The sequence below is a fragment of the Ammodytes marinus genome (genome assembly GCF_949987685.1).
Source record: "Ammodytes marinus genome assembly, chromosome: 21".
NCBI classification, from domain to species: Eukaryota; Metazoa; Chordata; class Actinopteri; order Uranoscopiformes; family Ammodytidae; genus Ammodytes; species Ammodytes marinus.
Window position 1 is genome coordinate 1,943,850 of NC_137225.1, and position 72,089 is coordinate 2,015,938.

The window sequence follows — 72,089 nt, forward strand, 5'->3', positions numbered from 1 at the left end:
TGGGGACAAAGAGAGGTTAGGAGGGCCGTTGCCCGGGTCTGGTTCGATGGCTTGGGCCTCCCGGATGAGGGACTCTATCTCCCAAGTGACAGCAGCCACTTTGAGGCAAGAAGGAGAGAGGATAGTGTCAGGGGGGGCGGTGTGTTCACAGTGTTGAACTGACAAGAGAGGGCGTCTGGCTTGACATTACATGACCCGGGACGGTAGGTGAGGGTGAAATTAAACCGCCCAAAAAACAGGGACCACCGGGCCTGACGGGAATTTAAGCGCTTGGCTGTCAGGATGTAAGACAAATTCTTGTGGTCGGACCAAACCACGAACGGCTGTTCTGACCCCTCAAGCCAGTGCCGCCATTCCTCCAATGCCAGTTTCACAGCCAGCAGTTCTCTGTTACCCACATCATAGTTACGCTCAGCAGGAACCAGCCGGCGAGAGAAAAAGGCGCAGGGGTGAATCTTCTCATCAGAAGCTGAGCGCTGGGACAGGACCGCCCCTACCCCAGTGTCAGATGCATCGACCTCCACAATGAACTGCCTGGAGGGGTCTGGTTGGATAAGAATGGGGGTAGACGAGAAAAGCCTTTTAAGACCAGAGAAGGCAGCCTCCGCCTCAGGCGTCCAGGCAAATGGGAGGGCAGGAGAGGTGAGACGGGTGAGAGGGGCTGCAACCCTGCTGTAATCACGGATGAACCAGCGGTAAAAATTGGCAAACCCCAGAAACTGCTGCAGTTTCTTGCGGGAATCGGGGATGGGCCAGTCTGTCACTGCACTGACCTTCTCGGGACAGGTCCTCACTTGCCCGCTCTCAATGATGAACCCCAGGAAGGATACAGAGGTGACAACTCACACTTCTCGGCCTTCACATATAACTTGTTCTCCAACAGCCGCTGAAGAACTTGCCGGACATACTGTACGTGCTCCTCCTGGTTGCGGAAAAAAATAAGGATGTCGTCTAAATAGACAAAAACTGAGCGGTTGAGAAAGTCCCGGAGGACGTCGTTTACCAGGTTCTGGAACACGGCAGGGGCATTAGTGAAGCCGAAGGCATAACAAGGTACTCAAAGTGGCCGAGGGGGGTGTTAAAGGCCGTCTTCCATTCATCGCCTTCACAAATACGCACCAGGTGGTAGGCATTGCATAGGTCCAATTTGGAGAAGACTGAGGCGCCCTGCAGCGGCTCGAATGCGGAACTGATGAGGGGTAAAGCATACTTGTTCTTAACTGTAATGTTATTGAGTCCCCTGAAATCAATACAAGGGCAAAGTGACTTGTCCTTCTTGGCAACAAAAAAAAACCTGCACCAACAGGAGAAGAGGAGGGTCTCATGAGGCCAGCCGAAAGAGAATCTTTAATATACTTCTCCATGGCCTCCCTCTCAGGACGGGACAAGTTATACAGGCGACTACTGGGCAAAGGGGCGCCGGGGAGGAGATCAATGGCGCAGTCATAGGGGCGATGAGGAGGCAGGGTGAGCGCACAACACTTACTAAACACCTCTCCCAGGTCATGATAATGTGAGGGAACCAAGGAGAGGTCGGGGGTTCCTGGGGCAAGGGAATACCTCCCTCTGCTGGAGACAGGGCAGATAGTAAGCAGGTGGAATGACAAAACGTGCTCCAACTCACCACCTTGCCAGAAGACCAGTCAAACTGGGGATTGTGCCGCTTGAGCCAGGGGTGACCCAGAACCAGGGGAGTAAGGGGAGACAGGATGACATGAAACTGAAGCATCTCGTGGTGATTACCAGACACAATTAGAAAGGGGCTTAGTACGGTGAGTAATAAGGGCCAGGTGACGGCCATCTAAGGCGTTAGCATTTAAGGGAGAGGGTAATTGTTCCAAATGAATGCCAACCTGAGACGCGAAGCCGGCGCCAATGAAGTTCTCATCCGCTCCCGAATCCACCAGGGCTGACACAGGAAAGGGATGACCGAGGGACAGGAGAGTGGCATCCAGCAGTGAGCGTGAACAGTGAGAAACGGGGACGGAGAGGGCGTGGCTCAGCATGACCCCAAGCCTCACTGCTGAGCCCTGTCTTTTGGCAGCGACGGACAGGTGGAGATGAGATGCCCGGGCAGCGCACAGTACAGACACACTCCGGTCTTAATCCGATGAAGCCGCTCTGCCTGGGTGAGATGTGTGCGCCCCAGCTGCATGGGCTCCTCTTCAGTGACAGCACGCGTCACAGGGGCAGAGAGGGCAGCTTTAGGGAAGTGTGGGGAACAGGAAGCAGCGAATGCCGGGGGCACGGAGCTGCCTGTCTTTTCCCTACGCCGCTCGCGTAGGCGATTATCCAGCTGGATAGAAAGGGAGATCATTTCATCGAGAGTGTCAGCCTCCTCCCGAGTAGCCAGGTCATCCTTGATTGACTCACTGAGACCGGAAAGAAAAGGCCTACGTAGTGACTTGTCGTTCCAGCCCGAACTGGCTGCAAAGGTCCTGAACTCGACGGAGAACTCAGCTACACTGCGGAAGCCCTGACGTAATGAAATAAGCCGCTTGGCAGCGTCCCCTCCCTCTACTGGGTGATCAAAAACTTTCCTCATCTCAGCTACAAAAAGTTAGTGCATTACCCTTAATTGACCCCATAATGTAAGCGATCTAAGCCTTTTCAGTGGGGTAGGTGAGGGGCTGCTGACTGAAAACTAGGGAACACTGGATCAAACACTGGATAGCCGGCGGTAGACAGGGGCCAGGGTGGGCCGTGCCCACCCAATAAAAAAAAATAATAATTTTTTATTTATTTATTTTTTGGTGGAAGTCCAGACCCACTATCGGACGGACCTGTTCATTCGCTGTCCATGAAAATGTCAAATAAAATTCAGACAATTAATTAATACTAAAGAATATACCATTACCATGCATTGCTTCTAATTGTATTATTGGGTGGGCAGGACAGCCTGCCTCCATGTTACCCACCCGCTTATAGTGGTCACTGGTCAGCAGAGCCGGCCCGAGGCATAAGCAAAATTAGCGGTTGCTTAGGGTCACGACTGCCAGGGGTGCCCCCCTCCCCCCCCCCCCCCCCATTTTTTTTTTTTTTTTTTTTTTTTAGTTTGTGTGTTTGATATCAACATCATATTATGTAAACGTAAAGTATGTAGTATGTAATTACTGCATTTAAATGAATTCATTATATTACAGAAAAATGTCCCGTAAAAGAAAAAGAGCACCGAGCCCATCCCAGAGGACCCTGCATAATATTTTATTTCAAATTTATATTTCTATGGAAAAAAAATCCATGTGTCTTTCTTCAACAGCTTCTAATTCATCCAACCCAGTGTCTCCAAATTATTTGTTCACACAAAATTCCTCAGATTTAGCCTCTTAATTTTCCTCTCAAAGTGCACCAGATTCATGCATTTCACTTTAAAAAGGTAAAAACAAATCTCACGGGGGGGCATACCCCCGGACCCCCCTAGCAAGGTTATGACCTCGGCTGGCTACTATTTTCACCCAGCTGGACATCGGAGGCAATACTGGAAAGACTATATATCTATATAGTGTGTATAGTATATAGCTCTGGATTACCACCATCCAGGTTGCCCAGTCCCAAAGCTTTCTCTTCAATCAGCTCAGGCTGCCTACAGTTTATACTGCGATTAAAAAAAAAGATACATTATGTTGTATATAGCATAATGTATATTATATGTTATTCATAAACATTTTGAAAAAAAAACATGCAAGAATCAAATCTCCCACACAGCAACACTCAAAGTATATTTGCAATTCACAGTAAATGCGCCAAAAAGCAGGTGCAGAGATCTTACAAGGGCAAAAAATTTCTGCGCGCGCTCGCATCTTCGGTCTCTCTGCCCAGTGTGCCCACCTAAAATTTCTACAGGCCCACCCTAATCTAACTGTCTAGAACCGGGCCTGTAAACAAGTGCTGTGTCTGAAATCGCACACTTAGGTAAGTGCACTTACATTGAGTGCACTTTATTATCCCTACAGTACACTTACTTATAGACGCAGTGCTCTCATTTCTATATTGCACTGTCCCAACTGCCGTCGCGCACCTACCGGAAATGACTTTGCATTTTGACGGTTCTTCTTCGGTGGTATTTTTTTCTGCTTGTGTTACCGATAGCCAAAACAGGAACATAAATCGCGGAAAAACAAAAACAATGTGTAATTTAACTTTTGTAGAGCGCGTCTGTCTCCATGGTTGCTTCAAGCTTGTCTATTTTGATTTTAATGTCCCGTCCTCTCCGCTACGTAGGCAAGATGGCGGCCGTTGAGTGTGGAAAGTGTCCATCGCTCCACACTCAAGTTTTAGACCGTTTTGAGTGCACGACCGAGGAACTTACAGTGCACTGCATTTTGGCACACTCTCCGGTTTTGCGCAAAGTGCACTCAAAAAGGTAAGTGTAAGTACAGAAGTGCGCGATTTCAGACACAGCAAAGGTTTATTTCATGAGGAGGGGAAGCAGGTAGTGAGTGGGGAAGCCGGGGTGTAGTGAGGCAGGTAGGCAGGCTGGAGGTAGTGGTCCGGGTAACTACAGGCAGAGGAGAACAACGTTAGGATAAGAGCACAAAAACTACAAGAGACGAGAAAAAGAGCGAGGTAGAATATATACTGGAGCCAGTCACGTATAGTTACCACTGTAGTGCATAGTACGATCTGGCGATGACAGCAGGGAAGCCAGAGGTGAAGTAGGTGGTTGATTGCTGATGCAGACCAGGTGAGCGGAGACAGACAGGGGGAGTGGCAGGCACAGGAGGGGGAACACACAGCAACCAGCTGATCACGACAACAGCAGGGCAAACACATCAGCATGGCCAACAGCATTGCCTTAAGACGCAAGCAGCTCGCAAATAATACACATTAACACAGACAATCAGCCAAATACAAAACACATTTGCATTGTGTGCACGGTGGCACATTAAATATGGCATGACTGCCGCGCCACGCAATCGAGCAAATAAACATAAACAGACAAAAAATTCGCAACATTGCATCACAACAAATTATCACACAAATACCAGTAACAGCATCACCACAAACAAAAAATCACAGCAAACAGCTTTTCTTAGGCCTCAACGTTACACTTGTCCAACCAAGTTGACCACAGCAAAATCACTCTACGCAAACCCTATTCTCTGCAACACCGACTGAACAGCGTGAGATTTAATGATTTCATCATCATCAATGAAAATAGTTAACTCACCGATTGATGCTAGTAAAGTTGAAGACGCCTTTTCTCTGTGGAAATGAATCTCCTCAGCAAACGGTCCTTCCACTGCTCCCTGCATTTTTTAGTCAAGTCCTTTTCAAAACTCAGAATTAGGTGGGCTTTGCGTGAATGCAGCATACTTTAAGCTAACTTGACTTACTGTAGAGGAATTCGCAGAATCACGACATTCTCCTACTACTGCAGGTTTCTTTTCCAGATTAGTATTAGTATTTAATCAACGTCTGATATCCATTTTCTGTCTTAAAAAAACAGGGCAGGCTAGGCTACTAATTTGAATTTGTCGGCTACTGGGCTAACGTAGGCCGTTCGTACCCGTGTGACTCATTCTGAATAGTGATAGGTTTACACATATGTCAATCACATTATTATTTTTTGAGATTTGACATAGTATCTGACATCATATAGATCTTAGCATAAAAAATAAAATAAAAAAGCCAGCCTGGCATACCAGACACTAGGCTATCACTTAAAGCTATTCTTACCTTTGTAGAGTTTTTACACTTATTTTAAATGACTTTAAAATGGTATAAATAAGGTTTTTACACTCTAAAATGCATGGTAGACCCACCAGGAATAAAAAGAAACAATTATTTCAGTCTCATAATATTAGGTGAAAACTACAACCAATCAAATCGTTCGGACCGAACGATTTAATTGGCCGACAGACCTGTCTGTTTGCCGTCTGCTTGTGTACCGCGCATTCGTGCACGCGCGTCCTCAACGAAAGGGTTTGTTTTGATTCCACGGCAGACAGTAGCCTATAGCGAGTAGCGACCATTGTAGAAAAGGTTACAGTGTTGTTATTTCTTGTTATTTCTTACAGTGTGTTAAGCTGTGTTTTGTTTAGTGTTGGGCCGTGACGTCAGTCGGCCAGAGAGCCAGTTCAGTAAGTTTCCTTTCGCTTCTCCCTCGGTGAGATGTGTGTGAGCAAGTTGCCACAGTAAGCCATCATTCGTGTTTATCTGAGTGTAAATGTGAATCACCCGTGTGTGAGTATGTACATGTAGTCCCGATCGCTGTTATAAGTTATAGTTTGTGCATGTTATTAGCGGCTGCGATTCGCGAGTCGCAACAGCTGTTCAAACGTCTCCTCACGAGCGGAGTTTAAGCCTTTGTTCTTTTTCCGCGATCTATATGCGGCTGTGCCTGTGAAAGAAGGAAAATAAAGAGCGGATAAAACCCTACTCCTCCTCTCCTAGTGTCATTATAAGCATAAGTGGTGTTCTGGCCGACATATCTGAAGTGAAACCAGTGATACAAGCAGATCAGCGCGGTACCGGTAGCCTACTACAGCCACCAGTTTCTTCAGCCACAATATAACTCACTTTGTGCACGGAGACAGTATTAAGCAAGTAAGTCTGCTTGTGTAGCCTAAATTAAGTTTCTTCAAAAACAAAACAAAAAAAACGGGGATAGGAATGAGGGGGTGGGGCTGCATTGGAGGAAGGCGGGATATTATGATTGTGCTGAAATGCTCAAACTCACATCCATCCGAACTGCTTTAACTGGCTGTACAAAGGGACTTAATGAAAGCTTGGGCTTTGAATTCACAAAGCCTAAGCTGCAGAGCGTTTGATTGACAGCTTTCACTATGGCCAAAACAAATGGAATCAAACTGTGAACTACACTTAACCAGAGGAGAAACCAATGTGAGGGACTGATACTCAGATTTGCATGATGTAGACACATTGGGTCGACATATTAAGTGTTACACAAACTCCATCTTTTTTTTTACTATCCCTCCTATAAAACAACAAGCACAAAACTGAGAAACATTTTGCCTCGTTAAGACAAAGCCTGAAGATGAGCATGACCCACCATATCGTGTCAGTCGATAAGGAACTTTAGTGGTATGGTGGTTCCTAGAGTTCTGGGCAAGTGGTGCAGACAATTATTCATTTTTCCAAAGAAGAATAGTTGGAAAGAGACAGAGTAGATTCAAGATTCAAGATTCAAGATTCAAGATGGTTTATTTTGTCATTGTACCAAAACAACGATAATCTGTTTACAGTTATACCCCACCAAGAGACATAGAGTGACAGTAACCAAACATGGGAGACAGGAGGGGTACACTGAAGAGTCGTCTAGCGTGCGCTGCGCCCCCTTAAAGTAGGAAGGATAAAGAGAACATCAGGGAAAGACAGGTTAAAAAAATGCTACTCTCACACTCCGCTCCTTATAGGTGCGAAGTGTGTGATTAGTACAAAAACCACCTTAGCATAATAAGCAACATGATAACGCCACAGACAAATAGAACACGTCGATAAGCACAAGGGAATGGGTTAAGGGTTCATGGTACGGTAGGTGTCATAGCCCAGGCACTAGGGGGCGTACGCGGCCGGCAGGCGCCCCGCCCGCAGCATCCGATCTGCAACGTGGGAGGGAGAGGGGGACGGAGACAAGAAGGCCTGAGTGGTCAGGGTCATGTGTGTTATGTGTCTACGTGTGTGTGTATGTGTGTTCCGATTATCTAACTCCGTCCAGACACAACAGGAGTCAACCTCGAGGCCCAGCCACAGATAGAGTTCACGGGAGGGGGGGTGGGTGTGGGGAGTAGAGCCTATTTCTGCATAAACATCCAGGAGAGAGAAGAGATAACACCTCCAAGGTCGGTGCAGGGAGCCGAAACGAGAGATAGTTAATTTGTTTTGAGAATGAGACTAGGCGCTGGAATGTAGCCTGTCTTAGAGTCACTGGGTCATAATCCAAATAGCCGAAATCCAGTGGCCTTTCAAGTGTCTACGGTCTGCTCATATTCACCCAGATGCCATCACTTTTCTAATAAGGCCAGGAATCACTTCCAGCTTGTGATACACCTCGCTTAATACTTGAGTCTGTGCATTGACAGCCCGGCACAAGCCCTCAAAGACGGGCAGCTTAGCTATGGCCTGATGTGCTGCCAACGCCATTCTAACGTTGCGGAAGAACAGGAACCCGCAAACTCCAAACAGCAGGAACCCTGTTACCATAATCCCAATAGTGTAGATATATTCAGCATCCTCAGTGGAGAGTATTGCAAGACACAGCTGGTTCCACCTCTTCCACGCGTCCCAGCTGTATCCAGCAGCAAAGATTCCATGAGGACAAGGACCTCCTTTGCCCCCTTTTCTCGTTGAGAATTTGATCTGTTGCAGAAAGACCCCAGTTGATCAGATCCATAATTTAGGTTTTCGGAGGAAGATGCACAGAGAGGCTCAGGGATAGACAGAGACAGCACAAGACAGAGAGCAGAGCAGGAAAAGATAAGGGTCGGGAGGGAAGAGAAATGCGACCGCCTTCGTTGAGAGCAAGACAAGAGTAGCACACTCATTTTAGTTTTTAAGTAGATCAACACCAAGATATTGAATATTAGAAAAATAATACTAGTAGTAGTTTGTGTGTGTTTCCTTTTTCTATCCACCACTGGAGGGTTGAACATGATTCATTCTCATATCTATGTTCTTAAAATGTGTTCTCATTATGTTGATAATCATAATAACATTCTGGACACAACATGTCACAACAATTCATGTTTTTCAAAATGAATTGCTTTTGTAAATTACAAAACGATATTATAACATTCAGTACGCCTTGTGCGTGTAGGAAGCATACAGAGAAGAAGTAGGGCATGCAAATACATTAATAATGTTTGTGTGTGCTTGCTTGCGTGCGTGTGTGTGTGTGTGTGTGTGTGTGTGTGTGTGTGTGTGTGTGTGTGTGTGTGTATGTGTGTGTGTGTGTGTATGTGAGAGACATACACATACAGACATTTGCACACAGAGAACAATGCCTGTTGGCCCCTCAATGCTGCCATACTTGGATTGCCTCCATCACAGTCAGCATGTCTTAGTGTGATGTATCATGCATTATACAGTACCAGTATCCTAATGGGTTTAGTTCAGCTAGAACATTCATTCTCTGCCAGGCCAACCATGCAGCTATGAAGAATGTCCCCCACTTGTGAACACTGCATTAATATGTATTATGTGCTGTCCAAAGACTCCAATAACTAAGGCAAGATAGAGACATTCCAGTCATATTTTGTGTAGAATGACCAGCCTTTTATAGGCAAGATTCATGATGTAGCTGCTTGTCCTACAGAGTGCAGTAAATGGTTACCATACCAGACCACAAAGTCGTTGGTTCGATACCCGGCACTGGACAGGAGGGTGTTAGTAGTAAAACTAGTGGTGGCTAGTATTACATCTACGGTGCCCACCATCTCTACCATTGAGTCCTTAAATCAACAACTATGAGTATGTGTGGTAGCAGCAGGACAGTGTGAGTGGGACTGGGTCCAATCCATGGTAGCCGAGGAAAATGTCACCCACTGTAGTGATGTGATAATTGAACATGATGTAACTTTTTACTTGTGCATATCTTGTGACATTTGTATTTCTTTTTGTCATAAGTAAAAGTAGGAAATGTTTAATGAAACAGAATAGAATGGAAGGCTCATCAGGTTAAAGTTGACCAGAGGAAGGGGGAGGACCATAGGGCCACAGGAAGTAATAGGGGGAAGGACCTTACAGTGTAGTGTGAAAGTTTGTGAACCCCTTGAGCCTTTTGAAATTTTATTTATTTTAACCATTATTAATTAATTTTTTTCAATACCAGTATTTTTTATATGAAATAACAGATGTTTGTTTATCAATTCAACATTTTTCTTTTCCAGAAATCAATTGTTAAAATAGATAAAACAAATGATTTGACAAATGTTGTATGTGCAAAAGTGTGTGAACCCTAAGCTGCATTGCTTAAATCGAGCAAGGTAAACTTCAGGCATGCATCTCATTCATGTCTTAAACTCATAGACTCCGTTTTTCACTCTGCCTTAAGGTTAATTACAGGAGATGCTTATGACACTCACCATTGTCTTTTATATGAAAAGGTTGGGTGGTCTTCTCTTAAAGAGAGATGTGATGCACATTTTTATATATAAAGCCCTGACCGGAAAGCTACCACTCTATTTGACAACAATGCTGCATATTTCAGATGGGCTTTATCATACCCGCTCAACTGAAATGCTCATGTTATATGTTCCTTACGCCCGGTCTGACCTTGGTAAAACTGCTTTTAGCCACAGTGCCCCTGACTCCTGGAACAGCCTACAACATTAAATTTAAATAAATACACTCATAACTGTTAACCAATTTAAAGTTATTATTTTGAATCAGCCCCACTTCACTTGTAACTGTTTTAATTAGGCTATTGTTCTGTTTTATTCAATTGATCTGAATGTTTTAATTGTTGTTGTCTCTTTGTAAGCTTGTTGTGTATTCTCATTGTATATTGTGTATCTGTAATTGTCTCGACGTCATTGTAAAAGAGGGTAACCCTCAATTGATCTTTCGAGAATAAATAAAGGAAAATGAAAATGAAATGAAACACAATCAGGTGGGCCAAACTGATTGATGAAATAGACCAATGTAATGAGAGATCTTTAGGGAAGAAATTGGGCGCCACTAGATAAAACAAAGATAAAACCAGGTCAGTTTAGGCCCACCAAACTGAACCCATACAGGTCAGACATGCTCAAAGGGAAAACAATCTCAGAGGATCTCAGGAATAGAGTTTTGATGTTGCACATTTGTCTGGGGACAGCTATACATTCGTATAAAAAAGTTTGAGCTCCATCGGCCCACCGTGAGGCAAATCATCTACAAATGGAGAGCTTTAAGAGTGACTTAACATCTACCTAGAAGTGGACTTCCTTCAAAAATATTCTCAAGCGCCACAAGAAAAGGGATTTTTCAGGTAAAAGCCAACCCACACATTACATCTGGAGATTTGCAGACCATTTGCCACCACCATTATTCACTTGGGAGAAGGTTCTCTTGGTGGTAGGCAGAGTTGCGTTTTTGCCCAAACATGGCGGTTTTGGTTATGACCAAACAGTTCAATTTTGGACTAATCTGTCCACAGAATAAGACTTCCGGTATCTCCAGGTGCTCTCTGGCAAAGTTGTGACAAGCAGTTTTGTTCTTTTTTGAGAGTAGAGGCTTCTTCAGCAACCCTCCCATGAAAGCCATTTTGACTGAGTTTTCTTCTTATTGTGGAACCATGCACATCTGTCCCAGATGCTGCAAGAGAGGTCTGCAAATCCCTAGATGAAATGTGTGGGTTGGCTTTTAACTAAAAAAATACTTTTCTTGTGGCGCTTGAAGATATTTTTGAAGGAAGTCCACTTCTAGGCAGATGTTCAGTCACTCGTACAGCTCTCCATTTGTAGATGATTTGCCTCACGGTGGACCGATGGAGCTCAAACTTTTTTTTAATTAATTTATAGCTGTCCCCAGACAAATGTGCAGCATCACAATTCTATTCCTGAGATCCTCTGAGATTATTTTCCCTTTTAGCATGTCTGACATGTATGGGTTCAGTTTGGTGGGCCTAAACTGACCTGGTTTTATCTTTGTTTTATCTAGTGGCGCCCAATTTCTTCCCTAAAGATCTCTCATTACATTGGTCTATTTCATCAATCAGTTTGGCCCACCTGATTGTGTTTACCTTGCTCGATTTAAGCAATGCAGCTTAGGGTTCACAAACTTTTGCACATACAACATTTGTCAAATCATTTGTTTTATCTATTTTAACAATTGATTTCTGGAAAAGAAAAATGTTGAATTGATAAACAAACATCTGTTATTTCATATAAAAAATACTGGTATTGAAAAAAATTAATTAATAATGGTTAAAATAAATACAATTCCAAAAGGCTCAAGAGGTTCACACACTTTCACACAGCACTGTATATGGCCATACAGTAGTAAGGAGTAGAGGGAGGGGGCTACCGGGGTTCCCCCACGCAGCTGTGCCTTTTTCACTCCTCCCTCTCCCAAGTCTCATTGGTTTTCAGTTCACTATATAACCTGTTTGAAGCAGGACAAGGCTCTTTTGGGCCGCTTTTTGCGGGCATTACTATATACTCCTATAGTTTGTCACTCTCTGTTCCAGCACACTCTATCTGTCCCTTCAACCATGGAGGCAGAAGAAAAACTTAGAAAAACTTTGTGAGTCCAAAATACTCTGAAAGATTTTCGGACTTCGAAGTACTTAGAGGCAAAGTCTTTTAAAACCACATCTTTGAAACTCTTGACACAGAATGACTTGGTTAAATATTAAATATATAACTAGGAAATCGGACAGAATGGTTTGGAAGTAGCGGAGTATTATTGAGAATACCTGTCTAAGTCTCTATGATTTAAGAAGATTTCGTAAAGCTTTAAATGGTACTTACTAGGCAATGCATGATATGTCTGAAGTATTGTTTCAGGTTCTACAACAAATTTAGAAAAGAGATCGAGACAACAGATAATAGGGGAAAAATAACTCTATTGAATGAGTTATAGGCATACAACCTCTTTTCTTTTCCTTTCTTGTCCATTATATGTATTATACCTATACTCTCTTGTATTTTGTAAATAAAATCCCTTAAATGTTGTAAAGCCTCAATTTGAATTAGTTTATAGTTGGAACAGAAGGACTTTAGGTATAGGTTTTTTCTTCAAAGAGATGGTTCCGTCCTCGGGGAGGTAAGTACAATTTGATTCCACAAAACGGCACATTACTGATTTAAAACACACACAACCTCATACAACTAACCTCTCTGTAAGGAGAGAATATGTTGATACACCTAATCTTTAAATATTAAAAGAATAGGTTATAATACCTTCCCAGGTTTAAACGAGGATGTTTAAATTCTGAAAATATATCTGTTCTATTTTACTAGAAGGGTGGTTTACAAACTAAGTTACGTACAACTTATAAACAATAACTTGTGAATTGAAACCTTCCGTGAACCCAGGAGAAGGATTTTCTGAAGCAATATTTTAAAGGGTTTATAGTTTAGCGGAGATCGGCATCATCATATAGGATGAGGGGGCTCTGATAAAGTAAAACTCTGAACACGGTGGTATATATTGAATATTGTACTTTATTTAGATGTAAAATCTCAGGTGGTAAAGAGGGTAAATCCAGCGCTTTTTAACTAAAGAGGCCGGGGTTGGCTTCTCTTGCAGGAACCGTGGTGAGAGGAGAGTCTTCTTTATGAAGGAATAATAAACAATTAAAGCATTGTGCTACAAGTTGGTTAATACGGGTTTGATAGGATATAACTAATAATCTTTTGATACTAGCTTTTCATTTAGATCAGATTTTGAAAGTCGGGACGTAATAGTAGTAATGGGCCCATTAATTGATTATTTAATAGTTTGGGACAACACAGACAATGCTTGATGGTTTGGATCTTTCGATAGGCTTTGTTGACATTTAGAAACAAATAGCTTCAGTAGACGTGTGCACATAAAACCCAGCTGTGCAAACAATGAAATATAGTGTGTCCACAGAGACCTGCATACACAGTGAATAGAGAACACACTGACACTAGTAGAACTCTGCTGTTTAACACATGTTCTCTCCTCCCCCACTTGCTCCAGCTTCTTTTCGCTGGCTTGTATTCCCCTCTGCATTAGGAGGGGAGCGCTTATCTTCAAGGCAACACTTTATTTAAAGAAGCCTCTTTAATATTTAATGTGATTAAGTGTGTAGAATAACCTACTTAGTAGTAGCATGTGGCATTGTACAGTTCTCACCATGTTGTAGGGAGACAGGAATAGACAATAAATGTCCCTTTTTTGCTTAATGCACTAGGCGTGCTTTAAAGGAATATGGGAAATGTGTAGGAGGACACTCATGGCTAATTCCTGAAACACAGAACTTTGTAGTGACTAGAAGGCCTTCCAAATGAATGAAATGTTGCATGCATGCATGTTAACATAGGTTTAGGCACATGCTGTAAACCACTTTGGCGGGGTTAGAATTATAGGGAAAGATTGTGGTCAGGGTAAAAAATAAATGATAAAGCCATGATTTTACACACACACACACACACACACACTGATGTTCCCTATATACTCCACTTTGTTCATGACATCAAAAGGAAAGGCTATTATTTAGTCTTTACTATGGATTTGACATATGACATTTTATTCACGCAAGTGTTTATTCCATAGCGTGAGCAATTTGTATTTCCGGTTCAGGAGGAAAATTAAAACTAGAGGTGGGCATAGATTAATTTTTTTAATCTAGATTAATCTAGATTAATTTTGGAATTAATCTAGATTAATCTAGATTAAAATGTCTCATTTGAATTCATTCATAATATGTATGTGCTCCCTAAATAATGACTCAAAGTAAGTCTTTGAGAACGTGTTTCTCAAGCCAGGTGGCTTTCATTTCGTCATCAGAACGAGTGTCTAATTATTGCGAACAAATAATATTCTAACAATTTAATCAGATATAAGGCTAAAAATCACAACATTGCACTGTTTTTTGTGCTTAAAAAAAACGAAAAAACTAATTTGTTGGGTAGGCTATAGGCTATAACAGAAAATAAAGCCATTACTTTTGTGCTTCAAGTGAAACATTAAATATAATTTTTACATAAATAATAAAGTCCTTATAAACTTTTCAAGAAGCTGGACTAGAGTGAATATTGGACAGGCTTTATAGGTCCATGGCTTTTACCTGTGGGACAGCGCTTCACCTAACAGCTGGCTGCAACACCAACCTACAGTCTATTGTGCGACGGAGAGCTAGTTATCATTAGCATCAGCGTTAGCCGACATCACGGCAACAGCTGAATAATGTAACACATTACACAAGTTACACTACATGAAAACAACGGGCTGTAGACGCTAGAGTTATAATTTCGTGTAGGAAACATTGTTGAGACTGGAATTTCGTACCACAGCGGCCGTTCCATAATACAGCACTCCCTTTAGCAATGGCTGAATATAAGACCTCCCTCTGCTGTGTATCTGCGGGAGCGAGTGGCATTAATAACTTAAAAACAGTAAACGTTTAACATGATTACGGGCGTTTAGATGCTTTAATCATATGCCGAATTTATAAACAGACCATATTATTAACAATAAATTAAGTTATGTACATGTCAGAGTTACGTACATGGATACATTCATAAGTAAACATTGAATAGACAGATTTGTGAAGGGGGTTTGGCGCTGAGTGTTACATTAGCGATCCTGCAGCCAGGTGGTGTGTGTCGTGGGCAAGTGATGGAGAGAGAGAGCGGCGGGTGTGTGAGAGAAGCTTCGCTCCTGCAATAAAGGCTCCTCAAGTGTCAACAACGGCCCCCGGCTATTATTACCCGACCAGAGAACACACGGAAGGGGGTTCACCCTGACGGCGAACAGCCATCGGCCCTGGAGGGAACCATCTCCCCTGAGCCGAACAGGAGGTGGAATAAGAGATTAACGGCGATATTTTTTTTATCGCCGATAAGAGTTTTGCGTTAACGCAGCACGTTAACGCCGATAACGGCCCACCACTAATTAAAACATAAAAAAACATGGCAAAACATGGCAAAAGAAAGAAGGTTATGTATGGACAGGTGATCGTCCCCTCATCCCCTCATCCACCAGCAATCAGTTCTTCTTTAAATTCCAAGTTGAACGTCTATTGAATTTTGTCAGTGGAATTTCCGTAAACATTAAAGATGCTGTAAGCGGAATGGTTCTTTTAGCTAACTTCCTGTCAGTTACTGCAGTTAGCAGTCCCCTCGCTCGTCCCTACGTCACCACATTAATGCACTGTCTTCAAGCAGCGAGTTATCTAGCATCATCTCAGATCCATAAGTCTGATAAAACATGATAAAAACCATCAAAACAGACATTGGGAAGGATTTTTACCTGTTCCGCCATTGTAGGTGCATAAACATTCACCCATATGTTGCTCTGACGTGCACCGGCAGTGAGACCATGAGTGAGACGGGTGTCGGTTTGTAGCGTTCTCTCTTGTGATTGGATAAACATTTCGGGATCCTCCAATAAGTGTATTTTCCGATTACATGCAGAGCAGCTGACTGAGAGATCAGCTTTATGAAATGCGCACATTATGTAAGTGATCACTGTATGAATAAAGAGCGATTTAACACTTATATTAACATAAATAAACCGCTTACTTCACCTTTAAAACACTTCCTTATGGCCATGGCTATTTGATAATGCTAACTCCCCAAAATTATTATTGTGCTGTTTTACCTTTAAACTCATTGGTTATCCTTAATCTTGCAGTTACTGTATACGTGAACTGAGCCTAAACAAGCAGTATCAAAGGTAAATAGTTAGTAAATGGGTGTAAGTTACTGCAAACTTTAACAATTATATGTTCATCATGCATGTTTTAAAAATCATAATACAATGTTACAATGTTACGCTACCTAACAATTCTAAAATAGTCAAAAGTCTAAAACACCTTTCCCACTGTGAGGGGAAAAAAACACAAATCTTTGAATTTATGGTTAATCAAAGTCTATTCCAACTCTTGAGGCATTTTATTTTCATGCCAGCAATTTAAAAAGTAAACTTATTAAACCTTCAATCTGAACATGGTTTATGAAGACTGAGATATAAACCTTCCTAACTTAGAGATAGCAGGTGACACAAACTCCACTAGTCTCTGTTGTCTGAAAGCGGATATAGTTTGAGCACACATTTTCCATAAAACTGTCCTTCATTATGGAGGGGGATTAGTTCTGCACATGGAAACTAATACAAATAAACCGTACCTTGTTTGTGAAGCATAACTCAGCTACAGTGAGTTGTATAAACAGCTTAAACCTTTTTAAAATGTGAAGAGACTTTTCCCTTTCAGGCCCTGGAGCGCAAAATCATTTTGTGTGCTCCAAAAACATTTTCATTTGAATCTATATGCTGTCGGGAAGAGGAATAATGACTAAAGTAAATGACGGTAAAAGATTAGCCCTGCTAAAGTTGCACTGGGGAATACATATATGCTTTCATAAACAGCCTTCAAAATAAATTAAATACTTCTCAAGCCGATACTGTGTGTGCGAGTCACTCTGAATAATTTGGAGGGACATTGAACTATACGTTGCTTAATACGTCACTTCTGGTGACTTTGGAATGTCTAACAGTCTACACACAGAAGCCACAAAAACAGTTTATAGTGTGATAGCCGTCTTTATTATTATTAGGTCAACATTTCAAAAATCAATTTACATTATTCAATAATGATAAAAGCAAACAAGAGAGAAAAAAGATCTTATCAGTATAAAAAGATTATTAAAGCATTGTGTTGTGTCCGATACTGTAGCTAATCTTCATCAGACATGTAAACGTGAAATCTCTATCGACACATACAAAACACAATCTAGCGTTTCTAGAATTTCATAAAGCAACTGTGTGTTATTCATTCTAGTTTGATCTTGATATGGATGAAGATATCATCTGTGTGAGTGTGTGTGTGTGTGCGCGCGCGCTCTCTCTCCATGCCTTTCTTGTGCTTCATTTTGATGAAATGTTAGAATTTGACTTTTTGGTGTACACGTCTTTGCGGACATCTAAAGGGGACCAGGCCAGTTCATTATAACGGAAATATATTACATTTACATGAGCTGAACTTGCTCTCAGTCAAGGGCATGGCATAGCAGGTGAATGTTTGATTATATATGTGTAAGGGAAGAGATTACACAATATTGGTAAAAGATGGTCATGTGTCAGATAAGGTGTCCACATGGACATAGGTGCCGACAAACGTGATAGCATACGTGTATGATGGCAGCCAGTGTAGAAATGTTGTGTGCGTTAATTGGTCAATATGGAGGAAGATGTCATGGAATTTGTCAAATAAACATGAAGGCAATAACATCTTGACATGCTAGGATTTTTCTTCCACGTGACAAAAAATAAATAAAAAATAAAGTCATCTCATTTAAATGTGACAATTATCAGTCGGCCATGCCCTTAACTCAAAACAAGTCTTTAAGCGGTGCAGATTTCAAGTCTTTTGAGGCTGTTCAACAAAACAAAACAAACAAACAAAACATCCTCACCCACCCACAGTCCACTTATTACCACTTGCTCTTTTCCATATCTCAATATGGAACGAGCTAGTTAGTGGACCGCGAGGGAACAAGATGGGTTTGTCAAACTTAAGGTTTCCATAATCAAGTTAGAACATTCACATTGAACACAGTCAAGTCCCTGGAAGCCAAGTCACTAACTCTGCTCCTAGTAGAAAGTAGTTTGCTTAAGATCTTGGTAAAATAAAAATAAAAACATTTGGTCAAGGTTCAAATATGGTTAGGGGGCGGGAAGGAGTATGGTGAGTCACATGGTGCAGTACATTGTTTTCCATAGCTGGTTCCGTAGAGAAAGTCTGCGCTCTAAAAATGAAAGAACCTCATGAAAAAATCCATCTCAAATGACATTGCAGTAACTACATCCTCTGCTGCTTCACTTAAATGGAAAGGTAATAATCAAGTAACTTCAGATGTGTTGTTGTCGTGGTAACACTACCGTGAGTCAGCAGCATTTTAGAAACGGCTGCAAGTCTTTCTAGGATGTCAAACCCATCCGCTTCGTCACATTACTTTGCAACTCTTAGACATCCCGTATAATGGATATTGCACCTTAGTTGAGCGTGACTTTGGGATGGCCAATTTGTAAAATGCCAACTAATAAGCGAGTTGAAAAAGGGCACCTGAATGCATCATTAGTTTTCGGTTATGTAAAGTAAGGGGCGGGTTGTCATCACACATTAGCATTCAGCTTCCCTCAGAGGAGGCACCACAGACCAGCAGAGTGCAGCCAGGGGTTTCTTTTAGAGGAATAGTTCAACATTTGTAAGCTTTTTGCCTCGGTCTGCGTGTGTGCGTTTTGGATATAGAAAATGGGCGAAGGTCGCTTAAACAGGTTAGCTTAGCTCAAACACTGGTAGTCAAGGGGAGCAGGTCCAAAGATAAACTTTAAGCTATGCGCACAGAGCTTTGTAAACACTGACATGATGTGGAGATTTGGTGTTGAGTGATGCACAGTCATCACTGGAATGGTGAGACAGGGGAATAACGGCTTTGGCCAGACGATAAGAACAGAGAGACAGACAGACAGACAGACAGACTGTGCTGGTTTGGTACACGATGATTCTTTGCATAAGACTGGTGTTTAAAGTCTATAATGTGATGTGTAGGACAGAAAAGAGTTTGGATGTGTCTCCACACTTTAAGAAGCGTCTTCCTCTCTGTCTTTCTCCTCGCTGGGCTCCACCCTCTGAGACAGCAGGAAGGATTCCCACACTGCCAGGCACTGCAACACAACACACACCATCGTCAGCATATACATCGAACATAATAGGCATTATAAGCTTGTGGGTAGACACTTCAGGGGAATAGGCTTACATGTTTAACCAATATATATCATCATGAAACCTTGCCATTTGATTACTGAGAATAAAACAATATTTTCTTTGTATTACAATTTTTTTTTCTCAGAAATGTTTGAATAAGTAAACACATTTGGCAATATCAAACTATGTATGTGTACATTTGCATCTCTTTAAAGAAACAAAAATCTAGACGTTTACAGAACAGATATCGGATACAGCCTTTTTAAATTGTATAAATCAACAATGACTATGTACAGGTTTTTAGAAGATGCATTTTTGCCATGTTTTAAAGAAGATGATGTAAAATAAATGAGATGGTTGACAACATATGACCAAATACTTCTTTAATAACAATAAGGATAGTGCTAAGAATGATTATGGAAAGTTTAGTTGATGCAAGCGCGGGTATTTTTGGTTCAGAGTATTGGGAAAAACTCATGTTGAGATAATAGGCGTTGAAGTTGGTTGTATCGAAGGAAAAATATACAGACGCAAACGGACAAGCTTTAGTCCAAAAAAAAAACCTAAATGTACATTATGGATCTTTCATTTATACCATTATGAAAGAAGATATGTTACAGTACAATCAAATTAAACTCAGAAGTCCAGTCATTTGCTACTTGCTAGATCTCTCTCAGAGCAACTAAAGCACTCTCCTTTATTTGCATTTTCTTCTATCTGCAGTAACTGTCAAGGTAGCACCAAGCTATACAACCAAACCAGCACCTTAATACAACCCATTACAAGTATATGGGTGACATTTTACCACCTGATTACACAATACTTTCCACTGAGAACTGAGATACTGATACTACTTCACAACACACTTGAATATTCTGCATTCCATTCACCACCCTAAGGCGTATTGACTGATGCCGGCTTTTATATATTTATCTTTTGTTTGCTTGCCTTTACTTGACATCACATTCTAGATTGAAAAACAGTTCTGCCTGAGCTTTCCCAAATGTCTATTTCTTGCTTTTCTCTTTTGATCGCTCTATTCTCTAACTCCCTTGCCATCTCATCAGTGGAGGCGTATTACTGCACCGAAAGAGGCACAGACAGATAGAGAAAGAGAGAGAGAGAGAGCGGGAGAGAGAGAGAGCGAGAGACATTGTAAATGTGACGCTGCAGAGGACTTGACAAAGCCAATCACACTCCTATGGCCTAAAATACGTTCACGCGACCAGCAAGTGAAAACGACATGCACACACCAACACAGGCACGGTCAGACCTACTCAAAGGCCAATCTGTGAACTTGGTTTGCACTCTGTGAGCACACGTCAATAAAGAGCAGTCCTGTTTTACCAAGGTAATAGCAGTTGTTTAGAGGAGGCGATAAGTCAGCGCATAGGCCTGCAAGCTCCAGTTTAAAAGTTCGCACCCAAGAGCAGATTGGTAGCACTGTGGCAGAGCGGGCAGGAGTGTTGGTCCATAGAAAAGGATTTCAGGATGCAGAAATGCCATTGGTCAACAAGTAGGAACCAATTAGTGCAGTGAAAAGGGCCTTTAGTGGGAGGTGAAACTAAGCTTCTCCTCCAGCAAATCTATAGCTGTCAGTGGTGATGCAGCAGGGCCAGGGGCCTCATTTATAAAGCTTTGCGTGGGATTCACGTGGAAGCTAGCGTACGGAAGAAATGTAGGATGTACGTGCAAACACAAATATTCTGATTTATAAAACAGTGCGCACTCACGTCCTACGCCTGTTTCCCTTTATAAATCACAATCAACTCTAAATGTGGCGCTGCCTTTGCGGGCTTCACGTAACGCCCATATTTAACCATACATAGTCATTGACACGCCCGAATTAATATCATTTACTGAGTGCATGAAGGCGGTAGTGGCAATCGCCGACTGAAAGGGAAATGGAAAAATAGACTCCACACGGTGTGGATCACTGCGGTCACACCGAAGTACCCGCAGGGTTCGACATAACGTATAGCCCGATGGCCCGGGGCCAGTAAAATCATATGCAGGGCAAGTTGATTGGCCAGTCACTGTCCCGCCCGGGCCAGTGACTGGCCAATCACAGTTCAGTATCTTTTTGTAGACTACATCATGGTTCATTGAAATGCGCGTTGAGAGTCGGAATGAAAGCAGTGTTTATTTAAGACTCAATATAATAAACCTAATATAAAATATATTTTTTAATGAAAGGCCAGTGGACAACCGATGCGTGGGTGTTTTGACAGGCGGGGCAACAAGCGGGTGCACTCTCGCTCCGTTGGCAGAGCTGCCTACCGTCCGCCTGCGAGTCGACAAATCAATCGACTTGCTTTGCCCCCTTTCTTTCTTCCCACAGCAGAGGTTGAGGTGCAGAAAATGATAACTGCGCTTTTCCTTTATCTGCTGCCGTAATGTTACAGTATTTTCATCCAAGCCCCAATGGTAATACAAATGAGAGGCGTTATTTAAACGCTGTGAATGCGTCTCCGGTGATTGTGTCGGTTGTAGACAGAAACGAACGGAGGGACTCCGCTCACTGTACAGTATAGTCGCGCAGTTTGGCACTGTGTTTTCAGACTCGAGACATTCAATCAGATCGCGGAAGTCTTTCCCATTGAAATCGCTAACGGGGAGAATATCCCCGGTTATTATTTTAGCCACAAACCACAGTTCATCTGCGCTGCGGCTCACTCGCTGGCGAGATCACACGGTGAAACGCTGCTGTGATCGGACGAAGGCATTGTGTGTTTCTAAGGTGATTTAACGTCATAGTCTTAGACGAGCGTTTAACTTATGCTGCATATTTTGCACTGCATTGTTTTTTATCAATAGTTTGAAAAAATGGTCCCACACCGGACTCTTATGTGAAGCTGACACTTCATGGAGAAGTGACACTCCTGCAGCGCGCTCACGACCAGACGTGAACTCACATACACGGTGAAATCTCCCATTAAAAAAACGGCATAACCCACTGATTTTCGGATTTCTATTCTATTTTTAAAGTCAACTTGAGCGCAAGTGGAAAACCGGTCATTCGGTCGACACATTCACATCCCTAATGCATATAGAGAAAGTAATAAAAACAGCCTACCACACCACAAAGAATGATCAGACCTTCATCTCTTATTTTTTTTTTATGTTTGATCATGACTTCTGCAAGTGAACTATTCATTAAACTGCCCAAATTCAAGAATAAAAACAACCATCAAACTACTGGACTTTAAAATACTGGCCGACTCTTTCAACATACTTTTAGTTGTAGGCTTCTAATTCAATATGTTTGCCTGGTTTTATATTATGTGTATGAACAATATCAACATTTCATATAATTAACTAAAAGAAAAATAACCAAATCTAAAGGGAATATCTATACTATTACAGAATAGATATTCCCTTTAGATCTGGTTATCTTTCTTTATTTTTCTAATACAGGTATTATAATTATTGACACTAAATTATGAAGAAAAAAAAAGTGTGTGCAGGGCCAGTGAAAATATACAAGGGGCCAGTAAAACTCGGATCCACTGGCCCGACGGGCCAGTAGGAAAAAAAAGTTATGTTGAACCCTGAGTACCCGTTGGAGAAGTGGCGACCAGGGAAAATTTAGTTTGGTGGCACAGTGTGAGGGTCAAGGCGTCATAGTGCAGCCTGTGGCGATCTCTGTGAACGCTGTGGTCGAAATAAAAAGAAGCGATCCGACATAAAAGTGGACGCAAAAAGTGCATATCCTCACTCAGTGTTTGTGCCACGAGCGGGGGACACTGAGACCCCCCATGAGATACAGATTCAGAGAATTCATCCCGGGGCAGTGACGGGCGGCGGAGGGTTAATAATAATAAACTTCACAGTCCCTTTCAAAACACAGTTACGACGTGCTTAAACCCAAAGAAAAACACATAGATAAAACAGACTAAAAACTGCGAAAAATGAGCACATTTTGTGATGTACAATAGGCTTATGATTAGTGTATGAAACTGTGCACTCCTGTCTGCCTGACTGAGGCATCGAGAACAGCGTCAGTGTAAAAGTAATAGGTTGTATTCCACCTCAATATTATCAGAATGAATCCAATAACATGCAGAGCTTATTCAAACGTTTTTTTTGTTTGTAGGCTATTTAAGATCCTAATTCGTTTTGTTTTTTGTTGGTATCACTCCATGGAAAAATCCGTGGAGGCATTTTTTTATTTGTTGTAAGAATGGCTTCATCCGTTTTGCAAAGGAACTCCCAATATATGATAGACCTACATGGCTTATAATAGGCCTATATCTGGATTCATTTTACACAAACACATTGTTTCTCGCACTTCATACATGTGCCGACGGAGTCGCCGTTTCTCCTTTCTCCACTTTCTGTGCGTACGCATGGGTCAGAGTTTGCGTGGAGGACCGCACATCTTCCCATCAAGTTTGCTTTTTATAAATCCCAATGTTTGCGTAGAAATTGGCGTGTGCCCTCTTCTGGGCGTACGCCACGTTTATAAATGAGGCCCCTGGTCCCTCAAAAGTGTGATACTCATGGCATATTCCATTTTCATTGGAAGTCTACTAAACCTACAGCTATACACCACAATTAGGTTTATGAGACTAACAGACCCAGATATATGAAGGTTTTTAGGTGGAAGTGGGCAATTTGACAGCCATCTTGGAAAAAATGGCCACCAAAATTAGGTTCATCTTTAGGAGTCACCTCGAGGTTAGCCTTTGTTACCAACTGGTATTGCTAATGCTAACAACGCTCTGTGTTTTATTTAGTGCATACAAATATGGTTGTAATGTGGGCGCTCCGGTGGCGTGGTGGATGGGCGTGCATATTATCCCTCTCTCTCTCTGTCTCCCCATTTGAAAATGCCCAAAAAGAATCTTTAAAAAAAAATATGGTTGCAACATATCTACAGATAGAAAGTGAGCAGTGCCATGTGTACAGGTGATTTAATGTGACACAAATAATACAGAAGAGCTTAAGGCTTCTATTATCAAAGGGTTCACTGATGTTTGTGTGCTGACTAGCCATGATGAATGTTGAACTCTGGGTTGGAGTGGTTTCTCCCAGTTTACAAGTAGGAAGTCAGACCTCAGGGGGCGTTTCAGGTTGAAATGTCCGACTGGGAACTTGAAAACTCTGACTTCCCTGTACAACTGGAACGCAACAAGACCATACACAGGAATTTAATTTTCAATTCACTTCTTGTCCTAAAGGCTCAAAGCTGTTCGTCTACAAAACAATCTAATTAGTTGGTAATGCTTTTTTGTCTTGGCAGAGTAGTATTGAAATAACTGATGCTCTAGGCTCCTGAGGCATCACATCAAGAAAGAGAGTTTCTAAGAATGATTGAGGTTTTCCAGTAGAACTCTAAATCTGTCCAAAGAACATACTGGCTTCAATAGGCTGTCAACTCCACTTTTTTTTGGATAGACTACAGAGAAAGCCAAGGGAACAGAACATTGTAGCACATCCATCTGATAACTAAAAGTGCAGCTAGAAAAGGGACCAGGATTGATTATTTTTTATTGAGTTCATGGTGGTGTACTGAAGCATCTGACTTGATGGAATCTGGATTTCTTTCTTTTTTGACACATACAATGAATAAATAAGACACGTTTCTCATTCTAATCCTGTGTTCCTTCAGTCATTTATCCATCACCATATGTCACATGTTTTTTTAGCGTCTTAGTAGGAAATATTGAAAAATTCAGTTGGCCATATTAGTTAACTGGATGCATGAAAATAAATAATAGACAAGTTATTGACAGCATCATCGCAGCTTTCAATTGAGCAGATGTACACTTTGGTTTAAATAAACACATGCATGTACTGTGTATAGCACACACACACACACACACACACACACACACACACACACACACACACACACACACACACACACACACACACACACACACACACACACACACACACACACACACACACACACACACACACACACACACACACACACACACTCTCTTTCTCTTGGTTGTCCATCGATTTATATGATGACGTCCACTTTTAACCTTTTCGTAAAAAACGTTTTAAATAAACAAAAACATACTTCTTCACTCACTTACTTTACTTTCCCTGTCCTATCATATGGCTACCACAGCCCAAACAGCACAGCCACCTTCAACAGACCCAGGCTCTGTACAAGCAAGCTCCAGGTAGTGACAATGCCCATACTACCCATCCCCATTGTTCCACATCTATCTATGAGATTTAATGTGGCTATACAACCCAATCCTAGACCTACATAACCTCTGACAAGTAGGACATGTAAATGTGTCAGTAGACACTGTGGGCTCCACAGGAGTTTTCCTCCTGTCCCTCTTCTGCTGTCTCCTGGCTGTCCTGTCCTCCCCCAGCTTACGGGTCCCCTCCTTACACACCTGCCGCCATGTGGTGCGGTCAGCAGCAGTAACTTCCAGGTCCTCAGGGCTGATGTTACATTTCTTCAATGTGGTCTTCATCTGGTCCTTGTAGCGCTTTTTCTGCCCCCCAGCCGAGCGTTGGCCATGACTTAACTGGCCGTACAACACTCTGCGGGACAGTCGGTCATGGGGCATTCTCATCACATGCCCAAGCCATCTCAGCTGGTGCTGGGTGACCAGAGCCTCAATACTTCTACAGTTGGTCTTCGCGAAGATTTCAGAATGAGGAATATGATCACGCCAAGTGATGCCAAGGATACGCTGCAGACAGCACATGTGAAAGTTCTCCAGGAACCTGAGGTGGCGGCTGTAAGTGACCCAAGCCCCACAGCCGTACAGCAGAGTGCTGATACAGACAGCATGGTACACAGACACCTTGGTGTAGAGGTTTAAGTCCTTGTTTTTTATGTCACAGTCTACCAAAGGCAGCAGACGCTTGCCTGATGCGGTTCTGGACCTCTTCATCAATGCTGCAGTCATCTGAAAGCATACTCCCTAGGTATTTAAATGAAGGAACTACTGATAGCTGTTCATCAACAACAGTAAAGAAAGGCATAGTGGAAGGGGGGCTGGCACTCCATTGACAAATAACCTCTGTTTTGGTGGTGTTGATGGTTAAACCCATCCTGCTGTAAGCTCTGGCTGCAGCATTAAGGACAGACTGGAGCTCTTCTGGAGAGTTAGCAACAAATGCGCAATCATCTGCATATTGCAGTTCAAGGACCCTTTCATCAAGCAGTTTGGTGGTAGCTTGGAATCTCCTGATATTAAAGAGGTTTCCATCCAGTCTGAAGTCTACATGCACACCACTGCTATTCTCAATCTCCTTATGGAGAAGCTGAGTAACACAGAGAAGGAATATGTTAAAGAGCACAGGTGCCAGCACACAGCCCTGCTTAACGCCTGTACGAACAGGGAAAGGAGCGGACTCTTTTCCTCCCATGGTCACTCTAGAAGTCATATCATCATGGAACTCACGGAGGATGTTAACACATTTTTTGGGACAGCCAAACTTTAGGAGGATGTCCCACAAAAGTTCTCTCTGAACAGAGTCAAATGCTTTGGGGAGGTCGACAAAAGCTATAAAAACATCCTGATGTTGTTCCCGACACTTCTCCTGAAGTTGCCGTGCCGTAAAGATCATGTCGACCGTACTCCTGCTTTTTCTGAAGCCACATTGTGATTCAGGCAGCATTGACTCTGTGATGTTACTGACCAATCTGTTCAACATCACCTTAGCCAGGACCTTACCAGCAACAGCCAGTAGTGAAATACCCCTACTATTGCCACAGATAGCCTTATCACCCTTGTTCTTATACATTGTGACAATGTTGGCATCTTTCCATTGTTGAGGAATTTTCTCTTCATTCCAGACTTCCGTTATATATTGATAAAGAGTTTTCGTACATTGGAATCCTCCCTGCTTAAGGAGCTCAGCTGGGATCTTGTCATTTCCAGGAGACTTGTTGTTCCTGAGGGAACAGATAGCTGACTGAACCTCCGAAAAGCTTGGTGGCTGATTAAGAGTGTCAATTTGGGGGCGATCAGGCAATTCTTCTAAAACAATGAGGTCCACATCAGCCTCCTGATTAAGGAGGCAATCAAAATGATCGGCCCACCTCAACAGAATGTAATTTTGATCTTTCAAAAGTGTCCGACTGTCTGCTGACTTCAAAGGAGTAATAGAGCGATTTGTTGGGCCATATATAGTTTTTAAAGCATTGTAAAAATGATGCATGTCATTTATATTGGCATAATACTGCATTTCTTCAGCCTTTTTCACCCACCACTCGTTCTTTGCGATCCGAGTGGTCCTCTGAACTTCCTGCCTTGCTTTCTTCCATTGCTCCCTTGCAATACTGCAGGATGGATTTCTGAGGGCTTTACGATGCAATCTATGCATATTCTCAAGCATGTCATGGATGGTGTCAGAGTTTTCATCAAACCAATCTTGGTGATTCTCACTCTTAAAGCCGACTGTTTGGGCTGCTGCGTCATAGAGAGCAGAGCTAATGGAGGTCCAATTCTGCTCCAAAGCTTCTGACTTTACAGACAACTCCATGTCCTGCAGCTTTTCAGCAACAGAGCTACGGAAATCATTTCTGACATGCTCGTTCTGAAGGCGGGTGCTATTCAGCTGCCTCCTGTTACTTCCTTTTCGCCGCATGGGAGGGCGAACTGTCATGCGTATCTTAGCCACAATCATACGATGATCTGTCCAGCAGTCTGCACCCCTCATGGCACGGGTGATGATTACGTCACTGATGTCACATCGTCTAACAATGACATAGTCAATCAGGTGCCAGTGATTGACTATGTCATTGTTAGATACACACACACACACACACACACACACACACACACACACACACACACACACACACACACACACACACACACACACACACACACACACACACACACACACACACACACACACACACACACACACACACACACACACACACACACACACACACACACAAACACACAGTAACTTTTGTGGCAAAATTCGTCAGCCAGACAAAGCCACTACTCCTAGAATGTTTCAACGTGGTTTAAAGTTTGACATTTGTTCCAACCATCTTGGTTTGAACTCTGAGTGTTTCTAGCTGTTATTAATGGCCATCTTGGAAGCCTTCCATCATGCCCTCCTGGCTGCACCTCACTGCCTTTCCCAACTCTCTCCAACATCTCTTAGTCTCTGTCTGTGTCTCTGAAGTCCTTCTAGTAGAAGCAATAAATCATAAAAATGGAGGCAGCTGAGCACTTTTTCAGAAGCTCTCCTCAACCCCTAGGAAGCCATTAAGAGTATGGTACGGTAGGCTACAGTTTCACACCTCTGCATCCCTCGACAATCACTGTTGGTTAAAGTTGCCGTGATTGTCACACTGTATGTTTTGCGGAAATTGGATTGGTTGTTGGATTTTGTGTGGTTGTGTTATGTCAAAACATGTTGTTCATGGATTTCAATTGCCAAAAACAATCAGTCAATACATTCAGAACGCAAACTACTGACAGCACCAATGGTTTGTGGCAATTTAATGAAATACATCAACTATATATAGGCTTCAGATTCAGACTAACTTGATTTATCCCCAAAGGAGAAATTCATGCATTGGAGTGAGAACTATATACTCAACCGTTTTTGGCAGCACCTGGGATGGCAGCAAGTAAGACCAAAAGCTATCCGAGTTTCAAGTTTAGTCTAGCGGTATTTGGTTTCTATTATTGTCCATCTATCTATCAACTGATGCATTAGGGGATTCTCCATGTCATAAGCCTACAAATTGATTTTGGTCAAAGTCAAAAAGCTCATTCTGTGATATACTGGCACAGCGGTTGGCAACTTCCGTAATATTTATATTGCTCTTAAGGTGAGACACTGCAGGCAATAATATTGTTTTATCAAGTACTGGTCAATTTATAGATGTTTGTCAATTTTGTTTCCATAACATGTCTTCTTTCATAATATACAGTAGAGGTCCACATTGTACATTTGGCTGTTTATTTGACTAAACCTTGTCTGCTTGTGTCTGTATATTTATCCTATACAATCACCTTTAATGGCCATTATCTCAACTTTCCGTAATCATTCTTAGCACTGTTCTAAGGGTTATTACAAAAGGATTTGTTCATATGTTGTTCTTTGTCTGATTTATGATACATGATCTTCTTAAAAACAGCTGAAAATAAATGTTAAGGCCTGTACATAGTATTTTTGGATTTAGAAAAAAAAAAAAAAGCCTGTATCCAAAATCTGATCCGTAAAAACTTTGGACTCCTTGTTTGTTTACGCAAACCTGGCCAATAAAGCTGATTCTGATTTTAATATATTGTCAATTCATGTTAAAGATTTGGCTTTATCCAACATCTGTATTTTTGTATTTTTAAAGAGATGCAAATGTACGTGAGTCATTGCCACATTTGCATTTGTTCAAACGTTTCTCATGAAATTGTAATAAAAAAAACCCAATAGTTTAGATGTAAGTAATCAACTGGCAAAGTGTCTTGATGATATCTATACGTTAAATTTTACCCTATTCACCTGCAGTGTCTTGCCCTAAACAGCTAGTCCAAGCCATACAAATAATCGGAAATACGTGTGGACCTGAAATAGAAGCAACATCCTTAAAATGCAGTCCCATTCTCCAGCAGAGTCCCTGTTGCTATGAGGTAACCATGGCAATGCTGACAAGCCACTGCATTTGCCATCCATGTAATGGTGACAAACAGAACACTCACCTTTAACAAACCTGAACACTGTATCATCTAGAACTGCTGGGTTTGGGGTTTCAGGGAAACAAAGTGAAGTGGTACTAGTTCTGTGTTTAACTGACTTTGTACCAGTACCTTACATGTTCAAGAACCTGACAAGCTATGCTCACCAGCCATGATCATAAAACCAGCTTCATGAATTCAATAAAAGTATATTTTTAACCGAGTGGGTTAAACCTCTGACATGACAGGCTATTGTTATAATGTTTAGACATACGGGCTGGAAATGTATAATGCTAAATATGGACTGTTATTTTTTCTCCCTTCTTGCTACTAAAAGATCTGCGTACTGAACTACAGTAAAGAGAGCTGCATGTCTGTAGACATGCTAATAGAATTGCAAATAGGCTCATTCTGCTCCACCCACACACGCACATGAATATGATCGGAGCACGGTTAACACCTAATAGAACTGTGCCACTTCTCCAAGCTAGTCACGTACTGTATATTGATACATACCAGCAGCACGTCGTTATTATTTGTGACGGATAAAAAGGTATGAAACAGTAAGCAGAGGGGTGCATCACATCTATACAGGATATGAACGGGAATCATTTCTGCAGTATGGAGCGTTCCACTGAATGAGTCTCTCTTCTCCTCTGTGTTATTGTATCAACAAGTTGATCATTCTAGTTATTTGTTAATAATAGACAATAATGGGATTTCTTTGTCTATAAAAAAAATACCAGAAGATATTATAAAAACTTGTCAATCACCAGAGTCCGACCGTAATCTTAAAATGTCCAGTGTATGAACAATAGTCCAAAATCAAAAGGCATAAATTCAAGGGACCGAAAGTGGGGAGGGCATGGTCTGACTGGAGGCTAGATTGATGACTACAAGAACCAATCAGAAGTTGGCTTCCACCAAGTCGGACGTCATTTCTTAAGAGGCCCCTCCCCACGGTGATTGCAGAAATGCTGGACTGAACTTCGGGAAGGGAAACAAATGTGAAGCTCGCACCAGATCAGGCTGGTCAGGACCGGCTACTTAAAGACAGCTAATGTTGTCTTTTTCTACTGCTCATTCAGACCCTTGGGGGATTCCTGTTGAGTAAGAAGTGTCGATGCTGGTCTTAAATCTGTGTGGAATTCTCATCACCCACTCCATGTAGCCATACATAGGCTCTGACAGAACCCTGAACCTCCTTCTCTACCCAACCCCTCATTGATAAGATGTTAAGCTTTTTACACACTGGTGTAAGAGGGGCTTAGATTTTACATAGAGATATTGGTCTCTAGGCTCTCTTCAACCTTCACATGAACACAAGTGCCAGAGAACTACAGCATACTTATCGTTCACTATTCATCTCAAAGTATGGGTTGATGTAATTGCTTTTTTTGAAGTAGTTAATACTGAAACAATGTGGTTTGAATAGAGCATCTTCTATGTAGGCCTACTGGTACCAGAGTGGAAGTCATTAGCCCCTTTTACACAGCCAGTGAAAACCGGGAAAATGCCGGAATTTCGGCCCTCCGCCCTGCTGTATAAATGCGACCGTTGCGGAACGAGGGAAGAAAGGTGCGAGAGATTGTTCCGGGAATTTTACTACCTCGGGGGGGTAGTAAGATTCCCGACACAATCAGTTCCGCCTCTCTGTTTAAATGCGGCCAGCATGTTGTTGCGGAACAGGGGGGCGTTTGACGTTCCATAGCCTACGTTATAAACATGCGACCATGTTAGCAGTTGAAGGACATGTCCACGGCGGCCTGATGTCCCGTAAAAATCACCAAATAAAAGGAACGGCATATAATCTAGCTGGTCATAAGGTCCGCTGCTAAATCCAAACCCCCACGCTTCATTTTGCAGAGTGTATGAGTCTATTTCTGCCCAGGGGAAGTTGTACAACGGGAAAGCTAGGCTAAGCTAGGCTGCGACCGGATCGCCACCGCTATTACTATCTGTCTGAGCGTATATCCACACTTTATTTCTGTCTACAGTAACGTGACTTCACACACTGTGTGTATGTGTGTGTCTGATTGGCAGATCGCTGCCCTTACAAAGAGACTCGCTCACAGCCAACCTGTCACACACACACACACACACACACACACACACACACACACACACACACACACACACACACACACACACACACACACACACACACACACACACACACACACACACACACACACACACACACACACACACACAGTGAGCAGTGGAGTGATTTTTGTCAGTTTGGTTAACAGTCCCAGTGATGTTGGACTCAGCGCGTAGCGAGATCAACTGGCACATCGTGGGGGCAGTCAAATACGGCCCTCTTCCTGCAAGCTCCAGCACTTCTGCTCTCAATTCACCGGCCAGTGTTGTTGTTGTAAAGCAGCTGACCGGCGCAGCGCTAAATGTTTACGTCACACCTGACGCTGTTTACAAGCACCTCTTTCATTCCGGAACGCTGTGTAAAAGGAGCTACTGATGCGCCAGCAGGCCGGCGTTGCTTGGTTCTGTGTAAATAACACAGAAGCAAGCAAAGCCGGCATATTGGAGTGATGTTGTTCCGTCAATATGCCGCAATTTCTGTGTAAAAGGGGCTATTGTCATGGTGATCTGTTTAAAATATAAGCTAAGGTTTGTCCTGCCGTCCAGTTAGCACCAGTACTCCCATGCTTGTCCCTCTGTCAGTATGTGTTAATGGTGAATGCACATCATTTGGGGATAACTGTCATAAGGACTTGACAGTTAGTGAAGACTCGGTGGGTTCAAACATTGAACAATATCCAAATCCCTCATTGCTCAACATAATTGCTGTACATACATTGTTTTAATTATCCTGTGATTTATAAATATTTTTGTTGACAAATATTGATAGTTTAAATTTAACACTAGAACAATTCAATTGCCCATAACTATACTCTTATAAAATATTGAAGCCCCCCACTCTTTGACTTTTCCTAAAATTGTGTTGTGATGCTCTCCCAATGGTTAAATAAAGTCACAATTAATCTGGATAAAAAAACAGGCATTTATACCTAGAACCGCCACACTGGGTCAATTTGACCCGCACAGAAAAATGAAATATTTTCGAGCAGCTGCTAGGCAACGGCATTGTTTGGGGTCCGCGATCTGACAACTGTACGTGCAGTCATTCATAAACACTTTTGCCTACAGTAAATTAGAGATGAAGATAAATACCGAACAACATTAGAGTTACTAAGTGAAATGAGTGATGTGAGTCTGATAGTGGAGCGAGATCAGAACAGATCGCTGTTCCACACACCAGGGCTCGTCCAGCTCAACTCACAGACAGCTGAGTGCTGTCTGATGAGTCGGACAGAGAGCGTCGGAGGGATCCTCCGCCTCAAAACATGTAAACGTGTGAAAACATTTATGAATAATCAATAAGCGCTTACCTAAAAATAAGTGTGCCATGTTACTGCTTATTGTATTTAGGATTTTAGCTCATATGGACGCTGTTTTGACCATCCGTTTTCATTGATATATTGGTGATATTAAATCTACTTTCAGTTTCATTACTGAGTCACCACGAAATGTGATCAGAGTTCTTAAAGATACTTAGATTATAAAACAGGAGGTCCAAAACACAGATGATGATTAAACAAACTAATTTATGAATTTATATCACACTAGAAATGCAGGGGTCAATTTGACCCGCGTGATGGTTATAGGTATAAATAGAACGCTGGCGGTTCTAGTGTTAAAATGAAAAGAAATAGGAAAAAATTCCCAAATCATCACATTTCAGCACTACTTGACACTGGTCACCAACTTATCTTCATACCTAAAAACACAAACATCCTTGTTTGAGGTCAATGCTATCAAACCCCTTCTTTTATCCGTCTTCCTCAAACACACCCATTCTGCCTTGGTTGTGTTCTTTGTCATAGTTTCTCCTCACATCTCTCTTATCCTTGATCTCTCCATCCTCCCTCATCCATCCTCCTCCCTTCCCTCCTGTTCCCCTAAACCCCACCTTGGTGGTAGAAAAAAAAACCCTTGCAGGTATTGGGTGTCTTATTAGATTCTTATACGGCATCTCTCTACGCTCAAATCCAATAAATCATTCACCGGCCCCGTGGCTACACTAGCCCACATCTGTACCTGAATATCAATATCCACACGTAGCAAACCATTGATCTCATCCTTTGTTATTAACACTCTCAGTAAAGAAGACATCTTTCCTCAAATTGTGCGCTTGAAAGTTATAAGAATAAAATAAGTAAAAAATCACAGGTTTTTTTTCAAGCAACGTCTGGGTCTCCAAGTTTGACTAAGCCACTGTTTGCATCTCCAACTATATTTAGTATTTGTATGTGGGCCAGACTAGTGGTCTAAAATAGCATAACCAATTTGCTGTTGTTTGTAGGCAAACACATCTCTCCCTCCACGCCCTCCCTGCACCCCTACTGGGGAGGCAAGCCTCACAACCCCTAACCTAGATACAGTCCTTACATGTAGCTATGTAAACACACCATCTGCTATGGAGCAATGCTTGTATAAGTGGTCCCTGTTTTGGTTACATGATATTGTGTGCACATGCAGGAGCAGGATACACTGGCTTCGCTTCCCTTTAAGTAGGGAAATGCATTCAATAAGTTTGTTATTCTATAAAGATACACATGATTGACACATGGTATCTTTGGGGGGACTACTTTTAGGGGGACTATGTTGAAAATTGATTTTTCCATTGTTTTACTTGAAAATAAACACTGCCATATAACTGAGATTCAAGTACAAAGTTGATCAAACCCAACAACAAGAAGCACTGTGTTGTATTATATGCTAAACCTCTAAATACATTTGGAGAGACTGGGTATTATCCAGATGGAATACATTCTCAGAGGACCAGCAAGTGTGCCAAAAACCAGCAGGTGTTTGGGTCTGTAATTAATACTGGGGGAAGGGGGCAGAAAATCATATGCTGCTCAGGATGGGATTGAAATCACCAAGTATGCAATATTAAAATCATCCACCAGCCATACAGAACTAAACCCTGTCCAAGGAGGGATTGCAATTTCAGCTCAGAGACAATATGGTTTTTACCAAAGATGGAACAAAATAGCATTGATTTTAAGTTATTCACAATAATACCACAGCAAAGTGTTCTCTTATGGAAATAGCCGTCCTCCCATCAAAGATTAACTGTACTAAATGTTTAAAAGTCAGAGCTAAACAACTAGCCAGGAAATCCAGAGCTGCCGCAGGCTAATTTCAGTTTGCTCAGCCTTTTGGTCTGGGCACGATCCATTGAAGCTCATTAACTATGTTGAAAAATTCGGATCTGGGCGGGCCAGAGCCCTATGTATGGTTAACGATTTGGAAGTCAGAACTGAAATATTTCATTAGCAAGAAAGAAGAATTTTCTGTTGCCGACCAACCACGGCAAAAGTAAAATTTACCAGTTAACCCCACTGCTCGCTAAACAAACAGGGCTTAATACGTCACCTTGTTCATTGCTCTGATTGGTTGTAGTGCTATCCAATTGCGTGCAGTCAGTGGTATTTGAAATGCACACGTAGGTGCCGCCCCTTGAGTTGGGAAGGTCTATTGATCGTGGCCAGACCCTATATCGTCTGGATTTCCAGGCTAATACATAACAGCTCCAACCTCTGTTCTGGTTGAATGCTCTTAAATATTTTCCATTTTATTTCACGTTACAATTATGTTCACAGATCAGAGAAGGGAGTCATTCATGCAGAATTAACAAACACAGTTCTATTCTTAACTTCTGAGTGCTGGATTTAAGAACATTTTAGAAAAACATTCATATTTAATCTCTGAAATATTCAAAAGTATGAGCTCAAATGATGTGCAGCATAACTCATAAATATGCAGAGCTGCCTCATTTGTCTGTATTGTTGTGCATGTCCATGGCTTTATCCTTAGACCAATCATACTCAATGTTTTAAAAAGCTTTGTTTCTAACAAACTGTTTCCCTGGCTGTGGTAGAAAAACGCTCACGTTCAGAAGTGACCCTGAGGTTCTTTTATATACATATAATTATTACACACATTTTTAAAAAAGGTCCAACTAAATACCCCACAATGTATCACCAGAACTATCGAGATACTGTGATGCAAGAGAGGCTAACAGAACAAACATGCAGCCTTTTTAAGCAAAGTAAACTTATATTATGTTGGTCTCTCACAGTATTAAAGCAGATATAAAACAAATACCTCTTAGATGACATGGTTAACTAGCCAACTACTGCCTGGCGGTTCTATGCGTCCGCGAGGCTTACAATTTCCGAACGGTGAAAGTCCAGTTGTGGTAGGCAATGCTTTAAAGAAGGTAAAGCTCCTAAGAAGCTACAATATGGTACAAGGTCATTGAAACCTCACACTATGTAAGGTCCCAGTGGACATTGACCTCCCAAATCCATCCAGTTGAGTCAGTTTGGTGAGTTGTGAAAACTTTGACGAAAATCCCTCAAAGCGTTCTTGAGATATTGCGTTCACAATATGCAATATCTCAGTGACCTTGAACTGACCTCCAAAATGTGATCAGTTTATCCTGTAATCAAAGTGTAGGTTTGTTCCACATTTGACGCATATCCCTCAAAGCGTTCTTGAGATATTGCCTGCATGAGTCATGAGGTTACAGTGAACTTGACCCTTTGACCTCCAAACTCCATCAAATCAGTTCATCCTTGAATTAGAGTGCACGTGTGTGCAAAGTTTAAAGAAAATCCTTCAAAGCGTTCATGAGATACTACGCTCAAAAGAATGGCGGACAAAAACCGGGGGAAAAAAACATATTGCTTCTGGCTTTAGGCATGAAAACACAATCAAGTATTCAGTTCTTTATATAAGACCAATCATTTCAAGTCTCTCTTGGGCCTCCATGGATGACAACAATCTCCCAATCACGACTGGCAGAATAATCTACGAGTGGTTGCAGTAGGACACTTCAACAGAGCAGACCTTCAAATCCAGAGGGAACATTTTCTAATTAGTGTTTTTATTTTTATATAATCAGCCAACTTTAAGCGTACTTTAACTGTTGAAGGAGCAACAACATCTTGTCCCTGTTAATATAAGATCTTTGAGCCGATCCATAGGCCAGCTGTGTGAGGAGGGCCGCTGCCCTCTACTGGCAGAGCTCCAGTCTCCTAACATCCACTAATACATCCACAGCATATCTCCGTCCTAACTGCATGCTTTAAACTCCAGCATCACTAACACAAGCTATAAAAGAACAACCGATGGTTACCGTATAACAGTCTCGTGGTCTCATTCTCCTCTCGCTGTAATGCTCTACTCCATTGTTCTCTTTTGAAGTCTAATTCCCTGCTGTCTGTGTTGGGCTGCTGTCTCCTTAATCTGGATCTAGGACTGTGTCTTCTCCATTGCAGTGTGTACATCTCTCTCCCTCTTTCTCTCACCTCTCTCTCTTTCACTCTCTTTCTCTCTCTCATGTAGTTTTATTTATTTTCTAAATGTGTTGTAATGTAATTTATTAAGCTTTAACGTGAAAAATGTAAAGTTCAAGAGCAGCAAAGAAAGTGGTTTAAAATAAATAAAATAATGTATCTCTCTCCCTCCCCCCTCTCTCTGTCTCTTTCCCCTCTCTCTCTCTCTGTCTGTCTCTCACTCTCTCTCTCCCTAACAAAGATGCAGTGGTGAACAGCTAGATGTGATTGTCAGTGTGAAAGGAGCTTTTTAAGACAGCTGAAGTTGGCAACTCTCCCCCTGATCCTCCTCCTCTATGCCCATATACAGTACTGTACATATATAAAGTCCTAACCAGAGCCTGACAGTAAAGTCAGCAGAAGAGCTGGGCCACTCCACTGAAAGCCAAAAAGCAGCTTTATTATGGCTGACCCTGCGCTCTGACCCACTCCAAAGTGGAAAACCTGAGAGGGGATATGGGGAAGGATACATTTGAATGTGCCCTGTGTACAATGCACTTGGTGGTTATGACAAATACATATTGAAATTGGGTGCTCAGACTTCCAATCCAGAATATAACACATTTCCAGCTTTCGTGACACAGAAACACATGAGGCATTATTACTAAATAATGTCAAGTTAGAGCTAGATGAAATTTTCATTTATTTTACTTTTCTTTTTGCAGGCATAAACATTCTTCAAGTACTGGTCAATTTTGAGATGTTTGGCTATGTTGCTTCCACAACATGTCTTCTTTCATACTTAATATAATAATAGGTCCAACATGAACATTTAGGTAGTTTATTTTAATCTGAACCAAAAATCTCAATTTCTAAAGCACTAATATCAACTAAACTTTCCACTCTTAGCATTATTCTGAGGGTTATCACAGACGGATCTGTTCATATGTTGTTAATTGTCTGATTAAGACTGTCTTACAAACATGCTGAAATGCATTTGCATTCTTATGTGGTATGTTTTGATTTATACATTGAAAAAAGGCTGTATCCAAATTCTCTAAAATGTTGTAAAAATGAAATATAGATGTTAACTCTGGCTTTATCCAACATCTATATATTATGTTTTTAAAGAGATGGATATGTATGCATAACGAGTAAGATATTGCTACATTTGCATATTTAGTCATTTCTGATAAAACTAATACCAAAAATAATTGTTTCAATGTCAGTTATAAACTGGTAAAGTGGCATGATGATATCTATAAATTCAAAATGTTACCCTAATCTGAAAAAGAGAGCATTTTAGACACACTATTATGTACTTACCTTAGAATAAGAAAAAGTATTCTTGTTTAAATTAGACTCTGATGGTCTGTGGCCTTAAGCCCAGTTCAGACCAAAGATTTGCTACGCAACGAGACGCAACTGCTCGCAAAGAGCTGGGCTGGACGTTCTAAAACTGGACCTTGCGATTTGACATGTTCAATCTTTGGCAACGGCTTGCAAAGCGCTGCAACGAGCAGTTCACACTGCTGCGACTAATCCCCCACGACCTTCTAAAACCGTCGTGTTGCAAGTCGTTGCGAGGGGAATCTTTGGTCTGAACTGGGCTTTATATAGTGATTCCATCTATAAAGCGTTTCCTACAGTGTGTGCATGTTAGTTGCACCCACCTTCTCGTGGTACTCCACGTTCTTGTCGGCGGTGGAGATAAAGGCTGTTCTGAGGTCAGTCCTCATGCTGTCCTGCCAGCGGCTCCAGTCTCCCTTTAAGGCATTGTTGGCCTGTTCAACACGGTCTCCCAGAGCGTCCACCTCATCCTGCAGCTAGGAGAACACACAACACACACACAACCAGGGACTCAACACGGGGCAGTTTTCAGGTGATCTTGGTACATGACAAAAGTTATTGTTTTGTAAGTGAAAAGTCTCAGGCTTATTTATCTTTACTTTACTTTAATTAGATTTATTTATTTATTGTATTGTGCCGGTATGTGTCGTTCATGTAAGGATGGTGATCACACACAAATCTCTTAGTCATAAAGTTCCAAGTCAAGTCACAGTTAAAGGGGAAATACACAGATGTGTGTAGTCATTTATGGTTACACTATGACATAATCTAATGAGATGATTATGAAAGTATAATATCTAGTTCCTTGACACCATGTCAATGGTGAGATCTTATTTGCAAACGATTTAACTAGAAACAGTTTAGAACTCAAACTTGTTTAATGACTTATACTCCGTCTATTTTTTAATTGTTTTCATTGTGAGCCCCTTTGCGGAGGGAAAATATGTCTAAATGTCAATTTACTTTTACCCCTGCTCACAGTGTTTAGTCACTACAGAAGAAGCAGCTTTTAGTTTTTATGCACCAAATATCTGGAACAAACTCCCAGAAAACATGAGGTCAGTTGCAACTGTCTTAAGACTTTTCTATTTCCATTTTAACATTTATTTTTTATTTTTTTAAATGTTCTATTTCTATTCATTCACTTTTATGTATTTTAATCTTGCCCCTGTAAAGCACTTTGAATGACCACTTTAAATAAACTTGCCTTGCCTTGCCTACACTACAGCTGAAGAATAAGAGGGAGATACAAATAAGTGGACATTATGTGTTATACCGCACTGTCATGGTTCAGAAGTCAGTGGCCTCCAAGCATTACAAGAGGAGCATTACAAAACCATTAAGAGAATCACTGGATACACTGAGCATCAAGCTGCCCTCGCTTAACACGCTACAATGAGATAGCTTCACAGCAAAGCACAGTTGTTATATATGTAAAAGACCTATATGTGTTTAAGCATAACACATTAACAGTCCATTTAGCTTGAGGCTGCATGGGGAGCCTAAATAACTTGTTTGTATATTACCTCTGCTCACAGTGCACATAATCAGTACGTTAGCACGTTGAGTAGGGATTAGCTGTCTGACATTTAGATTGACAATGGCATTTACCCAAACTCAATAAACAAACCATGCTTAACATGGGCATACACACACACACACACACACACACACACACACACACACAGGGAATCTCAGTGGCCTGCTTGTTACCGCAGTGATATCGATCCAGATACCTTGTCAAGCCCTGTGTCTGTGTGTGTGTGTGTGTGTGTGTGTGTGTGTGTGTGTGTGTGTGTGTGTGTGTGTGTGTGTGTGTATGTGTGTGTGTGTGTGTGTGTGTGTGTGTGTGTGTATGTGTGTGTGTGTGTGTGTGTGTGTGTGTGGGGTGAGTAGTTGGAACAAAAAAGAGTAGTTGGAACTGGAAACAATTTCTTTTTATTCTTTTGAGGCCTATATGAATGCCATGCAACATAGTTAGAATGCTTATTTGCTCAGCTAGATCAGAGGATCTCAACGATTTTTAACAACTTAACAAATGTGACAGTGACTTTAACAAACTATTAATATTAGACCAACTTAAAATAAAATGGCATTTATTTGTCGCTGAACTTAAATCAATCTCAATGTCAAACCCTTAAACCAATCAGTATAGACAGATTACAAACTGTTTTGTATTCAGGTCCTTTGGTTAAATAACCCATGTTGTAACAATGTGAAATGCTTCATTTATAAATACAAGATACAGAGCAAAGCTACAAAAGTTAGAACAGACATTTAAATTATTTGAAAAACTCAGTGGACTATTCTTTGGTGAAACCCACCTATGTTCCTCACTGTGTGCTGCTAGTTTAGAGCAACACTGCCCCCTCCTGGCAGGGTCTGACTGTCTCTGGAAGGCTCATAAAAAGATCAGCACTTTCTCCACAATAAAAGCTAATATGGACATAAGGGAGGCATTTAATGATGTGCTATTTGAAGTTCACTCAGTTATAATCACTTCAGTTGACCTTTGGATTTGTTTTTTTATGCTTTTATTTTGGAAAACAAGCACTGTGCATCACTTCCATAGGAGGGGATTTGTCTACATGTCCAGTGTAAACAGGACAAAAGACAAACAGATCGTTTGACTTAAGAAAAAATTAAAATGTTTAAAAAAAAAAATTCAATGTACATATGGGCAGATGACTTATATGTTAAGAAAGGCTCAGGACTGTCAGAGTATGATTGATGAGAGAATTGCCCAATAAACAGACAGACCCCATATAGCTCAATATATACCTACTCACGCCAGGTTGGGTTTTGTAGACTATATAGGAACCAAATGAAAGAGAAATGTTGGCCCTGTTTTTAGTTGTAAGATGAGGTTATAGGGGGTACATTGTTTAAGAATCAGTGTATACTTCCTAACTGGACAGGTTGATATCCCAGAAGTGTGATTGACTTGGAGTTGCATTGGTATGATTAAGTACTCCCTTTATTTTTGAGCTGTGTATTTAGGTCCAGTTCTTGTATGGATGTTTGGGATTTCACTCAACTGCTTACATTGGATAATTATGTCTACTTTTTGTTTTATGAAAATTAGTTTTGATGTTTTTAAAGGGTATTGAACATGGATTGATTTGTGATTGAAATGAAAACCCAATGAGTCATGAGGTTAAAACTATTTATATTAACCCGCTGTCCCAAACACACGGTCAATGAGAAAATACAGCTTTTTGTTCAGGACCACAGGTGGCCTTGCTCATTCTGTGAATAAATGACTTCTGACAAAGTAAAACATTTCCCATATCCCTCATGAAAGAATGACATCAAAGGGATCTCCTTTATATGAAAGGAAAATGAAAGCAGCTGGGGTGTCTGGGCTCTCATTGAACATTGGGTGTTGCTCAACATTTGTGCTCAACATCTCTTTTACACAAAAAGCCCTATCGGACCCCAATGAAGTCTCGGAGACTATGACCTGACATAGGATCTTTGATTTTCACCATTCCCTATATAAATGGAGTTATCAATGCTCCATCCCCTGGGACACTCCCCCAGCCCCCACTAAGGCTGGCCCGAATTATTCAAATATCCAAGTATTCGTTTGTTAAATTAGTATTCGGAGCTCAATTCAGTATTCGGAATATATATATATATATATTTTTTTTTTTGCAAAAGTAGCTCAAACTGCAACATATTTTTCTCAGCAAATAATATTTAGATATACAAGTTATAAAACAATTGTAAAATGCAAATAAGACGTTAATTTAAAATATGTTTTCGGATTATTTGAACTTTGACCTACTTTTTTTTAACCTTTATTTATACAGGTATATCCCATTGAGTCCGAAGACTCTTTTGCAAGGGAGACCTGTTCCCATTTACACGTTACAATTCACACACACATTCATACACCGATAGCAGGCTAACTATCGACATTCACACGAGGCAAGGTGGGTGAAGTGTCTTGCCCAAGGACACAACAACTATGACACAGGTGGCAGGGCGGGGATCGAACCTCCAACCCTTTGATCATCGGCCGACCCGCTCTACCACCTGAGCCACAGTCGCCCCTTTCAAAGCACAACCGGTGATATCAGCTGTAGGCGACGTGATGTTACCAGAGTGAGGCAAACTAAAAGCAGCATCAAGCGCAGTTGGGAGAGAGAGATGGAGGAAGAATAAATGATGTGTTCCTCTTAACGATACCACAACATTAGCGCGATTTTGGAAGAAAAAATTGTGCTTGGCGTAATGCTAATGATTCGAGTTCGATTCCCACCCGCGGTGCATGTCACTCCCCTCTCTGCCCCATTTCACCTCTGTCTCTCTGCACTATCAAATAAAGCATAAAAATGCCCAAAAAAAAATATCTTAAAAAAAAAAAAAAAAAAGTTAGAACAGAGTCCAAACAATTTGTCTTTGTAAACAGATGTACAGTATGTCCTCACAACATGAGTAAACCAAGTCCCCACACAGACTCACACTAACCCACTTCTTCATTAAGTATCAGCTGGGTGAGGGGGGGATACACACACCTGGAAATCTATATACACACATTCATGACACACACAGACGCAATCCCTCGAGTACAAAGCACCAATTAATAGTTGTGTCCTTCGCACACACACACACACACACACACACACACACACACACACACACACACACACACACACACACACACACACACACACACACACACACACACACACACACACACACACACACACACACACACACACACACACACACACACACACACACACACACACACACACACACACACACGTTACTCCTGACATTTTAAAGCAGGTTGTAATCTAGAGAGGATATGGGAATTTTCATTAGATAGCGATTAGCTGCTAGGCTCACAGTGTAAATATTATTGACAGCTTCTTATTCCCAGTGAGCTGAGGCCTGACTTCCAGCCAACAGGCCCTGGGTATCTGGATAATCCCTGTCTGCTCCTCTATATGAGCTGCAGGAGGGCAGGCTGTATCCAGGCTTTATTACACCTAATCTCTGGGAAACTCACTGGAGAGGGAAACACAGGATGGTGTGTGTATGTGTGTGTTGAATTGCACTTACTGCTTCTTGTTGGTCCACTTTTCTGGATGCCAGGGCCTCGTTCTTGGCTTCGAACTCCGCCTGAATGTTGTCTCTCCGTCTCAGCACAGCCTGACACACAACAGAAAAGACTTACTGAAGTTAAAATGAATCCAACATTTAATTTTTTTTTCAGAACAGCTTCCGCGAGCGGACATGCTTCATCGCGAGGAGCATTTCTCACCGTGCTGTGAGTGACGAGCGCGAGCATGGCCCTCTCTAGGCGCGCCTGCACGAGTGATCAACACTCGCTCACGTTTCACAAACTGATCGCTCTTTATGTCAAACTATTTTTGAATGGCAATGCAATGCATTTCTTTTTGAATGACACAGGATCTAGCAGCATTGTCACGAGCAGGCTGACGATGACGCAGCGGCCGCCTGCATTCAATGTGTGGTAGCGCATCAACACTACTTTAGAACTGCTCTACCGGTTACACGGTTGAGTCAAAATCCATATCGTAGCGCAACTTCATACCGGTGTACTTCCTATACCGTTTATACCATATTTCTATATTTAAAAACTAAAATCTGAAATAAGTGTGATACAAAAAAGTATTGTTTTAATGTCAGTAATCATCTGGCAAAGTTTCATGACGATATCTGTAGGTTAGTTCAGTTTACCCTATTCACCTGCAAGCGTCTCTACTTGATGATACTAACCGCACTGCCTGAAAGTCTGCTTCAGCGTTGACACTTCTTTAAGGAAATCTGTTTCTGGGAAATGTTCCGAACATTTCAGAGATAAAAGGTGTTTGCAAAGTGTGAACCTAAATGCAGCTGACAGGGGGAAGTGTTACTAGCAGAAGATAAGGAGTGAGTGTGTGCAGACAGGGGAGGTCATGCAAAGCTGTGAAAGAGAGTGAAAACAAATGCATAATGCCTCGTTTCCACCGAGTAGAGCGGGTCGGATCGGAGCGGTTCGGTCCGGGTAGTTTGGCTTTTCATTTGCCAAAAGTTGGGTAGGGTACGGTTTAAGCGCACCAAACCGCTCCTAATCTCAGTACTCCTCTGTTGGGGTACTAGCCGCCTGAAAGGGTGCCTAAAAGGCGGAGCTACACACTGCCTTCATTTGATTGGTCGAAAGAATAATTTCCGCCATGTGTAGTCATCTCGGCAAGAGTGAAGATAGTCTTGTGTTTTGGCGAAAATGTGAGCACAGCACTGTTTATTGTGTGGTGTTTTTCCTCGTCAATAAATTAATCAGTTGGTTACACTGTGTCCCATAGTCACGTAGCTGCCGCAGCCAGCACTGTTCGCTCACTGTCTCTATGACATCAGAGCTGCCAAGTCTCACTCTTTGGCCGTGAGACACACGCAAATCAACCAGTTCACACTCTCACACGCCACACCTCAAATTTCTCACGCGGAGAAATTAATCCCCAAAATAACATTTGTTTTGCGGACTTTTATTTTCAAATTCTTATTTTGAAAAGCTAACAGACATGATTGCCGTGACTTCTTTGTTCTGAACGCGCGTTAACGTTATGCTTTGATGTGCACTGTGCATTTGAAGCGGGAGGCGAGCATGGACATATAAAGGAGGCGAGCCCCCTACCTGCACCTTCTCTTCCGAGGTGTGTGTTGATAGCCTGCCAAGTTACCGCTGATAAGAATTGTGTCCCCGCCGGCCGGTGAGCGCGCGTGCATCAAACATATTAACCCTTCAATCTCACTCAAGTAAATTCAGAAGATCTTTGGATCGTTTTGTATATTGTTTTTGGTAATTTAGTTTGAAAATTAGGTTTGCAAAGTAACAAATGGCTCATCCGCCAATAAAAATGCTTTTTTTCTTCTGTGTAATGAACTGTAGCCTATGTATTGCACATTTATAGCACTTTTCATAACACAAATCAAGGTAGCCTAAGAGGAGGGACCAAGTAACCCAGATGTTTTATTTTAGCCTAGTAGTTTGCATTGGTGTTGAATTGTTCCCTAATTTTTTTCTTCTTTGAATAAAGCCTAATGCTGCCAGTAAAATACCACCAGCCACTCAACCCTCAATAGTAGACATGATATAGAATAATTACCTTTATTACAGTTTAACCAAATGTTTTAACAATAGGCTACAGGAGATATTTGAAAGCACTACACATGCATTGTAGGCTATTCAATTAAATTTGTGTCAGCGAAACCGTGAATGTTCTCTTTTACTTTACATAAAAATGAATGCAGAAAAGGCACACATTGCTTCATAAAAATTCCCCAGAATGCAGGAAATTAAGTGTTTAATGCTCAAAATTTTTTGGGGGGGGAACCCCAGACCCCCACTTATAATATGTCCACACCCAATGTTTAATTAAAACCTGTCCTACGACTTTGCAATTCATGAATTCGTTTTTTTTAATAAGATTGTCTCTGTGTGTTTACGCCATAAATATAGTAAATCACAACAACACGGGGGGAATAAATAAAGAAGCGGCTGGTTTGACCAAGCAAAAACGAGAGACCGCTGGCTTGACCACAGTTGCTCCACAGCCCGATAGTTTGACCCACATTCTGGCGGCGGCTATCGCAGTCCAGCCTAAACCCCGCCCTACCAGTAAGGGTAGGGTCGGCGGTGGAAACACCACCGAGATTCTTAAAAGTGAGCTGTCCCGCTCTGAGCCGCTCTGACCCGACCCGCTCTACTCGAGGCATTAGTGTCTCAATCAAACACTCTGCTTATCTCACCCTAGCTCTAGGCCGCCAGTCAATCTGTCCACACCACTTTGCTCCTGACACAAATGTCTACTATTGGATTGATTGGCACAATGTTCTCCACAGTGGTTTGTGTTTCGTAGTTAGTGAGTCCTATTGCCTTTATTCATTTCTCTCGCTCTTAAAGAAAATTGTGCATTCTCATACTAGCTATAATACTCACACATTTTATGTCTGTGTGGGGGCTTCAATATTTCGTAAAAGTATAGTTATGCAGTTAGGCTATAGCAGTTGAAAAACCGCCGCGGGTCAAATTGACCCTGTGGCGGTTCTAGTATTAAACGTTTATCTGACGAAAGAGCACAGCATGTCACATTACCTTGGATTGAGCACTGCATTTCTTTGGCGTATTTTGTCTAAACTACAGTTATTTATTTAGTTTATATAGCCTATTTATTTATTATTCTCTGTGTATCTAATTACTTTTTTTTTTTTTTATATTTTTTTTTTTTAAGATTTTTGCTGCAGGGCCCGGGGGGCCCAGGCCCTGCAGCAAATTTGTTTGTTTATTTGATGGTTCCTGCTAGGGGTGTAACAAGTACACGTGTACCGAAATGCACCGTACCACAATACGTAATTATGACGTAAATATGCCAAATGTACAGGCTTGTTTTGATTGCGGTAAGAAACTTGCACCTTTATTTGAGAAGTATTTTATTTATTGGAGACCTGGGTTGTTTGCAGCAGTATTTTCTTTTTTATACTGCAAAAAAACCTAAGGGCTGCAATTGTATTTGATGCTGCACACACATGCTGTTTTTTTTTTGCATTTTTCCTCTTAACCGAGAACCGTACGGTACAGAACCGACTTCTGTGTACCGTTACACCCCTTAGTTCCTACCTAACTACAGTGACATGTCTCGATGAATGTTTGTAACGCCATCAGATGTGGAAATCAATAAACAAAAGTGAAAAAAAAAGAAATCAATGTGAGTGTTGTGTCACCTTGAGGGTCTCGGCACACAGTACATACTGGTGCAGGGCGGGGACCAGGACTTGAGACAGATGCTGGATCTGCTCCTCTGTCTGTGCACTACAGCGCTCCACACAGCCAGCCACGCCCGCCAGAGGCTCGCCAAGCTCTGCCTCTAGTGCCGACCACTGGCTGTAGGTAGGGCTGTACTGCTTCAGCTCATCCACATACTCTGGATGGAAATACAGCACACGTTCATACATTTATTATTTCATCTTATTTTATTGTTGCTCTTTTTATTGTATTTTATGTACTTTATTTAAATTGGTATATATATATATATATATATATATACAGTGTATATATATATATATATATATATATATATATATATATATATATATATATATATATATATTACATTTTTATCCTATTTTATTTCTCTGTTCATTATACGTTATCCTTGTAATTGTGTTTATTGTGTATGCTCGTCGTCAATGTAAATGAGGGAAACCTCAGTTTCTTTCAAGTGAAAATAATAATAAAAATATACATACATAGTATTTTTTTTATAAAATGAAAAAAAAGACTGTATCCAATATCGGTTTCAGTAAAAACACTGGACTCTTAATATGTTGTGACAAACAGAGCTTCATCTCATTAAAGGCAGTCAGTGATTCTGGAGAATGTTTATTGACAAATCACTTTCTGTCAACATCAGTGAATATCTCACAATTCGTACATTCCCCTAGTATAGGGGTAGGCTGTGTATTAACACAAGTTTTCTTTTTTCAGCGCACACACACAGTACAGACAGGTAAGCAAACGGCGAGGAGATATTCTCTGATTTTGACAGACAGCGATTTTGCCAACACACGTTCTCCTGAATGGCGGACTCCACCTTTAAGGGGCTGCCTCCTGCAGTACCTCTCTCCTCCTTGATGATCCTGTGTGTGACCTTGTCCACAGAGCAGATCTTGGTGCTGAAGTCCTCCACATACTGCTGTATGGAGGTGAACTCCTCGGGCCGGCTCCTCACACCGCGCACAGAGGCAGCCACGGCCCGCACCGTCTCCCCCATCCTGCTCAGGAAGCCTGGGCCCTGTTTCCTGTGAGAGGAGAGCTCCTGAACCACACACAGACATACAGACACAGACACAGACACATATATACACACACACCAAGGCTGCCATTAACACAACTGTGCTTTCACGGGAAGAAGACGATTTCTATGCAATTAGAATCCTGACATAATTCAAATCTGAAAAAAAAGAACAAGTTTCAAAAGGCTTGAAACTCTGTGAACACTTGTCATCTTTTGACTTTTTTTGTCAAGTTTTCTAACACAGTTTCAAGCCTGTGAAACTTTTTTTCTTTTAGATTGTGTGTGTGTGTGTGTGTGTGTGTGTGTGTGTGTGTGTGTGTGTGTGTGTGTGTGTGTGTGTGTGTGTGTGTGTGTGTGTGTGTGTGTGTGTGTGTGTGTGTGTGTGTGTGTGTGTGTGTGTGTGTGTGTGTGTGTGTGTGTGTGTGTGTGTGTGTGTGTGTGTGTGTGTGTGTGTGTGTGTGTGTGTGTGTATTTGCATATGTGTGTGCGTGCGTGCTTCACCTCTGCAGTAAGGAAGACCTGGAGGTGCTGGCTGTAGGACAGTATGGGATGCTCAGAGATCTTGTTGAGGAAGTGCTGCAGTGCTCTCCTCCTGGTCTGGATGAAGTCCTCGTTGAATCGTTCCACCATGCCCTTCATAACAAACTTCTCCGGCAGAGGCTGAGGGACAAATCCAGGCCTCAATGAATGGCTGCAGTTTATGGCTTTAGTTTATGTATTAACAATTAAAGGTGGAGTCAGTGATCCTGGGGAATGCTCGTCAGTGAAAATCAGTGAATGTCTCCTCACGATATGCTACCTGTCCTTACTGGTGTTAATACACAGCCTAGGCTCTGCAAACGGGTATGTAAATCAAAAGGGTTTCCTGAATCGCTGACTCCTGACAGCTTTAATGTATTTACAGTCTGGTGCATACATTACACACGTGCTAATAACTCAGTATATTTAAAAATCCAATATTCCAGTTTCAGGTTCAATTTTTATGTATCGTGCTCCAAGAAAAGGAAATAGAAAAACCAAAGGAATCATATGGTAAAAAAAATAAAAAGTTATAAAACTCCAGTGTGCTTTGGAAAATGTCAGCAGTGATGAAAGGTTTATGCGACTTGTGGTTAAAATAGTGTAAAGCTCCAGACAGTGGGGCTGGTCGTAGTGTTGACCCATAGACAGTGTGGGCTGGTCCTAGTGTTGACCCATAGACAGTGTGGGCTGGTCCTAGTGTTGACCCATAGACAGTGTGGGCTAGTCCTAGTGTTGACCCATAGACAGTGTGGGCTGGTCCTAGTGTTGACCCATAGACAGTGTGGGCTGGTCCTAGTGTTGACCAGACCCATAGACAGTGTGGGCTAGCCCTAGTGTTCATAGAGAGCAGCAGAAGAGACCTACATGTACGATGAGTGTTGGATGGTTCTCCTCCAGTCGGCCCCGGAGCCACAGGAAGTCCTGGTAGCGCCGCTGAACCTCATACTCACTGGAGTCAAACTCACTGCGCGTGGTCTGGGGGGGGGGGGGGCACACATCAGCACCAGACAGAGCAGAAAGGTTTACCTGGAAGTTCACCATCTCTACCTGGGGCCTACATCAGTGTTTCCCCCAGAAAAAAATGTAAAAGCTATCATATTAATAACCCCAACTACTTAATAAATTCAGTCAACAAAAGTTGATTACATTTTCTAACAAACAATAGTTGATGTGTCAACAAGCCCATTAACTTATTGCAAAATAAGCTTGAAATATAGCCTATCCTTCCTTTTTCCCCATCCTGACTAAGAAGCAGTCTGAGGCTGCTGTTTTCAGAATCAATTCCCAACCCTTTTTGTAACAAAATTAATGAAAACCCATTAATGAAAAACTTAACCCCAAAACTGCTCCAGGGTCGCTGTACTATGGATACGAAAAGGACACATTTCAGTAACCTTGTGTGGGTGAGTAACCATGTGCAAATCTACATTGCGTGTTAATTGACAAATCAAGAAACATCATGCTGACCTTAGTGAGGACTCTGTACATGATGAAGGTCTCGACGGCAGTGACATGGCTCTCTGGGTTATCCACAGTGATGAAGAGGTCTTTGGTGTGGGCTACAGGCCCCTCCTCATCCTCCTCCAGTCTGTACTGGTTGACCATGGAGCCTGGAGAGTTGGGCATGGTACTCCCATCTGCCAGGGAGGTGTTCTGGACCAATGAGAGACCACAGCACAGTTAGCAGCACATTAGAACTGTTTTACAGCAAACACAAGAAGCTCTACAAGTTTGGACACTTGACCATGAATGTAGTCGAAGGGGACTCTCTTTAAGTTGTGCACCATTAACCACATCTGTACAATTAACTGGATCCCCCCGCCCCTCTCTCTCTCCGACAGCAGCTATTCGGGTGTGTAACTGTTCCTACTTCCATCCATCCATCCATCCATCCATCCATCTATCTTGTGAGGCTGAGTTTGTAGTTGGGACAGTAACTTCCTACGGTCTCATTAGCTACCTGAGAAATGGAGTATATACTGTATATATAATTAATTTGATAAAGTTTTGATAAAGTAGTAGGCTTCGACTGAGATTTTATTTTGATAAACAATGCAGCCCCTCTGTATGTATAATATGACAATTGCAGCACAAAAATGACAAAGATATGTTAAAGGTCATTAAGAAAGTTTGTCCACCAGTGGGCACTCACTGATATTATATATTATACAGAAGGACATTGTGCATCCTGTAAAGTGTTCCTTTGAGTTCATGGAAATAAACCATGGGGTAACGCCTACATTTTAAGGGGCAAATCATTTTCAATGTAGAAGCCTGTCAGTGACTGCTATGACTTTCAAAAGTGAGGGTTTTCAACAGCGATACAATCAAGTTTATCTTTGACTACTAACTCTCTGAGCCATCTGGGCCTAGTGGGCGCATTTTCTATTTGCAAAAACCAGATGGTGTGTGGTGTAAGAACTTGATTGAGGCTAAATACGCTCAGCAAAAAACATAAAAAATTGGAATGGATTAATCCCCAATTAGTCCATCTATTCCCTAAGTGTACAGTCAGTATTACATATTGGATCTGTTGCCTATCTCTTCCCCGGAATTCAGAGCAAATATAGCAGTGATATCAACAGGATCATGAGTTTTGATTTTAAGATTGCAGATTAACATACAAAGCAAAAAAGAGAGTCAAGAGGTCAAAGATTATCAGTGACAGCACTCATTTTACCAGGGGAACGACCGTGCAGGGAATCACAATTCACACCAAATTACAATACCACTGACTGTCTATCCATGGAATAATATGACTGCAATAAAGCACATGGGCAAAGACCAGCCATGAACACATTGTGCCCCTTGTATTTTCATTGTGTAAGCCTGAACACTGGCAGTGTCTGGACATTGTCATGTTTTTATTCACTGATGCTGTCAGCTGTCCAGAAAAGCCTGTCCCATCCTGGCTACCATAGACTACATCTTCTGTCTGTATGACACGTCCAGTTTGTGCCAAGACCACCAAATGACATAATGCTTTGCGACATCAGAAACCTAGTCCCCCACACACAATTCTTACATGGGACAAGTGGAGGCCGCATTCCCACCACCTGTGTCACTTTTAGAAAACAACAATCCCACTTCCACACCTACTTGGGCTGTCCCGGATACCATTTTACAGGCTTTTTGATATAATAGTAAGATAACGCTGTTTTTCAAGCTACAGACCTCAGGCAGTCTAGGCATATATGCTATAAAATAACAGACACAATCATTTTATCTAATACATTTTAATTCCCTTGTACACAATACAAAATATCCGTTCGCTTTCCTTTTGTAGTCCTACCATTCCGTCGGGACTTTATTTCTTCCCGTGCTGGTCAGGAGTTATCACCTGCCTCCTACCCTGTACCGTCTGACTGTTAACATGTGGATGGAGCATAATGCAGCGTATATGCTTGACAGATCTCCATCTTCTGCTGTACTGCTTTATTACAAATTTGTTATTGAATTATTCACAGTGTTGTTATTATTGTCATCGTCTTTTTCATTGACTAAAGATGGAACATGGATAGAAGATTTCTCCACAGATCTTTTCTTTAGCAACAATACTCATAATAAAAATGGTCATAACTAGGATACTGTACATACTATCTAGTGGCAACGTCTGCTTGACTCATTTAATGAACTGCTGTTTTTTTCTGCATTGAAAGGATCCTGTTGAGGCAAACAGCAGTGAACCATGCTTGTGTTGCACGCAGCTCTTTGTCCCATAACACCAGCTAAGCTGCTGAGGTCAGCACAGGATCCACACTGCTCCCACTCTACAAACACACACAGTGACCTCCCTGTGGCAGATAGTGGGCTTATCACCTGACAATATGCAGCAACTAAACGCTTTCAAGAATTAGGGGGGATACATTTTGTTTATCAAGTGACTTCATGTACATAGGCTACTACTATAAAGCTGATTTGTAGTTTATTCATTTATGAAATGTAGGCTAAGTTAAAAAAAATATGTTATGATGAAATTGAATGTGAACTATGAAACTGTTGTGTTTTAAAGTTTGTACATTATTTATTCAGGTTGTTATTCAGTGTTTGTCTGGAATAGAGGATGTTTACATCATGTAACAGAATACTTTCAATACATTTCAAGAGGTTTCACTTTTCCTAGAGACCATGAACGCAGCACAGTCTGCCGGCAGAGCGTTAACGGGAAGAAGGAAAGGCAGCACTATGGTCAACTTTGAACTTTTTGCTCATTCAAAGCAAATGATATGCAAACATTATAGCCACCGCCAGCAGGCTATGTCTTTGTGATCCCCTTGTTATGGTAACAGCCTGATGGAAAGAAGGAAAGTGTTATATTTCTACCTCTGTTTCAAGGTTTACGGTAAATGTCACGTTGAAGTGCAGCGCGAGTGCCGATAGCTCCATATGGCTTTCCTTGCTGCACATATGTGACATTTGAAAACATGTTAGACTATGAGCCAAATGTACCCACACAGCTAAAAATAACAGCTATTCAAATCAGTGGTTCATTAGAAAAAAACAGCTAGGAAGCATGCCAGTATAGCAGCTCAGTTGTTATAGTAACAGTGTTGATGCGGTTCAGTATGGAGCCCTATAGCTACATTTATTTAAATAGTATCAATGAGTAGCCTTACTAGACAACGGACAGACAGTGTCAAGTCAACCTCAGTGGCATCGGAGGACACTGGGCAGGCTGACTTATTCAGAGAAAGCTTTATCAGCTGCTCTTCCTTATTCATTTTTTTTTAAATGTGATGCAATGCAGGGCAAGACAGGTGAATTACATGACGTGGGGGGGGGGGGGGGGGGGGGGGCATGACAATTTAAGTGTTCAAACTTAAGACCTATCAATTGATTTTTGGAATATTTTTCATTTCTTTCATCATGAGTTAAGGTGCTATACTCTGCTGTCCTTATAGTCTCGCAAAGTCTTCAACATGTTTAGCTTTTAAAATGTGTGGAATTGAACTGAGCTAATCTAGTGATATAGGATCTACATAATTGACAACTTTCCTTTAACTTTAGCTCTACCAATTTACTAACTCAACTTATGTACACCAGATTTGCATGTGTAGGCCTACTTGTTGTGATATTTATATCCATTCATTCTCTCTTTGTACATGGTATGCAGTGGATTTATACATTTTGAGTGGAGCATCTTTTCAGTAAGTGAAACATATTCTGTATTTATGTGACTGCTTAGGGCTTGATAGTGTGTATACTGCCAGTAAAGAGCAGAACACACTTTGACTTGAGACAGTGATTCATTTCCATTTGAATGTGTTCAGTTACACCCCAGCACTTATTGATGATTGTCTTACAATAATGACCTGACACTTGTCCCATCAAGTCTGACTGTGGTCTATTGTCTCATGCTTTCAAATAGCTAATGTGTGGCCCTGCTCCACTCAGTGTATTAGGTAGCCTACGCCACAAACAGCCTTGCCATCAATTCACAAAGCTGATATTGTTCAGTTGTTCATGTGTAGATGTAAGGCGAGACACTGCAGGCAAAAACATATATTTTTGTCAATTTTGCTTCCATAACATGTCTTCTTTCAGTCTAAATCAAAAGCCCAAAATGTAAATGTAGATGTTTATTTGACTGAGCCTTGTCTTTATATGTGTCTATATGTTTCTCCTGTACAGCCATCTTTAACGGCCATTATCTAAAATTAGTTTCTCTGAAACTTCCCACAATCGTTCTTGGCACTATTACATTTCTTAGACCTGTATGTAATATCGTTTGATTTATAAAATGATCTTCAATCTCTTCTGTTAAAATGCTGTTGTAAAATGACATGAAGATTTTAACTTTGGCTTTATCCAACTTTTAGATTGTTTGTGTCTCAGGAGACGCAAATGTACGCGCACTGAGACCCTGTTTCCACCTGGCATTAATATGTGGTTCTGAGGAATCCGATCGTTATATGTAAATGTGATATGCTTGTTCACACCTGGCCTTAACAATGCGTCTTCTATGCGCGTTTGCGATCCGGATTCGAATTCCCCGCGCTATATGGAAATCAGCTCGTACATCATTTCCGCTTATACTGTTGTTTTTAAGCGGCGGGGGCAGCAGTGCCCCGCCCTTGCCTAGTCTGACGGAAATAAAAGAAGAAGAAGAAGTGTTGACCATCCACGACCATAGACATTATAAATTCCTTTATAATGTCTATGGTCACCTCGGCAAGAGTCTTGTGTTTTGGCGAAAATGTGAGCACAGCACTGTTTATTGTGTGGTGTTTTCCTCGTCAATAAATTAATCACTTGGTTACACTGTGTCCCACTGCGTAGCTGCCGCAGCCAGCACTGTTCGCTCACTGTCTCTATTATGAGTTGCACCGAGCCGTCTCTGTGTGTTTACGCCATAGTAGTAAATACACGCTCACAACAACACGGGGGGAATAAATAAAAAAGCGGCTGGTTTGACCGAGCAAAAACGAGAGACCGCTGGCTTGACCACAGTTGGTCGAAAGAATCATTTCCGCCTTGTAGTCACGTCGGCTAGAGTGAAGAGAGTCAGTGTGTTTTGGCGAAAATGTGAGCGCGGCACTGTTTATTGTGGTGTTTTTCCTCGTCATTAAATGAATCAGTTGGCTACACTGTGTCCCACTGCTACGATGTCACGAAGCTGCCGCAGCCAGCGCTGTTCGCTCACTGTCTCTATCAGTTGCACCGAGCCGTCTCTGTGCTCTCAACAACACGGGGGGAATAAATAAAGAAGCGGCTGGTTTGACCATGCAAAAACAAGAGACCGCTGGCTTGACCACAGTTGTTCCACACATAGACATTATAAAGGATCCTTTATAATGTCTATGTGTTTACCTGCAACGGTGCGCTTTTATGACGTGAATTGTCGCGTGAATGAGTACGAGTTTCCGCCCAGTCACTCGCCGCAGTTGAGTGGGCGGGGCCTAATGTGTATGAGATACACATACGTGTTTCCACTGTTAATGGGTATGTGGATATGTGGTCTCAAACCACCTCCGAATGTGGATAATTTCTGCGCATTGAGCGTGTTTCCACCTGTAGTTAGCGCGATCGGATCCTAAAAACCACATATTAATGCCAGGTGGAAACAGGGTCTTAGTTAGATATTGTCAAATTTTATTTAAACACTTCTGAAAACATCAAACAAACAAAAAATATGGTTATAGAATGAACAGTTTCCCTATGGTTGTACAGTAGTAACATGAGTAAGCCTATAAGGAGCAGGGAGCCAGACTCAACTACTACTACTACACACTGTCACACACACACACACACACACACACACACACACACACACACACCTTCTTCTTCAGTTGTCCGTCGATTTCGACGATGACGTCACATTTATGCCCTTGAGGATGAAGAATTAAAAGAATCAAAAAGTCCATGGCTCTTGGCTACTTCCGATGGGTTCGTCTGTGGCTGTGCAGTCCTATTCTCCTATTCGTGATCCGCAAATTCGGTTACATACATCACAGCAGAATTCCCCTTGCATAGCGGGTGGTTGATGACGTAGTACCCGCTTTGCAGCTGCTTTGTTTTTTAATTGAGTTGCGTAGGTTACAGAGCCTTTGTGACAGGATACACTCCATTGATGTCGGTCAGAGGCCAATGTCTCCAGCACTAGTGGTTGGATGCCACACAACTTAAGAGAAGTTTTCAAGTGATCTTTGTATCTCTTGCGCTGACCTCCTGCTGTCTGGGATCTCTCCGTATAGGACCTTTCGGGGTAGCCTATCCTGAGGCATGCGGATTACATGTCCTGCCCAGCGCAGCTGTTTTTGGAAGAGCAAGACTTCCAGGGGCTCGATGTTAGCGCGTTCATAAAGTTCAGTTTTTGGGATCCTGTGCCACCACTTCAGTCCACACACACACACACACACACACACACACACACACACACACACACACACACACACACACACACACACACACACACACACACACACACACACACACACACACACACACACACACACACACACACACACACACACACACACACACACACACACACACACACACACACACACACACACACACACACACACATTACAGCCATCTTCACAGTATGTGGCCCATGTTCATTCTGTTATCATCAGCTTTCATCATTTCTGACTAAACAACTTCTCGCTTTGTCTAACACCAGTTTGATCCTCCTATCTGACGTTATGAGAAATACCATGCGTTCCAATACCCATACTCCCAGTACATTCATGTCAAATACAGTATGCCAACATCCTACAGCCAATTATATTTTGCAGTGTGGAAACCAGCATGCTTTAGTAGTATAGTAAAAAGAAAACAAGTATGTGATTTGGAACGCAAGGAATGATGTAGAACATGGCATGTGATCATAACACTGAAAGAAAAATAACTTGTTATATAGGTCTACAGTTTATGTGGACAAATAGCCCAACACCAACACTATAGCCTATACTGACTGTACACTGTAGCCTAACATTCTTTCAAGCAGAGAATGTGCCACCAGAATGCATAGGAAATATCATAAAGTGATTGATTGATTGTTCAATAGACTAGGCACAAAACAAAAGCCTACTCATTGTCTGGTGTCAGCTACAGAAGTAGGCAAATAGGCTACATAATGCTACATAATGCAAATAATCTAACAGCCAAACCATTTCAAGAAGCCATCAGGTAACCAGGCTACTTGTGTTAGTTGGACTGGCCGAATTGTACAGTGAGCCGAGTAGATTTAGTAAAAGTGCTTAAAATCACATGTTTCTGCTAAAGGCTTGCAGTTTAGCAAATACACATTTAAATGACACAGAAACTAAAAAGGAGGTTGGCTTCAGACAGCAACAGTTATAGCAGGGAACAGCCGGGTCCTAAGGTCAGCTCATCAGCTGATCCAGGAAATGTGCAGTTCCCTTTCATTCTCTGTGTGTCAGAATGTGTCACTTAAAAAACTGTCACTCAACACAGAAGAGAGCAACACTTCACAACTGTACAATCTTCTAGTCTAGCAGAGAGTTAAAGCAGTTGTGTTCAAGTACCGGGGGTCAAATCCACGTAGCAAGAGAAAGCCAGTGGCCGTGTTTTGACGCACAGTTGCCCGCCTCTCGCCTGGTTTGTTTTTCCTCTTACCTTGCTGAAAACCTCCAGGTCTTCGTCCTCGTCCAGGTCCAGCATGTGTCCCGGGAAGTCCTCCGTCTGTCCGCTCATCTCTCTCGCTCTCTCTCTCTCAAACTTTTTTTTAAATCACCTGAGTTCATCAGACAGAGCGCAGAGGTAAACTTCTAACCCAAGCACAAACTTCCGAAACAGTCGAGACAAGCTTCACAGCAGCAGCACCAATACGCCTGCACTTCCTGTTAACACGTTTCAAAATAAAAGCCGCGCGTCTACAATCACTCTGTAACAACAGACATGGCAGCCCCGTGCCGGGAAGGACTGATGAGCGGCACAACGTTATTTTCAGAGGAGAGTTTGCTTTTACTTTCTTTTCAAAACCTTTTACAGAACAAATGTGGGATACAGTTTATTTTTCATTTTGAAATCCCAAAATACTATGTAGGTCTACAGGTGTGAAAAAAAATGCATTTTGGCACATTTTTAAGAATGCAATGTACAATTAACAACATGTAAACAAATCATTCTGGTAACTTTCAGAGTCGTGCTAAGAATGACAATGGAACGTTTTTCTAATGACATGAAAAAACTAATGTTGAGATAATGGACGTTAACGATGGTTGTGTAGGAAAAATATATAAACGCAAACAGACAAGGTTTGATCAAATACATTTACATTTTGGACCTTGCATTTATACTAGTATGAAAGAAGACATGTTATGGAAGCAAAATTGATGAGTGCTTGAAAAAAATTTGTCTTTTGCCTGAAGTGTCTCCTTTTATTATTTTCATACAACCATAGGCCTAGGCTATGTACCCTCAAATCATGAGGGTACATAAATTAATTAATTGTGTCACACTCCACATTATAATACACTGTAGCACCTTTAGAATACACACAACTAGACAGAACAAAGGAAAAATTAATAAAACATCAATTTGACAACACATTCACAGCTTATCAAGTTGCAGTGTGTTGAGCTGTCAGGGGCAACGAGTTCAAATGTACTTTAATATAATTCTACATGTCATCCAAATACCTATATTTTCACATGTATATTAAAGGATACAAATAAAATCCTAATTTTCATTAGAATATAGAACCGTCTATGTGTCCTATAAAGGCCTACCTAACATTTCAATTAATTGATTCAAAACGTTCTAACACATGTTGTTAGTATTGCTGTATGTTGGCTAGGCCTATCAAACTATCGTATGTTTGGTTGGAATTAAGCCACGTAAAAGTTAGCAATACTTCATAGTTTAAAAAAAATAAACCCGTGAAATAAAAATAAACCAGGCTTTTACTTTTTAGTGAAAACACATCGCTTTTCCGGTAGAGTGCTCTAAATAGTTCCTCTTGACGCAGCTGAAACTTTGAGAGCGCAGATGCGGAAGAATGAGAGCAGAAATCACTCCCTTCTTTCTGTAGGGAGGGACCGGGCAGGGCTGGGGACGGAGAGCTTTAGTTTTCCACAAGACTCCAACCGTTGGAAATCAAAGCAAAGTGGAGATGCTCTGTGACTCCTTCTGTCACTCCTTCAATAATAATAAAAAACGACTGATACATATACATAGGCCTACATGTGAAAGAAAGAAGTTGGAGATTTGTTTTGATAGACCAAGGATATCTGCATAAAACTGCAAAAACATATGACCACAGAGAGTGACTGATGAAAGGATTCCAATGTCAAAATCATCAATAATTAGGACCAGCTGAGCATTTTCGACATGACATGTTTTATGAAGTTTCACAAATAAAACTATCTAGCTATCTGAATGTGTGGCAATGAAATGTTTGCATTTCTGCAGAAACTGGATCTCAAATGTACAAGCTAGTGTGAGCTCACCTCTGCAGGCTCATTTTCATGCTCAACCCAGCACACCACACCTAAAACAACACAATATGTGCCTGTGTTATTGGCAGCTGCACTAGACTTTTCCTATCAGCTTCAGCCTTGTCAACACATGTCAAACTCTGTGTTTCACCTCAACAACTCAAAATAACTGTCACCACACAAAGAGAGAGAGAGACACACACACACACACACACACACACACACACACACACACACACACACACACACACACACACACACACACACACACACACACACACACACACACACAGAGAGAGAGAGTGAAAGAGTGCAGGCTGACACCAGGAAACTGTCTACAGATGGACCAGTTATTGTTTGCATAATATGATCATAATCTTCATTTACTGCAAGTGTGGCCGGCCAGCAGACACACCTCAGGACCCACCAATAGATGTCACTGTTGCACAGGCCAAGCTGTTGTGTGTGACCTTTCAGTCACGAATCATCCATTCCTTTACCACAATGCTCCTGAAATATTAGATTTGACTAGTCTTAACATATTCTTACAATAAAAATAGCCTATTCTAGAGTGTAGGAGTAGGAGGAGAGTGCCTTTACTTACTTATTTATTTTTCTCATTGTTTGGCCTTGTTATCCAATTCTTATAGAGAATGTTTTTTTCTGAACCCCCCCCTCCCCCCCGCCATGCCCTCACCCCTTCCCCATAACTTCAAAGAAAGAAATCATCTAGGAAATTATAAGGAATTAAGAAAAGTTAACAGCGAATTAAATAAATAGTTACTAACATTGCTATATTCAATGATGTATCAACAACACTTAAACCCATTTCCTCCAACTACTACATCCATATGCTTATAGATATATATACATACATAGACAACTGAAACAAAGTGGCATTCCCTTGTTAATGATATTTCCATAAAAAGTATGTCAAAAACAAAGAAATGTAAGTGTAGAATACGGTGCAGAGTAATCCATCTCCACATTCTACATTTGCCGTGCATGATTTGGCATATCAGTAACTTACACCAAGTATGGTAATGGTAATTGTCTTGCAATCATACCCTTAATTTAACATTACAAGCCAATGTGACATGTGATTGTGGTATGTGCTTGTAAGTGCCCTTTGTCCCATGTGTCTATCTTAAATAGTCTTTTTTATCAATGGCCATTGGCGTTGGTTTGACAAGAAGAGAATAGACATTAAGAGGGCGTGGATAATGGCTGTGGGCATAGTGTTTTTCTGTTCAAATTATTTGAAAATAAAGTAAAAAACAATCCCGTCAATGCAGGGGTTGCCACAACACAGTTCATAACAGTCAAGATATGGTATCGTTGGTTTGTCAGTATGGGAATCGATTGCTAGTCAGATGGTATCCGTATTGAATACATTAGTGGAAGACAGGAAAAACATAGTATTCTCCCATTAATACATTTGGAAAATTCCTTGGTTATTTGGTTCAAAAGAGGAAGATTCCAAGAAACAGTGAGCCTTCCACTTGAATCAATTGATCCCAGCTAAAGCAGAGCGGTGGATGATCAAGTTGTGACGCATCAACTAAACTGACTGTCAAATTGTGCATTTTCCTCTGGAATCAATGGTGCTTTACTCCCAGCCCACTCGTGTCGATTTGTCATCACGTTCGCTTCGCTCAAACATCACCAATTATTCCTAATGGACAGGAGATAATCAATACGTATTGATCCATTCTCTTCCCCCTACAGTAACAATTACTGGCTTCCACTTGCTTGGGTCAGATTGTTCAGTCTGCACACAGCGCACGAACACACACACACACACACACACACACATACACACACACACACCCGGCACATAATTATCTATTTAAACACTCCACAGGATATTTTTTTTCTCTCTGTATTTTTTTCTCTAAATGCACAGTGCCAATGGCATTACAAACAATGTGTCGTTCCACTTTTGGCATTCTGCAATTCAAACCCATGTGAGCGCTGCCTGAGCGGAATACTGAGGAGCAGAGAGGGAGAGAGAGGGGTGTGCTCCTTCCAGCAGCATTAACATACAGGAAACCATTATCACATCTGGCCTTTGCAGCCAACAGGAAAGGCTGTTGATGATTGTGTGTGTGTGTGTGTGTGTGTGTGTGTGTGTGTGTGTGTGTGTGTGTGTGTGTTTGCGTGCACGTTTCAATTTGATTGCATATCTTTACCTTGTAGGTCTGTGTTAATTGTTTTTCATACATGCACATGTGTGCATGCACATTTAATTACATTAATCTACATGGTGCATGCAGTATGTCCTTATACATATGAATATAACACATGCACGTGTTTGTGCAAACTATATATGTGTGTGTGTGTGTGTGTGTGTGTGTGTGTGTGTGTGTGTGTGTGTGTGTGTGTGTGTCTCCCCGTCCCCCACCTTTCAGATTAGAGGCCTCTGTAATGGTTCTACAAAGGTCAGGTTTTTTGTCGGTGGTTGGGATGTAGCGGCAGGCTGTGTTTAAAGGTCACCACGCCACACCATTGCATTATCTCCCTGCCATTTCATAGCAGTTTGTCTGTCTGATTGATTTAAAAAAATAAAGCTTCAGCCACCACTCCAATAGGCTCAGTGTGTGGCTGCTTTCTCTCACAATAAGAAAGGAGGGAGGGGGGAGGTGGAAGGTGTGTCAGAGCTCTGGGAGTGTTCTAGAGGAAAGACATCTGATTTCCTTGCCTCTTAGGACTCAAACTAGGTAAAGTTGCCCCGTACCATGCCTATGTACGCATGCCCCGTCTACACTTTCCTGGCTGGCCTGTGCTCACACACTGCTCCTAAAGAGCCGGACCTAGGTAAGATTGCCAATAGGTCACCATGCCTATATGGAGGCGGGTTTGGGATTTGGAGTGTACTTGTATCTGATTTTTTGGGAATATTTTCATCAGGCCAAATTTGGAGCAAACATTCCACTTCAACATGAGACCGACGAGAATCCATGGCATATGTTTTTTAAATGTCTCTTGCTACATGGAGGTATTGGGTGGAGAGGAACAGTCTCATATAAATAGACGCCAGGATCACAGTCGCTGCGCTTGCTTGTGCGCGTATCGGCTCATTACCATCTGTACTTTGGACCAAAGCACACCTCTCCCTACTGTGTTCCGTGCCTGAGTACGGAATGGAGCACTGCATGGCCTAGTGTGAGTGCGCCCTAAATGTGAGGATGACATCATATAGCGATCTGGTTGGGTTTGGTTCTGGTTCACGGTGATGCTGTGTGCTCCCTCTGAGGGAGGGAAGGGGGGAGGGGGGGGGGGGGGGGGGTGGGGAGAGGAGAGGCTCATTAAGAAAGGCTGCTGAGCACAAAAACCTTGCGTCGCCCCGGCTGAAATGTGCACTTTTCACAGCAATTTTTTTTATTTCTGGAAAGATGCAAGTTGCATTCTAGAACTTTGTAGAACTTTCTTGATGATGTCATATTACACACTGCACCTTTAAGTCTACCTGCAGAACTATGGAATCACCGAAGCCCCATGCAGGACTCCGCTGAGGGTCTCCAAGAAGGACGTGGGTGGGTGTGTGTGGGCAGGGTGGGGCAGGTTTGATTACAAGTGTGTGTGTGTGTGTGTGTGTGTGTGTGTGTGTGTGTGTGTGTGTGTGTGTGTGTGTGTGTGTGTGTGTGTGTGTGTGTGTGTGTGTAGTAAAAAAAGAAAGAAAAATGCATTGACATAAATAAAACACCAACAATAAACATGACATACACACATTGACTCCCTGTCAATATGATTAAGAGAAACCTCAACAGATGAGAGGTGGATTGGGCCACAGCTGATTCTTAATAAAAGACACAATGATAGACACATGGATTGATTGGTAGTAAGCCTGCTAAACCACAGTCCACCCATGTTCTCCACTCACTAAGATGAGCATCAGGATCCATGCACAGCCACCACCAAACGCATAGTAATCAGATCACCCCCCCCCCCCACACACACACACACACTTCAACCATGGCTTACGTAGAGCAATGGCTGTCAAACTGCTTTTACACACTGTCACGACCATTAGCTGTACACAGGCCTGAGTGGCTTTCTCACTACAAGACAGGAGGAGAGGAAGAGGATCAGAGGAAAAGCGAAAAAACATCCACTGTGACTGTTTGCCCCGCCTGTACCCCATCCCAAATGACTAGAGTAGAAAAGCATTACTCACAATTATGCCACAACTCCTGTATGTGTCAGTTTTTTTCTAATGTTTGTCTTCTTCTCCCGCTCTGTCTAAATGCTGAATGAATTGCTCTTGTTCAAGGGGAAATTGCTGCTAACGGTAGAAGGCAGGCAGCTCCAAACATGTTCCATTTAAAGAGAGAGAGAGGAGAGATTAAATTGGGGGAACTTGGCCACCTGGTTGAATGCAGAGAACGAACAATTAAAAATCAATTTACCGCCAAAAAGCTTTGCCTTCTAATTAGGACCGCATGCAGGCCAGAGGGGCTTTTCTGTAGAAGAGCACTGCTTTTTTTGTCTCCTCACACATTGTTTCATATTGGACCCCCCCCATCCCATTGTTTTCTCATCCTCTGCTCACATGCCACCAGAAGCATAATGCAGTGGTAAATAGGGGATTATTCTGAAATGGACTAGTACAATAGGCCTAAATAGAGAGATGTCTATTTGTTTTCCATTCTCAGCAGGTGTGCAGCGTTTGGTTGGACCGCTCTTTATTCTGATGGACATGCTATTGAACATGCATGATGCAGGAAAACAAATAAAAACATTTTAAATACTAAGGATTTTGGGTGTGGCAGCCATCTTCTTGATCCTGTCACAGTGATGGAGTGATTTGTTTGCTTCTGTTTATAACCACTATGTTTAATACTGAAATGAAATGTCAAGAAAAGTACACATATTTAAAGAAACAAAATATGGTTGACACTTTTGTTTCGTGCGTTTTGACTGTGTACTCTCATATAATGAAGGACTGGACTCTTCTCAGCCCCACACAGATGGTTCAGTGGTTGAACTGATCATGGATTGTATTTGATCATTCGTCTTTCCTTTAAGAGAATAACATTTTGTATAATTGTCATTTCATTGCAAATTAGACAGTGAGTGGCTCCTTTACTTTGAACAGTCATATTTTTTTGGATGCTTCTTAAATGCATTTAAACTTAGGGCTTAATCTAATAAGAGCCCAAATAAACAGTGCTTAATTGCGTGAGCATTCTTGCAGATTGCACGTTTGATTTCTGGGCGTTGTGAATAAATAACTGAAGAATAACTGTGTAAATGACAACAAGTGCAAACATGTTAGGGGCCAACCTGGTATCACGCCGAGGCGTCTAATAGACACGCATGGACCGGCGTCTAACTCACACGCCTTGCCTGACCAGGGCGTGTGAGTTACACGCGCACCTCCCGCCGTCTAAATGAATGGAGGAATAGCACCAACAGGGGCCGACATGTTCTCCCAGGAATAGCACGACATGTTCTCCCAGCATTTCAATACTATCTAGCTGCAGCCCCCTCGGTGGTTAGGGTTAGGGCAAGGGGACAGGGAGAGGTTATAATATAGATAAAACATTGACGGAAAACCGCGGCCGCCATTTTGACTACGGGCGGCCGCGACAGCGGCCGCCATCTTGACTACGGGAGGTGCGCGTGTAACTCACACGCCCTGGTCAGGCAAGGCGTGTGAGTTAGACGCCGGTCCATGCGTGTGTATCTCACGCCTCGGCGGGAGATCGGGTTGGAGGGGCGGTAGATTTAAATGAGAGTTTTGTGTGTTACTGGTTTCTGCCATGCATTTCTATGGAGAGCATAGTGACCACAAGTACAAAGAGTAATGCCATGGAATTCATTCATGAAGAGGAAAAACAACACACAATAATCAAAGAGCTGTGCAGACATGTTCTCTTAACACAAGACTCTTCACTCTTGCCAAGGAGATTACACACAAAATGATGATTCTGTCGACCAATCAATGGGCTAGCTCAATGTGTAGCTCCACCCTTTTGGGACGCTTTAAAAATCATGTTATTCTGATCTGTGTGTTTGTCCATATTCTGACCCCATGACGTTTACGTTTGCAGCATGTTTGGCTTTATACTGATAAAAACCCTACAATAGCAAAACTGTTGTGCGCTGTGTTCCATCTAATATTGCAGCCTCTGTTGTCCACCAGAAGGCCTTCTAGCCATGTTTATTGAATTTATTTGACTTTACCACATGTGGTCTTTTTCTTCTGTTTCCTTTCAATGAAACTGCAGTGAGCCCATCCGCCTGGGAATCACTGTTTTCATATTGCAATAATGCCTCTCTGACTCTGAGAAACAACCCAGTAGACAGGAGTGTATCCATAAGACAACAGAGAGACTTTCTTGAGCTGCCAGTATGTCCGCCCACTTACTGCATTTTAGAATGTAGATGGGGCCTGGAATACATTTACACAAATTTAATTAATTTGGTCATAAGAGATCGTATGGACATTCTAGCCATTTCTGAGGCAAATTATGACTTTTTTTTCTTTTTCTTTTCCATTCCATCTTTATGTTACTCACTTGTCAATATGTCCATGGATTCCTGAGGCTATTACCTTCATATCCCTGCTATAGGTTAAAAAAATACAGTAAAACTCCAGAATCCCTGCTCAGATTAAATTGAGAATATTTTTTTTTCCAAAGAACCCCAGCCTCTGTAGCCATCATGATGGGGATTCAGGAGGAGAATGCTGGTGCCCCTTTTTAAACCGACCTACAGAACCGCCATCTTCAGAGCCTGAAGTGTGATGCTGTAGCAGTATATTTCTGACACGGTGCCTTGTGAGAGAGAGAGAAAGAGAAAGAGAAAGAGAGACAGAGACAGAGAGAAAGAGGTGTTATAGTAAAATTCCTGATATTTTCATTATTCTACGTTGCAGCCAACAGCATCAAAAAGAAGCGCTGCCAACTGTGTGGACCCAATATTGACAGAAATATACAATTTATGTGTATCAAGTGCAAGCCATACATTTGCAACACACACACACACACACACACACACACACACACACACACACACACACACACACACACACACACACACACACACACACACACACACACACACACACACACACACACACACACACACACACACACACACAGAGTTAAACTCTGCCCCTCATGTGTTGTGTATAGGCTGTTATGGAAAGGCAATGTGTTTAATGGGGTTGATGTGTAATAGTTCATGGTATAGTTTAATTCATAAATGTGATCTAACAAAGGTAAAGGGCAAATATTAACCATACATGCTGTTTATATTGCTTGCAACTGGAAGTAAACACAGATCTGTTGAGTATTTTAACATAACATTTTTGGATTGAGTTGAATTAAAACCAGAAAAAATGCAGCGGGTCCACCAGACCCACGAACACTGGCTAGGTAACAAAAATATGAACACCACACATTAAATCAGTGTCAACTTGTCGTTTTCATCATTTCTATTCCACAGCTTTTTGGGTTTACATAAAACGCCCAACATATACTGTGTATAGTGTGATAGCAGTATATTTACATGGAAAATGTATTTTTGCAAATACATGTCATTATACAGAGTACATAACTCCTGATTTTAATTTGAAGGGAGCGGTGGTTTGAGAGTTGGGAGAGACAGATGGTACAAGCTACATAATGCTTGTTTTTTTCTTCTTCTTCAGTGAAACTCCCTAAAATATCCCTAAAGTCAATATTTTTATTTTATTTTTATTTTTTTATTTATTAAGGACAAATGCATTAAAAACATTGTTTCATATTATAAAAACATAAAACAGATGCCACGGATACAGGTGTTAGTCGAAACTAATTTGCAACCCCTGTCCCTGATTAGGCATCTCCTAAAAAATGCACATGAATAAAAATACAGGGATCATACATAGTAGACATAAAAAAAATTAAAAAAAAATTAAATAAAAACAATAAAAACAAGGACAATGATTAATGTGTGTATGTGAGCGTGTGTCAATGTTCACAGGGTTTATTCAGTTTCAACCATTGTTTTACTTGTGAGTTAAAAACCTTGAGCTCTGTCAATGTTTTGATTTCTGTTGGTAGTGTATTCCACAGTTTAGTGCCTATTGCTACAAAGGATGATTGTCCGAATGTGGTTTTGCGTCTGGCTGTTCTACAATTTCCGCTGGAATTCTGCCAACATGGTTGAATGTTGCGCATGGCAACTAGAAAAGTTAACTTTTCAAAGATTATAAATGTGTTGTTTGGTAGAAGTAAGGTGTATATAAAAATGCCCTCAATTGCCTCACACACACGCTGACGAACGTGGCTAAACATAGTAATCCTTAACCTGCTGTTACAACTCAAACCGGTTTCGGCGACAGGCACCAATTAAACGTGGGTTTAATCATCGCCATCTCTCAGAGAATTGCCCTGTGATCCAGTAAATCTAATTAACTCAGAGACTGTGTTTGGCAGAAAGGAACAAAAATAGGGATTTCAAGTCAATTAGGGATAAATAAGAGAAATTAGAATGAAGAGAGAGAGCGTCGATATACAGGTCTGTATTATGGAAAAGAAGACATTAGCTACTCTCTCAGCTCCCTGCTGCATTGTGTGTGTGTGTGTGTGTGTGTCTGTGTCTGCGCGTGCATCCACTGTGGCTGTAGTTAACTATGACTGCAACAAGTCTAGTGTATAATGGCTATTACTGTAGCTACAGTATATGACTTATTATATTGATATTACATTAGATTGTGTTTGTTGCTGACTGTGTGCTCAATAGACATAAACCATATAGTCATATATAGTCCAACAATAGCTATTATCCCAGCAGCAATACAGACACAAATATATAGGCTACACACACACACACACACACACACACACATATATATATATATATATTCAGTTTACACTGTAAATGGATGCACTGTATTGGTCCGCATCAGGAATCCCTGTTGTAAAGGGCTGTGATGGTGGTGTGGTTGAAAGTGATGACTTACAGCTATTAGGTCATCATCCTCATCCTCCCCAGACTATGTTGCTTCTGAGGCATTACCTCGCCTTGCTAATCCTTTAACCTGGGAACGGGCAGTGGCCTAACGAGGTGTCAGGGGGGCTTAGTAGGGACAGCTTCCTGCTAGACCAGGCTGCCATGTCCAACATTCTTGACCTGACTAGAAATTCTGGACAGTCTTTGACAAGGATGTTAACATTTTAATGAAGTGTTAATTAAAAAAAGTAAAAGCTTAAAAATCATCACCATAATGTGAATACCGACAAAGACATATAGAGAGGTCATGTTTTTATTTGGTGTGTATGAGTCACTACTTATCTCTTTTCCACCCTCAAGCTTGTCCATGGTCATATGAACCAGGCCAACTTTTTAAACTGCCCAGAGAAGAGAGCATTGGATTGGGCCAATAGATGATACTTGTTTGGATGCAGTTATGCATGTAAACATGTTGTTACATTGCCAGTCATAAATGCCTGACATTCATGACATCTCTTGTGGGCTCTCCCAATGCTTCTGTACTCATAAATATGTGTTTGCACAACATGTCTTGTAGTTAGGTCAGATTGAGGTTACCAACTAAACAAGCAAGAACAAAAAACCTCCCCAGAATTTATTTCTGCATGTACAGTATTTTTGTCTGCAACCAAACATATTGTACCAGAAGGGGAAAGTGAACCAGGGTACACTAAACTTGAAAATGCCCTAGATGCTGGTTTGGTCTGCGACTGGCCAGTTCAGAATAAATAGGATTGAAGCCAGATCAGATTTGAGACACACAGTAACCATCAACCAGCAAGCAACTGTTAAAGTTCCTGATGGTGAAATGAAACACTTGTTATTTTTTGTACATGTAACACATGGGAGAGAGCACTTAAACCACAAAGGAGGGATTAATAAAGTAACACAACAGCATGGGGATTAGAAGTGTTTCCACCACTGTTTCCCTAATGAGACTATCCCCACCCCAATCCTTCCATTAGCTCTGGGCTTGAAAGCCTCTAAAGCAAATCCACTTGTCCACCTGCTACCTGTGTATCCAGCTATGTCCCATCACATTTACTTTCTTAACATTTATTGTCTTTCTTTACCCCCCCCACACCCACTTTCTCCATCTGTCTTTCTCTCTTAAACTGTGTCTGTCTCTTCGGTACACCTGGAATATGTGTTCTTTCTTTTCTTTTTTGTTAAAATGTAATTCAAATATGATTGTATTCCCTCCAGTCTTGGGTGGTTTGTAGACTCAGATTTGCTAGAATTTTTTTTTTGTTCTTGTCTTTCTTCATCAATCATTTTCTACCTAATTGTCTTTTCTCTATCCCTGTACCTTTCTTTGTCTTCATTCTTTATTAGTTTTTCCATCTGTACCTCCCTCCAAAGACATGTATTTGTCTCTTGCCTACTGAAACTGTAATGTTCAAATCAAACTTTTTGGAGACCAATACAATTAGAAATGTTTTATTCATTGGCAATATCAAATGTGTCTGGAGCAGCATAAAAGTGTTTTGCAGTGAAAAGGTTGCATCAATTATACACATACATCCTCTTTTTGCAGACAGCACCTACCAAGAACATTTGTGTGTTAGTAAGCGAGATGAATATTTTAATCCCATCCCATAAAGGGCCTTGTTTTTAACTAAAGCAAGACTGATTATGGATTTCTTAGACTAATACTGATATTTAAAGTGGCTACGGGGAACTTTTAAATATTTTTAAAAAGGCCTCATTTTTCCTCGGATAATCATAAATTACCTTTAACAGCAAACAAGACCATCAGTGCAAAGAAAGCAGTTTTTATTAGTGCCTTTGGTCTGGTCTCACACCCAGTCCGATTTACCAGAGTGAGTGATGAGCTGGTTCCCAACCCCATGGATCCTAGGCTCATCTGTAGCCTTTCCTTTTGAGAAGAAAAGGAGAGAGCAGTTATGTCAAACTGGTGTCGCCTCAGTTCTATAGTAATAATCTCGATTGTCCTCTCTGGTCTGCCACTGGATGCTCTATCCATTAGCGTGTGCACATTTCAAAAACCGAATGTCTGTGTTTTTGACAGCAATATAGTGATCCCTCTGGATGTGGTAATCCAAGCAGGATGTTCGAAGCATGCTTCTTTAGGGGATCTTTTCTAGCCCCTTTCCCAGGTGGGGTGAGCAGAGTAGATCCTAAAGAGGGCTGCTCAGCCATGAGTTCTGCTAAGGAAGGGCTCTTCTACCTCATTCCAAAAGCCCAATGACTTGAACTGGCACCCATCGCCTTATGGGGCTTCCAGGTCTCACAATCCTGCCCCCGTCTAACCTTGGTGGTTGACATTGGACTTCAATATGGGATGTTAGGGTGGATTCTCTTAATTTAGGACGCCTGTGCGTGACTTTGTTTAACATTGAGACTGGAGCACATACATTCTCTTGACAACTCTTGGTCAGAGTCCAGTGGCATGGAGTTGAGAGGACTGGAGACCAGTTTCTGCCGCAGTCTTAATCTGCCTTTACCAGCCGTTGTGATGATTCCCCGGAGTCAGACATAATGGATTAATAATGGATTGGATTTATATAGCTATACATACAGTATATATACAGTCATATGAAAAAGTTTGGGACCCCCTTCTAATTTTGGGGATTTTTGTTCATCATTAGCTGGGATTTCAAAGAAGCAAATTCCTTTTCATATATGACATACCTTAGGGAAACAGAAGCAATTCAGCAGTGTCATTTTGTTTATTGGAATAATAGAAAATATGCAATAAGTATCATAACAAAATTTGACTGGTGCATAAATTTGGGCACTCCAAAACAAAAATGACATCAGTACTTAGTTGAGCCTCCTTTTGCAAAAATAACAGCCTCTAGACGCCTTCGGTAGCCTGTGATGAGTGTCTGGATCCTGGATGTAGGTATTTTGAACATTCTTACATACTAAAGCGATCCAGTTCAGTTAAATGTGATGGCTGCCGAGCATGGAAAGCCCGCTTCAAATCATCCCATATATTTTCGATGATATTCAAGTCATTGGACTGCAACGGCCATATCAGAACATTGTACTTTTCCCTCTGCAGGAATTTGAACTGTGTTAAGGGTCATTGTCTTGTTGGAATATCCAACCCCTGGGCAACTTCAACTTTGTGACTGATGCTTGAACATTATCCTGAATAATCTGTTGAAACTGGGTTGAATTCATCCGACTATCCA

General features: G+C 41.6%; 1 protein-coding gene across 1 annotated transcript; it reads right to left on the reverse strand.

Annotated features, from left to right (window-relative positions):
- Positions 1-17,441: 17,441 nt before the first annotated feature.
- Positions 17,442-58,265, reverse strand: snx7 (sorting nexin 7). The gene is made up of 10 exons (XM_080049796.1): positions 58,118-58,265; positions 50,501-50,686; positions 49,898-50,008; positions 49,013-49,171; positions 48,334-48,532; positions 47,439-47,638; positions 43,776-43,865; positions 39,023-39,175; positions 19,221-19,305; positions 17,442-18,386 (listed from the first exon to the last, which is right to left on the reverse strand). The coding sequence occupies exons 1-9, from the start codon at positions 58,193-58,195 to the stop codon at positions 19,222-19,224; spliced, it is 1,260 nt and encodes a 419-aa protein (XP_079905922.1). The 5' UTR covers positions 58,196-58,265; the 3' UTR covers positions 17,442-18,386; position 19,221.
- Between the last annotated feature and the right edge of the window lie 13,824 nt (positions 58,266-72,089).

What these genes read in the sequence shown, in the direction of transcription:
- snx7 (XM_080049796.1), bottom strand. Translation starts at nt 58,195, where the DNA reads ATGAGCGGACAGACGGAGGACTTCCCGGGACACATGCTGGACCTGGAC. An exon ending in ACCTGGAGGTTTTCAGCAAG is followed by an intron (nt 50,687 to 58,117) that starts GTAAGAGGAAAA and finishes TCATTGGTCCAG; the next exon opens with AACACCTCCCTGGCAGATGG. An exon ending in TGTACAGAGTCCTCACTAAG is followed by an intron (nt 50,009 to 50,500) that starts GTCAGCATGATG and finishes CCCCCCCCCCAG; the next exon opens with ACCACGCGCAGTGAGTTTGA.